General features: G+C 42.7%; 2 protein-coding genes across 2 annotated transcripts; both read left to right on the forward strand.

Annotated features, from left to right (window-relative positions):
* Positions 1-9413: 9413 nt before the first annotated feature.
* Positions 9414-10910, forward strand: LOC111610090 (phospholipase A2 inhibitor and Ly6/PLAUR domain-containing protein-like). The gene is made up of 4 exons (XM_023342522.1): positions 9414-9468; positions 10246-10347; positions 10450-10617; positions 10762-10910. Exons 1-4 carry the CDS (start codon positions 9420-9422, stop codon positions 10908-10910), a joined length of 468 nt encoding a protein of 155 aa, XP_023198290.1. The 5' UTR covers positions 9414-9419.
* Positions 10911-18691: 7781 nt separating this feature from the next.
* LOC111610091 lies at positions 18692-51679 on the forward strand. Its single transcript, XM_023342523.1, has 25 exons — positions 18692-20825; positions 21000-22289; positions 22407-22549; positions 22697-22829; positions 37010-37277; positions 37725-38045; positions 38790-39014; positions 39742-39860; positions 40175-40550; positions 40994-41115; positions 41205-41267; positions 43574-43716; positions 44902-45014; positions 45202-45277; positions 45325-45494; positions 45631-45728; positions 45938-46077; positions 47416-47529; positions 47647-48009; positions 48769-48882; positions 49000-49158; positions 49789-50110; positions 50157-50638; positions 50920-51123; positions 51259-51679. The coding sequence occupies exons 1-25, from the start codon at positions 18711-18713 to the stop codon at positions 51677-51679; spliced, it is 8094 nt and encodes a 2697-aa protein (XP_023198291.1). The 5' UTR covers positions 18692-18710.
* The last annotated feature ends 20410 nt before the right edge of the window (positions 51680-72089 follow it).

The raw sequence follows: 72089 nt of genomic DNA on the forward strand, positions 1-72089 counted from the left end.
TCCACCCATTTCAACCAGACCTTTTAATTTATTTTGTATTTTTTGTCCGTCCCCGTCCGTTTGGAATTCGTCATGTCCCCCCAGATAAGTTATTACTCCATCTATTTGCTCACTGAGCGCAATCCATGGCCCGATGCCCCACTTTGGATCATATTTCTCCCTGTCGACCTCCTCCGCCATATTCAAACCCAGAGATCACCTCTCCTCTTTTCTGCCTTTTTTTACTGCCTCGCACTGCGGCGAGCCTCTGTCTCCTTTTTTTTGCTCGCACAGCGGCGAGGAAATCACACACAGCAGAAAGATTTTGCTCGCGCGGCGGCGAGAAAATCAAAGACCACAGATGAAATAAAGAAACTTCCCACAGATTATAATTCCCGAATGTTTACCATGGTTTTAAAAGACATTGCAATAAACGAAGGAGAGTACATTTAAACACGCAAAGTCTGCTCAGCGGCAGACGTTTACATACACATAGCTGACAGACACACACACAGCTGACAGATACACAGAAATGGATCCACGCTTTTCAGCTCCTATGATGTCCTCTTTTTCTTCACTTATTTCTCTGCAGAGGAACAGATCGCGATCAACCTTTATCTTATTCTCTTATCTTTTTTCCTATGGTGGACCCCTCTCAACACTTTTATGTTTTTTGAGCAAGTCACAGATTGGCTAACGCGTTCTTTTAGGGGGCAGCACTCCCCAAGGATAGAACCGACAAAACCTAGTCTTTCTCTTCCCCGCGTCCAGGGAAGGTCGGAGACGACCAGTTCTCACTACAGAGCCAATCGACCTTTTACTTTGACTATTAACTATTTAACTAACTTTAACCTTACTCCTATGAATAACTCGAAAGCCTTTAGACAAACAAATCAAAAGCAGTACGAACAACAGCTGACAATCGAACAACGGTTGACCACTTCAGACAACTCAGTAACACACAATATAACAGCAATCGATAGCTGGAATTCAAAGGTTTAAGAAGAATGCAACACAAACCACAGCTGATTTCTGGAATTTAGACAGTCCAACAGAAACAATGCTATCGTGTTTGTTAAGGAAAATTTTCCTTAGCTTTTTATGTGGGCCCAACACCAGAGCACTGCTTCCGGCAGGCTGCGCCTGAACGGCCTGTTCAATCTCTGCTCGTGTCTCAGCACAAAACCATCCTCTGCTACCAATTGTTGAAAATGGATCAAAAATGTACCGCACACAGAGCAGAAAATCAGCCAGTACAAGTAATCAGACTTTACTTATTTTATTCTTTTTTAGCGCTAAAAAAGGAGACGCTTACCCTTACAGACTAGGTGTGAATGTGACCGAGTCTATACAGCATCTGATCAAAAACGGGAAGATTCGTTTACTATACTACGGATGCACCTGGTGGTCATCTGATGTCTTACGTCATTTTATCAACTAAGTTTCTATTTCCTGGGAGACGGGAGTCTGAGGAGTTTCTATAGATGTTACAATTACAAAGGCCCTTTGTGTAAGAATATGAGAGTGTAGTGTGTGAATGTATTTGAGCTTGATAAGCGCCTCAACATATGCTGTAAAAAAAAAAAGGTGAAAGGTGTTATGGTACACAGACAGAAACAACTGGTACAGAAACAGTGTGTGGTTAGTTTGTCTTCTATTTTGATTCCTCTTCCTCTTCCAGACACTCATTTCGCTTACATATTTTCTGCCAACCACAGACAGGTTTTGGTATATAATGAAGACCAAATGAAGCGTTCTGAAGCTTGCATTGGAAAAAAAAGCTTAATTACACAACAGTGGACCTTTACAATTTGTGGCTTCTTGTCAAGTCCCTGGGATGTCTGATTAGTAATTCTTAAACTAATAACTAATCAGGATTACCCAACCTCATCCATAACTACTCCGGATTCTTCTGAATTTGGTGTGCCCTCCAGCCCACACACAATCAGTGTCTTATGTAACTAATTCCCTTGCAACTTTAGCTTTTTGTCATGTTGTTACATTTGGTGACCACTATGTGGAGCTGGAGTTCTTGTGAAGTATTGCAGATGAATGTTTTTTTTATTTTTTTTTTTATGTTTGACTGGCAAGTAAAGCCAAAGTACAGAATTAAATATCATACTCTATCTGTCAATCATTGAAGGTGTTGGTCAACATTAAAGGTGTGGTCGTGAAGATTACCGGGATCACCAGCTATTTTTTCCTTCTGGTTGTTCTCTGCATGCTCAAAAACAAAAGAAATAGTCCTTCAGCCAGAATAAACAACAGCCAAAACATTTTCTATTTCTGTACTGTGTATTCAGCCCCAAACCTTCCAGAATATATTGAAGATGCTTTTCACAGTTTATTCTTTGAGCCAGTTATAGTCTCACCAAATGAAATAAAAAAATAAATCAAATGAAAGATACATTATTAATACTCCAAGGGAAATAATAATAACTAAAGAAAACAATTCCAAAAAATGTTGAAAACAAGCCAAAAAGTTATACTAATATAATTGCTGTCATGTTTGTTAAATAAGATTTTTGTCTCATTTGATTAACTGTTCTAAGAATGTAAACATTAGTAACATGTTAGAAGTGCAAGCCTGTGGAAAATAGAAAAAGAAAACCTTACAATGTACTCCTTTATGAGGGTTTCTAGGTCTTCATTGAAATGAACAATTAGAACTTATAATACACAAACACTTTTAGTTTCTATGGGATCATTCAAAGAAAAAGGGCAAGATTACAATTGCTGCATTTTGCAGTAAAACATGGGGTAGAAAATGAAGAAAGGAAGAAATAAAAAGTAATCACAGAAAAGTCCACAATAGCTGACATTTTAGGAGTTCCGTATAGCTGAGAGTTTTTCCAAACAACTTAAATGGTAAAATATCTTGTAAGAAAATACGAAATTCAGAATAAGCGTTAAGATGAATTAAGCAATTGCATTAAAACATTAAGAGAATGAATTGAACAAAAAATATCTTTATAACAGACAAAAGTCTGTCATAGTAGTTTTTATTGTTCGTTCAAACCTCATCATTTGCTTCGGAAAACTATCGTTTGCAGTAAGAAGTGTTGGTCTGGTTAGCTTCCTCATGAGTGTGGATGTCAGTGGGACAAACCCTGCTTACACAGAAATCTATTTATCTTTCACAGCAATAACAAAATGACATTAATGCCAACAGCAATGCGTAAGAATATACTTCTATCTCTGGGTTCATTTTAGTTGAAACAATAGTAAATAAACAAGACTGGGAGTGTTGCTCATTTTGATTTATAATCAAATTTTGATTATTAATCAAAATTACAACTTCCAGTTTTGGGTAAATATTCATTAGAGATTTTAACTTCCTACAAAATTCACAAGATGTAGTGATCAACATAACATATGCCTGCCTTTACAGTCAGAAAACTGGGCTTTCATTGCCTTTTGAAATTGACAATGAAAGGATTGTCCATCCATCCATCCATCCATCTTCTTCCGCTTATCCGAGGTCGGGTCGCGGGGGTAGCAGCTTCAGAAGGGAGGCCCAGACTTCCCTCTCCCCAGCCACTTCTTCTAGCTCCTCCGGGGGAATCCCGAGGCGTTCCCAGGCCAGCCGAAAGACATAATCCCTCCAGCGTGTCCTGGGTCTTCCCCGGGGCCTCCTCCCGGTGGGACGTGCCCGGAACACCTCACCAGGGAGGCGTCCAGGAGGCATCCTGACCAGATGCCCGAGCCACCTCAACTGGCTCCTCTCGATGTGAAGGAGCAGCGGCTCTACTTTGAGTCCCTCCCGGATGACTGAGCTTCTCACCCTATCTCTAAGGGAGAGCCCAGCCACCCTACGGAGAAAACCCATTTCGGCCGCTTGTATCCGCGATCTCGTTCTTTCGGTCATGACCCAAAGCTCATGACCATAGATGAGGGTGGGAACGTAGATCGACCGGTAAATCGAGAGCTTCGCTTTTTGGCTCAGCTCTCTCTTCACCACGACGGACCGGTACAGCGCCCGCTTGACAGCAGATGCTGCGCCAATCCGCCTGTCGATCTCCCGCTCCCTTCTTCCCCCATTCGTGAACAAGATCCCGAGATACTTAAACTCCTCCACTTGGGGCAGGACACCCCCCCTGACCCGGAGAAGGCACTCTACCCTTTTCCGGCTCAAGACCATGGCCTCGGATTTGGAGACACTGATCCCCATCCCGGCCGCTTCACACTCGGCTGCGAACCGCTCCAGCAAGAGCTGCAGATCACGATCTGATGAAGCCAAAAGGACCACATCGTCTGCGAAAAGCAGAGATGAGATCCTAAGGCCACCAAATCGGATCCCCTCAACACCTTGGCTGCGCCTAGAAATTCTGTCCATGAAAGTGATGAACAGAATCGGTGACAAAGGGCAGCCCTGGCGGAGTCCAACTCTCACCGGAAACGAGCCCGACTTACTGCCGGCAATGCGGACCAGACTCTGACACCGGTCATACAGGGACCTGACAGCCCGTATCAAAGGGCCCGGTACCCCATACTCCCGGAGAACCCCCCACAGGGCTCCCCGAGGGACACGGTCGAACGCCTTCTCCAAGTCCACAAAACACATGTAGACTGGTTGGGCGAACTCCCATGCACCCTCCAGGACCCTGCCGAGGGTGTAGAGCTGGTCCAGTGTTCCACGACCAGGACGAAAACCACACTGCTCTTCCTGAATCCGAGGTTCGACTATCTGACGGACCCTCCTCTCCAGGACCCCTGAATAGACCTTGCCAGGGAGGCTTAAGAGTGTGACCCCTCTATAATTGGAGCACACCCTCCGGTCCCCCTTTTTGAACAGGGGGACCACCACCCCAGTCTGCCAATCCAGGGGAACTGCCCCCGATGTCCATGCGACATTGCAGAGTCGCGTCAACCAACACAACCCTACAACATCCAGAGCCTTAAGGAACTCCGGGCGGATCTCATCCACCCCCGGGGCCCTGCCACCGAGGAGCTTTTTAACCACCTCGGCGACCTCGCCCCCAGAGATTGGAGAGCCCAACCCAGAGTCCCCAGGCTCCGCTTCCTCAGTGGAAGGCATGTTGGTGGGATTGAGGAGGTCTTCGAAGTACTCTGCCCACCGGCCCACAACGTCCCGAGTAGAGGTCAGCAGCACACCATCCCCACTATAAACAGTGTTGGTGCTGCACCGCTTCCCCCCCCTGAGACGCCGGATGGCGGACCAGAATCGCCTCGAAGCCGTACGGAAGTCTTTCTCCATGGCCTCTCCAAACTCCTCCCACGCCCGAGTTTTTGCCTCAGCAACCGCCCGAGCCACATGCCGCTTCGCCCGCCGGTACCCATCAGCTGCTTCCGGAGTCCCAGAGGCCAAAAAGGCCCGATAGGACTCCTTCTTCAGCCTGACGGCATCCCTCACCGAAGGTGTCCACCAGCGGGTTCGAGGGTTGCCGCCGCGACAGGCACCGACAACCTTGCGGCTACAGCTCCGATTGGCCGCCTCGACAATGGAGGCACGGAACACGGTCCACTCAGACTCCATGTCCCCCACCTCCCCCGGGACGTGTTCGAAGTTTTGCCGGAGATGGGAGTTAAAGCTCCGTCTCACAGGGGATTCCGCCAGACGTTCCCAGCAGACCCTCACAACACGTTTGGGCCTGCCAGGTCTGACCGGCTTTCGCCCCCACCACCGGAGCCAACTCACCACCAGGTAGTGGTCAGTGGACAGCTCCGCACCTCTCTTCACCCGAGTGTCCAAGACATACGGCCGCAGATCCGATGAAACGATGACAAAGTCGATCATCGAACTGCGGCCTAGGGTGTCCTGGTGCCAAGTGCACATATGGACACCCTTATGCTTGAACATGGTGTTCGTTATGGACAATCCATGGCGAGCACAGAAGTCCAGCAACAGAACACCGCTCGAGTTCAGGTCGGGCGGGCCGTTCCTCCCAACCACGCCCCTCCAGGTCTCACTGTCATTGCCCACGTGAGCGTTGAAGTCCCCCAGCAGAACAAGGGAGTCCCCAGGAGGAGCACTCTCCAGTACCCCCTCTAAGGACTCCAAAAAGGGTGGGTAATCTGAACTGTCGTTCGGCCCGTAAGCACAAACGACAGTCAGAACCCGTCCCCCCACCCGTAGGCGGAGGGATGCTACCCTCTCGTTCACCGGGGTAAACCCCAACGTACAGGCGCCGAGATGGGGAGCAACAAGTATGCCCACTCCTGCCCGACGCCTCTCACCTTGGGCAACTCCAGAGTGGAAGTATGTCCAGCCCCTCTCAAGGAGACTGGTTCCAGAACCAGAGCCGTGCGTCGAGGTGAGACCGACTATTTCTAGCCGGAACCTCTCGACCTCACGCACTAGCTCCGGCTCCTTCCCCACCAGAGAGGTGACATTCCACGTCCCAAGAGCCAGTTTCTGCAACCGAGGATCGGACCGCCAGGGTCCCCTCCCTCTGCTGCCACCCATCCCACACTGCACCCGACCCCTTTGGCCCCTCCCACGGGTGGTGGGCCCATGGGAGGGGGGGCCCATGTTTCCTCTTCGGGCTGAGCCCGGCCGGGCTCCATGGGTAAAAGCCCGGCCACCAGACGCTCGCCATCGTGCCCCCCCTCCAGGCCTGGCTCCAGAGTGGGGCCCCGGTGACCCGCGTCCGGGCGAGGGAACACCAAGTCCAAAGTTTTCCTTCATCATTGGGGTCTTCGGGCTGCTCTTTGTCTGGTCCCTCACCTAGGACCTGTCTGCCTTGGGTGACCCTACCAGGGGCATGAAGCCCCAGACAGCATAGCTCCTAGGATCATTGGGACACTCAAACCCCTCCACCACGATAAGGTGGCAGCCCATGGAGGATTGTCCTCAATCAATAATATTGCGCCATTGATAACTACATGTCCTTTATAATTTCTCCTTCAATGAACTTAAAAAAACATTGTTTAGACAACTTGTCTCTTGTTGTTAAATAAACCTCATGAAGTTTAATTTCTGAGTTAAAACCAATACAATTTTCTTGTTGACAGTTGTCAAATGTTGAATGTTGTTGCATTTTCAAGGCACCAGGTGGACTCTAATTTTCAAGTTTAACCACCTTCGAAAGTTTCACAGTGCAGTACTAACCTCTTTGATTTGACTTGTTGAGAAGTCTGGACAGTAGATTCCCTCGGTTGTTCTAGGCTTCTTAACTTGATTTGAAGCTGTGCATCAGTCACTCAGGCCGTGCTTGCAGGAATTGACATTTGGCTTAGAATGCCAATTCTAAGCTGAATGACATAACATACTAAGATTCTTAACTTAGTCTGGTAGTTGTTACTGAAATTCACACAAAACCGCAAGACACTATAACATGTATTACTTGTTACTCTAAATATCTCTGACCATTATGATGATGATGAACAATTCGTCGTTCAAAAATGGAGCTGTGAAATAGTAATTGCTCTCCTGATACATCACTATATGTGATTAACAAATTTTTGGGGCAAACTTGGCTCAATTTCACCAGCCACACCCAGACCTGATTACTGTCAGATATAGAATCATGGAAGGAGGAAGACGTGGAATCAAGAAGTCACCTACCAAGAATCTGTCTGACAAAAAAAGTAGGCTCAAAGATTTCTTTTCAGACAGAAAAACAGGCAGAAAGGGAGTCAGGGGAAGCAAAGGAATTAAGGTTGGGAATAAAAATCAGCCTCCATGTGGCGCCATCCCCAGCACTGTTCACCTCTTATGGCAGAAGAGGTGCCTCAGCTGCCACCCCTCATCAGTTCGATCTGGTAATGTCTTTCCTGTTACGTAACCTTTCAACATTCTCAGTTTTACTTTAATTCTACCACTCCTTCCAAACGTTCAGAGTCATGTGAGCACATGCAACAATACAACAGTGATGGGGGTGGCTACCACTGGATTTTGCACCATCATTCAATAACTTAAAAAGCAGCCAAAAGTGCAACATAACTTTTTTCCATAAAAATAAATTTTTGCTACTTTTGGTTCCTGATGCTAATTTCTGTTATTTGGTGAAGTATTGCTATTCTAGGGAAGGTGAACCCAATATGTTCTCAATGTTGTCAAGAAGATCAGAAAGCAACAATTGACATTACTGCTGCCCAGGTTGAAATGTGCCACATGAAATAAAGCTTCCTACTGATAAATCTGAAGAACAGAATTTTATTTTTGGATTTTTTTTAATGAGTTCTTACTTCATTTGACATGGAGAGTTTTTTGACTGTTTGTTGCTAGTTATACATTACTCCCATAAAAGTTCATAATAAACTATTTTTAGTTAAAGAAAAAAAAGCAACAGTTACATAAAAAGAAAGTAAAAAGATTATGTTTCACACATGAAATCCATGGGTTTAATAGACTATCTAGTTCTTATGGGGATACTGGTGATAAATCAGTGCCCCCAGAATTAAATATTTGTATTTCAGAAGATTATATTATATTAAACTGCTTCAATTACTGAAATAGTTTAGTGACTATTCATGTGTGGAACTGCGTCATCTGTTATGTCACTATTTATTCTGGCTGCAATGCATGTAGACATTTTTATACTATGATGTTATGATGTTATTTCTTTCAGCCAACTAAAGAAAAGGTTTCTCCCTGGGAGGAACTAAAGGATCTAATCTCTCCACCTCTTAAAGAAAGATATTCTTAAATGAGGAGTTTCTTCTTTGATTTTAGACAATTCAAAATATAGGAAAAATAGGAATAAAGGGTAATGAGAATAAAAGTCCCCTTTAATATTTTATTTTGTTTTAATGTTTCAATAAAGGCACAACATGTTACAGCTCACATTACATACTAAAATAGCTTTTGAATTAAAACAGTTGTAAAATGTCTTTAAAATAGAATATATTTTCATATGTGGATTGTTTTTCTTAATGTAACAATTATCCGTTTCTTCTAAATTACTGTTTGATGCCAAAATGTTTTAGATTTGAAGCCATGTTTAGTGGCCCAGCCGAGGGGAAACATGCAAACAGCTGGTCAGCAAATTCAGAAGAATTACATTGCTGTGATACTGATTAATGGATCACTGAGAAGGAAATACATATATTTAATATTTAAGTCTACCAAACATAATTAGAATTAAAAAATTATCAGACTGGTTTCATGTTTCTTGACTTGTCAAACAACAAGGGCAATGCCACATCTAGAACAATGAAAACAAAGACACAAAATATTTAGGACTTATTTAAGGAAAGCCTGTTTTGGTGGTGAGTAACTTAATGATATGTTTCATTGTAGTGAATGACCATTTTCCATTATATACTGCCTTGTATTAAAGGTGTGTTAAGGTGTGTTGACATGTTTTCAGAATGATCTGACAAATAAAAAAAAGGAGTTTTAGGGTTGTGGCGCTATGAAAACAGAGACACCTGATTAGTGAGGTCATCTGTCCAGTATATAAAGTGCAGCACAACTTTGAAGTTTAGTATCGGAATCCAGGAGAACTCACCAGCAGGTCCATCTGAACATCACCATGAAGCTGATTTTTTCTTTGACTCTCATCTGGGCTCTCTACAGCACAGGTAACATTAATTATATTATGTGTAACTTTTATTTAAGTTAGAAAACATCACAATTAGACACTCCAGCTTTTTTCAGCTTTAATTAACCTTGTTGTTCGACTAAGAGACAAAACATTTTGATATTTCTATTTAGTATTATTTATTTATTTATTTTTCAGATATTGGACACAACATTTTTACCAGCAGACTCATGACACTTTTTTAATAATTATTGTAGAAGTCAAGGTTGTTGTTGGTCGTTTAATATGACTCTTGGTATGTTTCTAGCTCAAACTGGTCCTCGAATCATTGAATCTTATCATAAACAATTATTTTCTTTGTTCAAGTTGATAAAGCTTTTTTCTCTCCAATGTATTAAAATATTTTCTTCCGTCAGACTATATTGTTGAATATGTATTTTCTTTTTCTGGAGGTCATTTAATAAAAAAACATATTTTTAGAAACTTAATTGTTGGGAAGACATTTATCTGTTCTTTGACAAACTAGGATGTTCATAATATTCTACTGTTCACTATAATTCTGTGCATCCCAATAGAAAAACAAATAAATTTAAAACTTGTTAGCTTCCCTAAAGCCTAAGCAAACTTGAAACCTTCTGACATTATGGGTACTTATATTTATAGTTGTAGTTACGAATTATTCATGCAATCTTTTTTTTGAGGTATTTACTTTGACATGGTATGTGATTTATTTTTGTAAAGCACATCTATCACTTTCTAACTTGTTAAACATATTTCAAACAATTATTTGACATTGATTCTTTTCCCCTGATTGCAGCTGGAGCCCTGACGTGTATGACCTGCACAGACCAGACGTGTTCAAGCACAATACCACTAACATGTAGCTCAGAGACGATGTGTATAACAGCTACCATCCTAGGTATTGTTCTGCTTATGTCTCATTTAACTTTTTTGGAATAAACTGCATCCATGTCTTACATGTGTTATATAAAAACCACCAAACATCTTCTTGACTCTACAGCTACTCAATATGGAATTTCAGCAACACAGCTCTACAAAGCCTGTGCAGCGTCCTCTCTGTGTCCGGCTACAGGCACCTCGACTTTTTCAGTCAACTTGGGAACCCAAAGTGCAATTGCATCTGCTCAGTGCTGCAACACAGACAACTGCAACTCACAGACTCTGCCTGGTAGGTTTCATTACAAACTTAAAAAAAATATGATTCTCTGTTTATTTTATTTTATTTTATTTTATTTTATTTTTGCTATTTTATTTTATTTTATTATTTTGTGTTTATTGAGATTTTTCTTTCCGTGTTGTGTTTTAATTGCAGCCCCAACTACTCCTGCTGCAAACTCCCTTCAATGCATTTCTTGTAACCCCACAACGTCTCAGTGCATCACTCCAATAACCTGTTCAGGAGATGAGACCAACTGCTTCTCAGCAACTTGTAAGTTTAACAAAATACTGACTAATCCTTAGTACACTTTTCTTAATATCAGTGAGAGCAAATATTAATGCTTAATCTGTACTGTATGCTAGACAGTTAGAAATTGATTATTAAAAACAATTTATTCCCTTACAGACAAAGTGGCACTGAGCTTCGTTTATATTGCCCTAATAAAGAATTAATGTAACCGTATCCTGCTTTTAACATCAACAGTGAAAAATGGAGCAAACACAATTCCTGCACTGGGTTGTGCATCACCAAACACCTGTACAGCTGCTGCAGGTCTGGGAAGTTTGCCGTTCATGCAGAGTGTTGGTTCAATCACCAGTGGACCAACCTGCTGTGGAACCAGTTTGTGCAATAATCCAAGTACAACAACAACCACCACTGCTGCACCAACCACTACAACCACCACTGCTGCACCAACCACTACAACCACCACTGCTGCACCAACCACTACAACCACCACTGCTGCACCAACCACTACAACCACCACTGCTGCACCAACCACTACAACCACCACTGCTGCACCAACCACTACAACCACCACTGCTGCACCAACCACTACAACCACCACAGCTGCACCAATCACTACAACCACCACTGCTGCACCAACCACTACAACCACCACTGCTGCACCAACCACTGCAACCACCACAGCTGCACCAACCACTACAACCACCACAGCTGCACCAACCACTACAACCACCACAGCTGCACCAACCACTACAACCACCACTGCTGCACCAACCACTACAACCACCACTGCTGCACCAACCACTACAACCACCACAGCTGCACCAACCACTACAACCACCACAGCTGCACCAACCACTACAACCACCACTGCTGCACCAACCACTACAACCACCACTGCTGCACCAACCACTACAACCACCACAGCTGCACCAACCACTACAACCACCACAGCTGCACCAACCACTACAACCACCACTGCTGCACCAACCACTACAACCACCACTGTTGCACCAACCACTACAACAACCACTGTTGCACCAACCACTACAACCACCACTGCTGCACCAACCACTACAACCACCACAGCTGCACCAACCACTACAACCACCACAGCTGCACCAACCACTACAACCACTACTGCTGCACCAACAACCACTACCACCACAACCAGTGATGCCTCTAACTTCAGACTTGGCTTTATGCACTTGTTGTTTGCTTTTCTTTATCTTTTAAGTGTCTAAAGATAAATCAGAGATGTTACATTTGGACCAAAATTAGAAGAATATGTACATACTGCTTCTAGCTTGGACCTGGATATTAGGTATTTATTGGTATATTATATATAGGATATTGGCATATTTATTCATTTATTAAAATGAATAATAATGTATGACTTTATTTGATTTGATCTCTAGTTTTATCATTATATTTTGCAACATCAGAGAAGTTTATTGTGTAACTTTCATAAGTTGGTTATTCTTGGTCACTCCCCTTCTTAGGAACATTGGACTAGGAAGTAATTCCTGTGATGTACTGAGTAAACTTGGAGTTCCACCAGCTGCGGTTCTGGAACAGAGTAAGTGTGGGGACAGGACTTGACTGTAGAACAGGTTACAAAAAATAATATACAGACATATCTTCAGTGATTTGCTTTATGTAATGCATTCTTACTCCCTTTATATTTTATAAGTATTCTTTATAGAACCCAAAACGCTTAGCAATTTGGAGAATGATGAAGCTAGAAGCTGAGGGAGCACATCCTGTCTTCATTTATGTCAATGAAAGTGAGGAGAACCTCATTTGGTCCAGTTTCAGGACAGAGCTGATACATAACCATGTGTGCTGTGATCTGTAATAATTGTGTCCTATGCCATATCTTAAACAGAATAGTCTTTATTCTATAGTCACTATTGACCCATGATGCTACACAGAACGCCTCATAGCGTTCATGATTGCACTTGTTACAGCCTTTGTGATAGTAACTGTTAACAAGGTCAAAAATAGGGCAGCCAAAAAGTTCTCAGAATCAAATGTAGTGAGCATAGCAGTTGGACAGTAATGAAGGGAAAGAAAAAAAGAATCTCGTTAACTGCAGACACAGACAAACCCACACTCACAATCCAAGAGTTCGCAGACAAACAATCATCTGGGTGTGTTGCCACCCTGAGGTCTATTTTCATAGTTCTGTTGTGTTCTCCCTGAATATTTTCTCTTTAATGATTTGCTGTGTTTTTCGTTTTGTTTAGGTCTTGTCATATGTTCTTCCTTTGAATTAATTATTGCTCAAAAGGTCTCACAATACTGGTTTGTTCCCTTGTGTTGAGTTTCTTTATTTATTCTTGCATTTTGTTTAGTTTTCTTAGATAAGTATTAGTATTTCTTGGTTTATTATGTCCTCTTTAGTTTCTTATTCTTATTGTATTTGTGCGCTCCAGTAAATCCTTGTTATTCACCAGCAGTGCCTCATCATTCTCATGTTATTCAGCTGCTCTGCAACTCAAACTCTTAATTTTCACTGTTCACTGCCAGATTCTTTGTTTTCATTAGCTGACTTAATTTTTTTCCCTTTCTCTTTCTTTATTTCGTGTGCACATGCAATATTTTAAAGTCTATTCTCTGATTGAACCTTGGGACGCCCACATTTGACTTCTGTCTGCTTCGATGAGAAGTTTCCTACTGAAACAAATAAATCCCTGTTCTTTATGTAAGATTTGAACCAGTGGAGCACTGGACCGGAGAGTCCTACCCAACTCTCCAGTCATTTCAGTAAAATGTCATGGTCAACAGTGTCAAAAGCTGCACTAAGGTCCAACAGAACCAGCACTGTGGTTCTCCCACAGTCTGTGTTTATATGGATTTCATTGAACACTTTGATGAGGGCGGTGTCAGTATTGTGGTGAGACCAGAAACCAGACTGAAAGACGTTAAAGCAGTTGGTTATCTTTAGGAAGCTATTTAATTGTCTAAGCAGCTTTTTCAGTAATTTTGCTGATGAATGGGAGGTTGGAGATCGGCCTGTAATTCTGCAGGTGTGATTTGTCTGGATTGTTCTTCTTATCAGTCCTTTAATAACTGCTGTTTTTAAAGCCTGGGGAAAACACCTGATTAGAGCGATGAGTTTACTATTTGGGTCAGATCATTTGCAATGACAGGCAGGACTTTCTTAAGAAAAGGTGTGGGTATGATGTCAAGACAGCAGGAACTTGAGCTTAATTCCTCCCACAGTCCAATTTCTTCTAGACTTCTTTAGTTAAGTAGTTGAAATTTAGTCATTGTTTTCCACAACTATGTTTGGGCATAGCATTGGTACAAAATTTAGTGTGGATGTGCAAATTAATCCTCTGATCTATGGAATTTTCTCTTTAAAAAAATTGGCAAATTCATTGGAGGCCACGTTAGATTACAGGTCAGGTGGTACAGTCACAGGAGGGTTTGTGAACCTGTAGACCAAGCATTTTTAATATTTTTGTTTATGATTTCTGCAAAGAATGTTTCCCTTGTATGTTTTAGTGTTGAGTGATAACTAGCAGGCTTTGGTTGTAGATTTCATAACAAATGTGAAGTTAAGTTTTACGCCATTTGCATTAGGCCCTATGGCACAGTTGTCTTTCAGATTTGTTTGTACATTTCTCCATGGAGACTTGTTCCTACCAGACGCAACCTTCACTTTAATGGGGGCAATGAAATAAATGATACCTGAAATTTTAGAACTAAAATTATCTACCAGCTCATCTACATTGTTTCAGTTAATGTTAAGTGAGAAGAATCTCATTGCTTCCACTACATGTATCTGGAGCTAAGGTACCACCCAATACCAACTATTAATGCTACTATTCTCCTGTGTGGCAGTTTTTCCAGAATTTATTTGAGGCAAACAAAAAGTACCTGCTTTATTGTCTCAGCAAATTACTGAGTATTTCTCACCACACCCTTTAATGACTTTGCCCAAGCACCTAATCCAGTTCTCCACCAGGTGGTGATAAGAACTCTTTCTGCTTCACTCTTTACTCCATTTTGCACACATATGTTTTCACATAAGGGCCGCATAGAAGCACATTTCGTAGCCACTAAGTTCAATTCCAGGCCTGGTATCTTTGTATCTTTGAAAAAAACCGTCTACTTTGGTCCAAGAGGCTATAAGTAGAGTTACTCATTTGAGCTCTTTCAAGGATTGAATTAGCAAAGCCTTTCCATCGGCAAAACTGTCTCTCATAGAACTTGCAGATTAACAGCAGTGCTGTCTCATACAACTCATTTAGGCTATGATGAGATAGAAAAGATAGATAGACTTTATCTATCTATAAATTGTTATTTATAGATAGATTAATTACAATTTATCTATCTATAAACTGTTTTATAGATAGATACTAATATCTATCTATTTATAGATGGATATCTGTATTTATTTAGATAAATATAAATGTAGATATTTATATAGATAATAGATAATAGCTAGACGGACGGACGGACAGAAGAAAAGACAGACACACAGACAGACACACAGACAGACAGACAGACAGACAGACAGACAGACAGACAGACAGACAGACAGACAGACAGACAGACAGACAGACAGACAGATAGATAGATAGATAGATAGATAGATAGATAGATAGATAGATAGATAGATAGATAGATAGATAGATAGATAGATAGATAGATAGATAGATAGATAGATAGATAGATAGATAGATAGATAGATAGATAGATAGATAGATAGATAGATAGATAGATAGATAGATAGATAGATAGATAGATAGATAGATAGATAGATAGATAGATAGATAGATAGATAGATATCATGTCGTGACTATGTTGTAACACGGTTGGATCTGTGGATCCATTTTCTTTGCTTGGGTGAACAAACTCCTGTCTAAGATCAGTAGCTGTTAGTGATCAGTAGAACATTGCTTTCACAATCCTGCTTTCAGACTGAAAATGTGTGCTCTCGAATTATGGCAGAATTCCCTCATATATCAGAATCTAAAGATCCTTTGGCAGACCAGGGCCATCTGCAGTGCTGGTTCATTACCAAATGACTACATTATTTGAAACACCTGTTTGTGTCATAGGAGCAATTTAAATTTTATGAATATTTTCATCACATTAAGTCATTAAAGAAGTTTTTAGGGTGTGTTGAAATTGTTGTCAGCGTGAGTGTTCACAAACAAAAACAAGATCCAGGTTTTGATTTCTGACTGTGAAAACACACCCAGTTATTCCGGTTACCTGTGCAGTGTATGAAACTTAAAATGAACTCTCTCTATTGTATTGTGTTTGTAACAGGATAATTTTTTTTTATGACAACTGCATTTTTTTAATACTTTTTGATCTGATTCTAGGTAGAGCCCTAAAATGGTTCATCTGCTCAAGTGATGCATGTCAAGTACAGCATCAAATCCCTGCCAAACAGGGATGATGTTATTATTAGAGGTATTATTTTCCAGATGACAAACAAATCTTTACACGTCTCCCATTTTACACTGATAATTCAAAAACATTACATTAATGCTAAAATTACATAAGAGTGAAATTATTAATAAAGTTGTATTTAAGGTCTAAATAACTAATAACATCACTAAATAACAAAAATATACAATTTATAGACTATGACATTCGAAATGTTTTCAATCAACAATAACCAAGAACAAAGATTCAAGTCAATTCACTTTATTTATTTATCACCAATACACAACAAATGTCTCCTCAAGGCACTTTAAAAATATTTAAATTGAATCATGCATACCGGTGGAAAGAAAACAACTCTAGGACTACTTATATGATCGGAGGAAGCCATGTTATACCTGCTGAGAGTATTGATGTGTCTTTCAGGACTAATTCAATTCTTTTGAAAGTGACAACTGTTGTTGACAACTGTTCTTTGTTTTTTATGACTTTGCTTGTTTATGATGCTCTGCTCACACCTCAACAGCTATTTTATTTTTATTTAATTAAAAATAATCCAATTAAATACAATTGATAAATGAATGTGTATTTTTTTGTATTTAATGGATTTAAGAGGATTTTTGTTTCTGCCAAAGCAACCCAAGTCTCTTTTTCTTTAATTGTGCTTCTAAATTAGAATAGACCTAAATGTTAAAGAACAACTGCTTTTTGATTTCCATGTGTTTGACATAATCAGAATTTGCCATGTTCTGGTTTAGCTTTCTGACCCACATGCAGAATCAAACAGAGTCCACGAAAAGGAATTGGTTTTATTTTCTATCAACAAACAACAATCGTACAGATGAAAGATCCTCTTGATTTTCTGGAGGATGGTGAAAGGTCACATGAATGGTGGCGTCTGGAACAAGAGTGGTGTTGTGAGTGGTCTTAATGCTGACCAGAAATGAGATGGTTAAAGAGGAAATAACAGAGCTTACTTTAGAATGGTTGAGTGAGGCACGGGGAGCAGCAGCCAGGGCCATGTGTGAAGAATGGATGATTCCAGAGGAGAATGTGAGTAGAAACAGTGACACAGACAGCCAGAGGTCTGATGGAGGCCATGGATGGATGGATGGATGAAGTGGTCCTCGGCCTGAAAAAGTTTGAGAATCACTGCTCTAGCAGAACCTGTACCAGGCTCAGTACAAAGCAGCCATCAGCCACAACCGACTGGGGGTTTGAGAAGAGCTAATGTAGGATTATTTTCAACAACAACCCCATCATCCACAATTGCAGTACCTACAACCACAGCAGCTGATGCTAAACCTGTTGCTGTAAAGCCCCAACCTCAGTAGCAGGTGTGGTTCTTCTCCCGCACAAGAACCATCAGCACCAGAGGCCCCCAGTGGTGTATTCTCCCCACACTTTTTTTTTAAAACAAATGACTGCACCTCCGCAGAGTCGTCTGTGGTACTCCTAAGGTCTGGGGCTACTGTAGGTCACCACCAGTGCCTAGGAACCACCCTTTCTTGTGACCTGAGATGGTCCTCACACAGTTGAGAAGAAGGTACAGCAAAGACTGGACCTCCTGTGAAGTAAAACCTTTCACAGGAACATGAATATTTACATGGTATCTATCTTGTTTTTACTACCAAATTTGCACATTTATATTTAAAATGACTATAGATTGAATAAAATAGAAATACGGCTTTGTGACGGAGGAGCCGTCACGAGCTGGGCGTTAGAGTCCGTGTTAGCATGCCCGCATAACTGCGCACACACGCCGACAAACACATACATCATCACTAATTTACTTTTGTTGCAGGTTGGACTGGGGCGGTTCATCGTGGGTGCACACGCGGTGTTCCTGCTCCGGTTAAACATTTACTGTAACCTTTTTTTTTAGCACTGGACGTTTTCCTGGTTTTTGTTTTCAAGTAGTGTGTTTCCGGATTGTGACGTGCCGGGAGGGAGTCACATGAGGAGGTGACGTCAGCAGAGCGCATTGGGTGTTGTATATTAAATTGAATATTGTATTTTTGTTTACAAGTTTATTTATTTATTTTTTTTTGTATTATTTGGTATACTGTATAAACTTTAGGCTGATTTGAAGTTTGATTCAAATCAGAATCAAACTTCTGATTTGAGTTAGAGATGATTAGTATTTTGCTAGTTTGGATTGTCTGTGGGCGGAGCCTGTGGCTTTAAAAGCAGGGCTCTGCTCCACAGGAGTCAGTCGGTGGTTAGACTGAGAAGAAGTCACGCTGGTGATGATGAACTATTGCAAGCAAAGGTACTAATGATTTTTGATTTCTAGCCTGCTCTGGATGTCCTTTGTGTGTGATCTGCACCTGCCATCTTTGTGAGAACCGAATAAATCTTCTAAAATGATCTCCAACTTGGAACAGTCATTCTTTTTTGACTAAACCATAAAGAACCTCGTCACACATGGTGTCAGGAGTGGGATTATGGCGAGCCGGAGAAGAGGATCTCGTTTGGTGAAGCAAAGATCTGGTCTTCGATCACAATCAAAGATGGAAGAACAGGTGACTGACAAAGCATGGGAAAGCATGCCAACGACGGATGGATCAGATGAGGAAGGTGAACCAAAGCCTGGCCCCAGTGGATCAAGTGCATCTGGCAGTGAGTTTCTCACTTTGATGAAGGGCTTTATGGCAGGTCAGCAAAAGCGAGAGAAAGGGCTGCTGAAGGAACTGCGACATCTTAGGATGTCCCTGCAGCAACCACAGCAAGTACCACGTCCTCACCTTCAGTTAGGAGTTGGTGCAGAGCAAAGTGACGATGATGATGATGACGACGGTGATCAAAGCTATCAACCTCAGTCAGTAAGTTACACCACTGATCCAAAAATTCCCCCTTATCAATTAGGAGAAGACCTTGAAAACTATCTGCTGCGGTTTGAGCGCATTGCCAAGACCTGGAGGTGGCCAGAGTGTGAATGGGCGTGCCGTCTCATTCCACTCCTTTCTGGGAAAGCGCTGGAGGCCTATGCTGCCATGGATGAGGACTGTGCTCACTGCTACAAGGACTTGAAAACTGCTTTGTTAACAAAGTTTGACATCTCACCTGAGACATACAGACAGAAGTTCAGAGCAACAAGTATACCTGCTGGTGAAACTCCTACTGAAACCTACCACCGCCTTAGAGGTCTCTACCGACGATGGATCCGTCCGGACCAGCATTCCAAGGAGGACATCGGGGAGCTCATCATCCAGGAACAACTGCTGAGCATTCTGCCCTCTGATGTAAGGACCTGGGTGAAGGAACATGAACCTGAGGATGGTCTGACTGCTGCAAAGTTGGCTCTACAGTACATGAACGCACGGCGAGGAGGAGCAGCACGGTTCTCCAACCCTGGACCGCGACCTGTTCAACCAGCTGGACATCAACGGTATCCCAGGGACCCAAGACAGGAGGTTAAAGGTATCACCAGTTCTCTGAATCCACCATCTAATGGTAAGACATTGATTTGCTATTATTGCCAGCAGCTGGGCCACAAGGCTTCTGTGTGCCCAATAAAGAAGACTAAGTTTACTGGTTCCTGCTATGCTCCTAGAGTTGAAAATCAAGCTGGAGTCAAAAACTTTGAAACTAGAACTCATAAAACTGTGACTGTGAATGGACAGCATGTGACTGCATTAATAGACAGTGGTAGTTCCACATCACTTATAAAAAAGAGTCTTGTACCTGTTGGATGTATGAACTATGAAAAAAAAACTGAGATCTTGTGTGTGCATGGAGATTGTCATGTTTATCCAAAAGCAGAAGTGACTGTCATTATTGATGATCAACCATATTTGCTAACTGTCGGTGTGGTGGAAAACCTACCTTTTGATATAATTTTGGGTACTGATCTACCTGTGATGTTTCATCTTTTGGAAGAGGTACGAACCGAGGGGAGTAAAGTTAGCAATGTTTCCGGACCTGTGATTACTCGTTCTCAGGCCAAAGAACAAGTTGAGTCCTTACCTGACTTTGATGAGAGTTTGTTTGAAATTCCAAAGAGGTCTAGAAAATCCAGAAAACAGAAAAAATTTGAGAAAAAGTTAATGCTGAGTGGGAATGTGTTAACAGATTTAACGGTAGATGACATGTGGAAAATACCTGAAAATATTGCTACTTTACAGAAACAGGATGTGTCTTTACAACCTTTGTTTGATCGAGTGGAGGAAAAAACTGATGCTAAGTGGAGAGGAAGAGAAACTTTTGTGTTAAAAGATGGTGTATTGTATGCTTGTAATGAAAAACAGCGGTTGGTAGTTCCAACTTGCTGTAGGGCACTTGTCATGCATTTGGCACACACCATTCCATGGGCAGGGCACTTGGGGCGTCACAAAACATTTATGCGTGTCAGCTCACGTTTTTTTTGGCCGTCAATGTACAATGACATTAATGCATTGTGTGCTTCTTGTCCCACATGCCAGAAGACTCGTCCTGCTCGGAAATCAGATCGGGCGCTCCTCCAGCCACTACCCGTCGTCTCCACTCCTTTTCGTAAGGTTGCAATGGACATTGTTGGACCCCTAGTGAAGAGTGGGCGTGGTCATCAGTACATCCTGGTAGTATGTGACTATGCCACCAGATTTCCAGAGGCTTTTCCACTGCATACCATTACTGCTCCTGCAATAGTTCGAGTTCTGGTCCAGCTATTTTCAAGAGTTGGAATCCCAGATCAGATTTTGACAGACCAGGGAACTAATTTCACCTCTAACCTCCTAAAACTCTTTCATAAACAGCTTGGGATCTCAGCCATCAGGACGACGCCTTACCATCCGCAAACTGATGGACTGGTCGAAAGGTTCAACCAGACATTGAAGAGGATGCTGCAGAAGTTTGTGGATGACACTGGCAGAGATTGGGACCGCTGGTTACCATTCCTTCTCTTTGCCTATCGTGAGGTGCCGCAAGCATCAACTGGATTCTCCCCATTCGAACTCCTGTATGGGTGGGATGTTCAGGGACCATTAGACCTGCTGAGAAAAAGCTGGGATGCATCAGAGACCTCATCCAATGCCAAAGGTGTGGTCCAGTATGTGCTGCAGATGAGAGGTCGGCTTGCTGAGTACCAGGAAGAAGCTGAAAAGAACCTGCTGCAGGCTCAGCAGAAGCAAAAGAGGTGGTATGACCAGCAGGCACGGCAAAGGGTCTTAAGTCCTGGACAGAAGGTGTTGCTTCTCCTGCCTTCATCCACAAGCAAGCTTTTGGCAAAGTGGCAAGGGCCCTATACCATCAGCCGACAGCTAGGACCCACCACCTATGAAGTCTACCATCCTGACAAAAAGAAAGCTACACAGGCTTATCATGTGAACTTGCTAAAGGAGTGGAAAGAACTATCATGTCCAGCTCCAGAAACATCATGCCTGTTGAGGCCAGTGGAAGAGGAAGAAGAGGTTCCTGGTGTTGAAGTGATGGCTGAACAGTCAACCCCCAATCTCAGCCACTTGACCTCACACCAAGCCTCACAACTTCAGCAGATCTTCCAGAAACTGTCTCCTCTCTTTTCTCCTAATCCAGGCCGGACCTCCTTGATTGAGCATGCAATTCGACTGAAAGAGAAGCAGCCAATTCGTCAACGCCCATATAGAGTTCCACAGCAGTTGGTGGGGCAGCTGCGAGATGAAGTCGAGACCATGCTAACGTCAGGTATTATTGAACCTTCAAACTCTGAATGGTGCAGTCCAGTAGTCATTGTGTGTAAGAAAGATGGCTCACTGCGGATTTGCATTGATTTCAGAAAGCTTAATGCAGTTTCAGAGTTTGATGCCTATCCCATGCCCAGGGTGGATGAGCTGCTGGAAAGGATTGGAAAAGCCAAGTTCATTACCACTCTGGACCTGTGTAAAGGCTACTGGCAGGTTCCATTGGAGCCTTCGAGCAGACCGTACACAGCATTTCGTACCCCTTCTGGTCTTTTCCAATTTACTGTAATGCCATTTGGCCTGCATGGTGCTCCAGCCACCTTCCAGCGGCTAATGGACAAAGTCTTGCAAGGAAGTGAAGACTACAGCGCTGCTTATCTGGATGATGTAATCATTTACAGCAATAGCTGGGAGGAGCATGTCTCACATCTAGCAAGAGTGTTGGAAAAGATTGGAGGTGCAGGACTGACACTTAACATATCAAAGTGTGTTTGGGCACAACAGGAGACCAGATACCTGGGTTACCAGCTGGGGAGAGGAGAGGTGCGGCCACAGATGGACAAAGTTGAAGCGATCCAAAAGTGTCCTCGTCCTCGAACCAAGAAGGAAGTGCGGTCGTTCCTGGGACTAGCTGGTTGGTATCGAAGGTTTGTGCCTCATTTTGCCACACTTGCTTCTCCACTCACAAGTTTGACAGCTAAAGACCAAAAGAATCCTGTGGTGTGGACTAAGGAGTGTGAAGCTTCTTTTAACACTTTGAAAGATCATCTATGTTCATCTCCTGTCCTCCGAAGTCCTGATTTCAGTAAGAAATTTCTGGTTCAAGTGGATGCATCCACAGTTGGCTTAGGAGCTGTCCTGGCTCAAGGAGATCCTGGGGAGGAGCAACCCATACTCTACCTGAGCCGTAAGCTGTTACCTCGTGAGGTGAGGTATTCTGTAGTAGAAAAAGAAGGCCTGGCCATTAAATGGGCTCTGGAAAGTCTCAAGTATTATTTGATGGGCAGAGACTTTGATTTGGAGACAGACCATCGTGCCCTGACCTGGATCAACACCATGAAGGACAGTAACCATCGTCTGACTAGGTGGTATTTGTCCTTGCAACCGTACAAATTTACCATCTGTCATAGGAGTGGCAGACTTAATAAAGTGGCAGACTTTCTTTCTAGGTTGCCAAATTTTGCCAACCTTGGAGAGGAGAGGGGTGGTGTGACGGAGGAGCCGTCACGAGCTGGGCGTTAGAGTCCGTGTTAGCATGCCCGCATAACTGCGCACACACGCCGACAAACACATACATCATCACTAATTTACTTTTGTTGCAGGTTGGACTGGGGCGGTTCATCGTGGGTGCACACGCGGTGTTCCTGCTCCGGTTAAACATTTACTGTAACCTTTTTTTTTAGCACTGGACGTTTTCCTGGTTTTTGTTTTCAAGTAGTGTGTTTCCGGATTGTGACGTGCCGGGAGGGAGTCACATGAGGAGGTGACGTCAGCAGAGCGCATTGGGTGTTGTATATTAAATTGAATATTGTATTTTTGTTTACAAGTTTATTTATTTATTTTTTTTTGTATTATTTGGTATACTGTATAAACTTTAGGCTGATTTGAAGTTTGATTCAAATCAGAATCAAACTTCTGATTTGAGTTAGAGATGATTAGTATTTTGCTAGTTTGGATTGTCTGTGGGCGGAGCCTGTGGCTTTAAAAGCAGGGCTCTGCTCCACAGGAGTCAGTCGGTGGTTAGACTGAGAAGAAGTCACGCTGGTGATGATGAACTATTGCAAGCAAAGGTACTAATGATTTTTGATTTCTAGCCTGCTCTGGATGTCCTTTGTGTGTGATCTGCACCTGCCATCTTTGTGAGAACCGAATAAATCTTCTAAAATGATCTCCAACTTGGAACAGTCATTCTTTTTTGACTAAACCATAAAGAACCTCGTCACAGGCTTATTATCCCACCCACTCAAAGATAAAAGTATAAATATATATACAGTATATATATTAAAACCTAAATTAATAATCATTCTGTACAGTAAGGGCAAAATCATAACATAAAATATTGTGCAATTATCAAAAACATACTGTGATCCAAGGAATGTGCAACTGAGAGACTTTTTTCTTTTTAATCTACAACAATCTGCATATGTATTTGTGCATTAAGACAACAAATTTACAATTTTTATACTCAAAGCTGTTCAAAAAACAGTGGTATGCACATAATGGAAGAAACTTTAATTAAAATGTGTAAACCTGTGCAAATACCAGGAGAGAGGTATACACTTTGAGTTTTTTTGGGGGAGCATGCTATACAGTCTACCAGCTGCTGGGAGGAAGGATCTACAATAATGCCGGTTTGTGCATTTAGGATGCAGCAGTCTATAGAAGGAGCTCTCCTGTTCAGCAACACCTACATTAATATGAGACATTGTTCAACACTGATGTTATTTTAGCCAGAGTACTTTAATTCACAACCACCCGCTCTAGGTGCATTAGGGGCAAAGTGGAAAAAAAGTCAAAATTCTTGTTAGTGTGCGAAAATTTGGTGAATAAAGAGGATTCAGATTCAGCAGTTAATATTGCCACAAATAAATATATAGATCAGCTTGCGTAGCTGAGATGAAAACTATTAGTCAATGGTGATGATTTAAACTTTCTTAGGCTGGTTTCTCGTTTCGCCCTGAGGGAAAGGAAGAGTTACTGATTGACAGATAATAAAACTGGCTAATTCTGAGGAAGAGTGTTCTATGACTTCTATGTCCAAGTATGCAAATAATTGTTTTGTTGCTTGAGGCGCCCTATCCACTTTCATGTTTGCAGACTAGCAAAGGAGTGTTAAGGTGTCTGTTTTAAAAGAAGAGCTGAGGTGTAACACGTTTTACTTGTGACAAGACATTTCAAAGCAGCTTATTAGCGTTGTCTATTTACAGTACATTGCAAAGCTATTCATACCCCTTAGTGATGTGTCGGTCGCGAACGATCCGGCACATCTACATGAATAATTGGATTCTGTAACAACCAGGTTTCAGGCTGGCCACATGTTTGGATAATGGGTGAACTGTTTTGCTTGTTTTTGTTGTTGTTGTTGTTGTCCAATCGTTCTTTGAAGTGAACGATTGGAACCGGCTCCACAATGGGAGCCGTTTTAGGATCCTATTTGGGAGCCGGGTTTTTTTCTACAGTATATCACTGTCTCTCCGCCTCCCTGTCGTCGTGCTTGTGCTCTGCAAGTGCCAGAGGCTGACCACATGTTTGGATAATCTGTGAACTATTTTGCTTGTTTTTGTTGTTGTTGTTGTTGTTGTTGTTTGCTAACCGGTTTTCTTTTTTCATTGCTTTAGCAAAAATTTGTTGTTTTAATTTTGATTTAATTTTTTTTTCTGGTGAGTGATATTAGAAATGATAGCTGAGTTTTGGTTGCTATTTGGCCTTTAAAGTCTTTGCAAAGGTACAAATAATCCTCATGGTGTTCAAATTCAGATGTAACTCTGTATACAGAGACTGATGTAATCTTTATGGTAGTTCTATATAGATTAGAGGATGACAAGAACATGGCATGGAAAATATGCCAAAGAAAATTTATCATGAAACATTGAAGATCCTTATGCACTGGTCAAATGAGTTTAATAATAATTTGACTTTAGAATTAAAGACATATCAAGGATTTTACTATACAAGGAATGAAAATTGTGTGACAAGATACTGATCAGCATTTTATGTCTTCTCAAAACAACCCAGAGAGTTTGGCGGCTCATGGAACCTTTGTGTGCTGGACTCAGAGACTCATGGTCATGAAGATTGTGTTTAGGGGCCTTGAACCAGGACAGTGAGAAGGCAGAAAAATAAAATAAAAAATCATCAATCTGGAAAACAACAAACTGCTTCTGTGACACAAGGATAGGAACTGTGGTGCACTGCATCACAGCTTAGAACTAATTTAATCTTATAATTTTTAAGCCTAGTTTTTACTTTGTTCAATCCTTTGATGTTATGACCTATGATGACCTATGATGATGTTTGGGTGAAGATCAATGGGGGTACCATGTAGTTACCAAAGAACATTTTGTTCCATTAGTTTTTAAAGGGGCCACTGCACTTTTTTAAAGCAACATCTGAAAGTTTTGGATTATTATTACTAATCTCAAAACAGATAAATGTTTATGAAGAAACAAAGACAGTTTGTAAGCCTCTTCCAATATCAAGAGAACGGTTAATCTAACAGCCTTTTAAAGTATATGATATATTTCATTTCACACAAAAAACAATCATGTTATTAACATGCTCTTCAGAATAAAATGTTGCAAGATATTTTATGACTGCTGTGGGCCTTCATGAATTTCATATTTTTCTTTTTGATTTCAAAAAGAAGAAAATCTGAAAAACTTTTATATTTAGTGTGTAAATTGCATGGTGCAGTAACATGAGTAAGACTATTAATAATAAAGTATTATTAAAGATAGACTTCAGTGTATTCAGATCAACAACAATAATTGTTTCTGAGTAGTGCATTCAATGTGTGATAAACATTATTTTTTGAAAAAATTACAAGCACTGCCAAGGGAAAAAAAACAGTTACGGAACATACAGTATGACGTAGTCAACTACGTGATAAGTGCGGATCTAATTGATGAAAGCTGCTTGATGATACTCTTTAGTAATTACAGACATAAACTTTCAGATTTAGAAGTCAGGAAGCAGCAACACAATTCAATAATGGTTTGTATTTTTTGTTTTTCAAAGTCTGAAGTAAAATCATCACCCTCCATCACAAAGCCTGCAGACACTCCCACTTCTGTTCCATAGAAACTCTAACAGGGAAACACCCTGAACTTTAAAACTAGAACTGATAGTTAATATAACAAACTACATAAAAATCTCCAGATGTCATCCTATCATATATTCTCTTCTTTTTTACTTTAGGGTTCTGCATTTAAGACATTAAATGCTTTGATGTGTTCCAGCTGCCACATTACACATATCAAAAAGTGCCACTGTGATGAAAGCTAATTTCTAAACAAGCCAAGAATTAAATTGAATATTTATCTACTCACTGATTAATTAAGCAATAGAAGTAATGAATCAAAAACAAAAATGAACTTGGCTTCAAAGGGTGGATTGTTTTTACTGCTGATTTAAGCTTAAAATCTGTGAAGAGTTTTCTGGTCCCTAGAAGCCAAATGTTTTAAGTTGCAGTAGTTAACTTTTATCTGAAAGGAGTATAGGGTTTTCCAAATTATATGTGAAAATGAAGTCAAATATAATTTATAAATGATGTCATACAATAAATCAACATATTATTTGTTTTTTAATCTGATGTAAAAATAGATAACAAACCAAGAAGCCACTTTTAAATTCGTCTAACTCACTCCAAAATTTTATTTAGCTATTTGTTCTTACTGAGTGGCCTTACCACTGAGCTTTGGATCATTGTTCTGCTGCTGAATGAAAGGCTTGTCTGACTGGTTTCTAATTATACCCTGAGGGAAAGAAACAAAGACAGACTGACACATGAACGCAACAGATTAATTTTAGGAAGACAGTTCTGTGACTTCTGTTTTAGAGCATTAAAATAATTTGTTTTGCTAAGTCAAGTTTATTTGTATAGCACATTTCAGAAATTCAATTCAGTTTATTTTTATATTGCTAATTCACAACAAAAGTATCTTGAGGCACTTTACAAAGAAAATAAATGTAATTCACTCATACATACATCCCAATTGACGCTAATTATCAAACAGTACAAAAGATCAGTTAATTATTCAAAGTAGTTTAAAATGTTTTTGTGTCAGGAAACCATTGAGCCACTGACTAGTATGTAGCAACAGCAGAAAGTCAATTATGTATGTTTGGTTCTGATTCTGGATAAAGAACAGAACCAGAACAAAAAGACCTGAGAGGTCTGGAAGGTTGATACAACAACAGCAGGTCTTTAATGTATTTTGATGTGAAGCAATTCAGGGACATATAAACTAACAGATGTATTTCAAAGTCTGTTTTCCTGCTTGTTGGCTGAGCTAGCTAGAATCATTGGAAGTGCTTGGATTTAAAAATGTTTTACTTGTGACAAGACATTTCTAGGTAGTCTATTAGTGCAATTGATTTTTAGTGCCTTACTGAACTAATCACAACCCAGGACCTTTTGCACATTTTTGCACTTTTATAACCAACAAGATATATCTCATATTGTCACACAGATAGAGAACAACATCATGTTTTCATAATATTTACAAGTAGAAGTCTGAAAAATTTTATGTGCGTATAATTCACACTCACTAAGACAGGAATCCAAAGAGCCTTTGCTTTTATTTTAAATGATCCACACAGGGTTTAGTACCAAATGCTCAGTATTTTACCAATGTTCAGAAAATGCTTTCATCCATTGAAATTATTCTTTCCGGTGCAGACAGCAACTCTAGACTGTTGGAAGGCATGGTGGGGGTAGGGAGATCAGTGAGGAGCAGCTGAAAATCAGTGACATGTGGTGAGGTGCAAAGCTGGTGAGGCACTGACTTAATCATGATCAGATTTACAAATTCAGACCCCCTGCATGTTATGGGATACATAAGGAAATTTTGTGCATGCATTCTTTTACATGCCATCGATGGCCGCGCTGCAGCGGTAGAATAATTCCGTTAACTCAATCAAACTTGGAAATGTAGGCATTATTAATTCCGTGCTGTGCTCCACAGCAAAGGGAAAAACCGTTGAAGTACAACTCAAAACCACATCTTTCTCGCTCTCTGCAATGGCCAGGCTACATACAGACTCACTGCCATGGCGGTCTGTCAGTCAAATCTCTTACTGTAGAGCAGAGAATGACAGAGGCTGTTTTATAAACCTTTGCTGACAAAGATAAGATTAGGGGATAAGATGGGCTTCACATGTAAGCATCGGCCAATCACGATTCGCCAAAATGAAGGAAATCGGCGCCCAGAAATCAATTGGTTGGCCAATAAATGTATCCTATATTACATGTTTATAATGTAAACAGTATTAGGAATAAGCCTATTATGAACTTTCTTGAGTGCAAGTCAAGTAAAACATCAGTGCTGATGATGCAGGAAGAACAATACCTTAATGTATTTTTTTTTCTTTTTTCAAGATTGGTCTTTGAATATATCATATTATAGGCATCATTATAAAAACAATTGTTTTGCATAGAAAAGAGAAGAAACAGTTGCTACTATGAACATCCATGGTAATAACTGTCAGGCCTACTGGTGAATAAAGTGCAACAGTAAGTTTAACAATAAGATTTCAACAAAACAAAGTTTTTCAGGGATAGCTTGGATGTTGCTGTGTTAAAATTTGATTATGGGGCATGCTGTGGTGGCGCAGGGGGTTAGCATGCCCCACGTTTGGAGGCCTTAGTCCTCGACGCGGACGTCGCGGGTTCGACTCCTGGTCCCGACGACCTTTACCGCATGTCTTCCCCCCTCTCCTCACCCTCCTTCCTGTCTGTCTACCTTAGAAAAAAATAAGAACGACTAGCGCCGCAAAAACTCTTCGGAGAAAACAAAAAAGTTTGATTATGATGAGTACTACTGACTGTGATTATCTTAAATTATGACCATCATTTAGCAGGTTTCGCGCCATTTAAGAATTTATTTATTTTTTTAAGAATTTTGTTATTTTTAACATTGGATTTTATGTTTGTAATCCTTCAGCCTGACTTTTAATAGTCTGAACATTAAAATATTATATTATATCTGGATAAATGTTTTTTCTACATACAATTTATAGATATGTAATGCTTATGTAAGAAGTTGTCATATACATACCAAACACCAGAGAGCATCAGTCAGCTTCAACAGGGAAGAAGGAGAGTCAAACAGCTTTCGTCACTGAAATTCTTTGTGAAACATCATTATTTGGCTGAGTCATGTGTCCGGTCACTGTTTTTATTTACTAGCAGCACTTGTCATTGTTTGAAAAATCATGTTTCTCACAGATGTTAAAATTAGCATATCATATGTTTTCAACTCTTTTAGCAAAAGTATAATTCCAAAAGAAAATAAAAATAATTTTGAAAGAGTTAAAGATGAAATAAATCAAAATATTTCCCCAGAAAGATTTATTTTTACCTCATCTGATTCCGCCTATTTCATTACTGATTCTGAATTGTAATATTATTGCTGAAGTTTTCTTTTTTTTTTTACATTTTCTTCCTTTTGAAGTTGGCACAGACTGAAAATAAAAGAATTATATTTGTGTCAGGTCTAAATACCTATTAAAGACACATTAAACAAACACAGGAAAGACAATTTGCAAAGGAACACAGCAATTGTAAAATATCTTTTAAAAATTTATTACAAAGAAGATGCTCATAATCAATTTGTTTTTGGTCATGGGAACCAAAATCTGTTATAAAAAAAGGCAGGAGTTTGAAAAATCAAGAAAAGTATCACATCAACACAGAAGCTCAGAACTTTCTTTTACCATAATGCTATAATATTATTTACATGCTGCGTTTCAAGAAATTATTCTCCTTACACCCTTACCACTCCTATGCAGGAATAGGAGTGGTAAGGGTGTGTTGACACTGTGACATTTGAATATTGCTTTTGATGAATGACGTTGAAAACTTGGGAACACCTGTTCATTGATGTCATCCAAGCAGTATTTAAAGAGATGTGAGTTTCAGAGATTAAGTATCAGAACCAGGAGAACTAACCTGCAGGATCCACCTGAACATCACAATGAAGCTGATCTTTTCTCTGACTCTCATCTGGGCTTTCTACTGCAAGGGTAAGAAGAATTAATAAATATATATTTTCACTCTTTTCTTGATTAAAATACTGGAATTAAACTATACATATTTTTTTTTCCAACAGCTGTAATTGTTTATCGTGCTGTTTAACAGACAGTTAAAGCAGTGTGTGAAATTTTAAGTAATAATATTAATTTTGTAAGTTTTATTAAATGTTTATGATTTCAGAACTTATGCATCTGAACAGGTATATTTTCATAGGACATATTAGTTATTTTTATATAAAACAAGGTGCAAGTCAGGCTGATCCCTTAACAAAACAATGTTATTATTTCCTCAAAATATGTAAGCCTTTCTCTTTGACATGTGGTTAAAATAAATCAAATCTAACGGAATATGTTATTACACACATTATTTGATTATTGGTCTGTTTCAGATTTTCTTTTTCTTCTAGATTTCATACAACAAAAAGATTTTTTGACTTTCCATGAAAAAATAAGGAACTTAAAATACTGGATATTTGCCACTCATGATTAAATAGAAGACACTCATAATGTGTTCTATTTAAGCATTTTCCATAAAAACATTTTCAAAAACACTAGCCTTTAGGGGTTTTTTGTTTGTTGATTTTTTTTTTTAAAGCTGTTTGTTTCTGACTGTAGAAAACATTTTAAGTAATCATTTTTAGTGAACTTCTTTTCACCTTTTTGCTGATGCAGCTCTGACCTCAAATTACAATTTTAGGCACAATGATATTTAAGATGTTCTTGTTTTGCTTAGCTTCAAGGAACACTGGTTTAATAAAAATAAAACCTTTAAAGTGAAAAGATGGAATTATGTTTTTTGTTCTATTATAAATTTTCAAATATGTAATTCTGTAACCTTTACAGAATTAAAGGCAAACAAACTGTTTCATTAGTGAAACAGTAAGAAACTTGAAAGGAAAGATGAATTAATTGTTAAAGTGGATATATCATGCTTTTAACTCCTTCCTTTTGTGAATAATTCTTTTATGGACTATATAAATGAGAACTGCAGTGCTCTGTTCTGAACTCCTCATACTTGTAGCTCCACAGATCCCTCGTTTGTCCCTGTCGTGTTTTAGAGCAACTCATGTTGCTGTGGCATTTTTTAATGTCAATGAGACACTTAATGTCACGCCACCTCTAGGTCACTTCATTCGGCAATTTTTGTAGTTTGATAGCAGAAATACAACTACCTACACGAAAGATATTTTTATCCCAAAGTTCATTAAGGATGTAAGCAATATAACCATATGTGGATTAGAAAACACTGCTTGGGCATTTCAAACTTGTGGAACATTTAAAGAAGTCCTTTTCTTCTTCCCCATGATTGCAGCTGGAGCCCTGACGTGTATGACCTGCGCAGACCTGACGTGTTCAAGCACAATACCACTAACATGTAGCTCAGAGACGATGTGTATAACAGCTACCATCCGAGGTATTGTTCTGTTTATCTCTTATTTCACTTATGATGGAATTCAGTGTAAGAATTTAGGTAGCTGTATTTCTCCTAACAACACCAAACTTCTTGACTTTACAGCTACTCAATCTGGAACTTCAGTAACACAGCTCTACAAAGCCTGTGCAGCGTCCTCTCTGTGTCCGGCTACAGGCACCTCGACTTTTTCAGTCAACTTGGGATCCCAAAGTGCAATTGCATCTGCTCAGTGCTGCAACACAGACAACTGCAACTCACAGATTCTGCCTGGTAGGTTTCATCAAGAGTGAAAAAGAAGTTCTTATCCTGCTTTTTTGCTGATATTTAATCAGTTTCTCTTCCACTGTCTTTCTTTGATTTAGCCCCGAGTTCTCAGCCCACTAACTCCCTTCAATGCATTTCTTGTAACCCCACAACTTCTCAGTGCATCACTCCAATAACCTGTTCAGGAGATGAGACCAACTGCTTCTCAGCAACTTGTAAGTTTTTTTGTTTAACCATTTAGATAGGTGTACATTTAATCAAAGCTGGAACAATAAAAAAATATACAGAATGCCAAAAAAAACCTAACTGGTCTTCAGTTGGTTAATATATTTCAAAACATTTGAATTGAACTTAATAAACTATTGATTTAATTTCATTATAAATTTTTTATGGCAACAGTGAACAATGGAACAAACACAATTCCTGCACTGGGTTGTGCATCACCAAACACCTGTACAGCTGCTTCAGGTCTGGGAAGTTTGCCGTTCATGCAGAGTGTTGGGTCAATCACCAGTGGACCAACCTGCTGTGGAACCAGTTTGTGCAATATTCCAAGTGCAACAACAACCACAACCACAGGACCAACAATCACCACTACAGCACCAACAACAACAGCAGCACCAACTACCACAACTACAGCACCAACGACAACTACTGCAGCAACAACCACAACTGCTCCACCAACCACCACAACTGAAGGTCCAACCACTACAACAGCAGCACCAGCCACAAAAACTGCAGCACCAACAACCACAACTGCAGAACCAGCCACCACAACTTCTGCACCAACAACAAGTGCAGCACCAGCCACTACAACCGCAGCACCAATCAACACAACCACAACACCAACCACAATAACTGCTGCACAAACAACCACAACTGCAGCACCAACCACAACAAGTGTGGCACCAACCACTACAACCGCTGCACCAACCACAACAACTACAGCACCTACCACAACTGCTGCACCAACCACAACAACTGTAGCACTAACCACAACCACATCAACAACAACAACTGCTGTACAGACCACCACAACTGTGACACAAACCACTACAACGGCTGCACCAACCACAACAACCGCAGCACCAACAACCACAACTGCTGTCCCAACAACCACAACTGCAGAACCAGCCACCACAACTTCTTCACCAACAACAACCGTAGCACCAACCACAAGTACAGCACCAACCACAACAACTGCTGCACTAACCACAGCAACTACAGCACCAACAACTACAACTGATGCACCATCCACAACAACTACAGCACCAACAACCACAACTGCAGAACCAGCCACCACAACTTCTTCACCAACAACAACCGTAGCACCAACCACAGGTACAGCACCAACCACAACAACTGCTGCACTAACCACAACAACTACAGCACCAACCACTTCAACTGCTACACCAACCACAACAACTACAGCACCAACCACAACTGCTGCACCAACCACAACAACTGTCGCACTAACCACAACCACATCAACAACAACTGCTGCACCAACCACTACAACCACAGCACCAATCAGCACAACCTCAGCACCAACCACAACTGCTGTACAGACCACCACAACTGTGACACAAACCACCACAACGGCTGCACCAACCACAACAACTGCAGCACCAACAGCAACAACTGCTGCATCAACAACCAGAACTGCTGCAGCAACAACAACAAGCACGGCACCAACCACTACAACCGCAGCACAAACAACCACAACTGCAGAACCAGCCACAACTGCTGCAGCAACAACAACAAGCATGGCACCAGCCACAACAACTGCAGCACTAATCACAACCACAGCAACAACTTCTGCACCACCACCAACATCCGCAGCACCAACCACAACAACTGCAGCACTAACCACAACCACAGCAACAACAACTACAGCACCAACAACCACAACTGCTGCAGCAACAACAACAAGCGCGGCACCAACCACTACAACCGCAGCACCAATATCCACAACTGCTGTCCCAACAACCACAACTGCAGAACCAGCCACCACAACTTCTTCACCAACAACAACTGTAGCACCAACAACAACAACTGATGCACCAACAACCACCATTGCAACTACAGCAACCACAACTTCTGAAACAACCACAACTGCAGAACCAACCACAACAACTGCTGCACCATCCACAACAACTACAGCACCAACAACCACAACTGCTGCAGCAACCACAACAACCACTGCAACAATCACCACAACAACTTCTGCAACCACACCAACTGCAGCACTAACCAAAACCACCGCAACAACAAACTCTGCACCAACAACCACAACTGCAGCACCAACCACAACAGCTGATGCACCTACCACAACAACTACAGCACCAGTAACAACTGCTGCACCAACAACCACAACTGCTGCAGCAACAACAACAAGCACGGCACCAACCACTACAACTGCAGCACCAACAACCACAACTGCTGTCCCAACAACCACAACTGCAGAACCAGCCACCACAACTTCTGCACCAACCACAACAGCAGGACCAACCACAACAAATGCAGCACTAACCACGACCACAGCAACAACAACTGCTGCACCAACCACTACAACTGCAGCACCAATCACAACTGCTGCACCAACCACAACCGCAGCACCAACCACAACAACTGCAGCACTAAAAACCACCGCAACAACAACAACTGCTGCACCAACAACCACAACTGCCGCAGCAACAACAACAAGCGTGGCACCAACCACTTCAACCGCTGCAGCAACCACAACAACTACAGCACCAACCACAACTGCTGCACCAACCACAACAACTGTCACACTAACTACATCATCAACAACAACTGCTGCACCAACCACTACAACCACAGCACCAATCAGCACAACCTCAGCACCAATCACAACTGCTGCACCAACCACGACATCCACCGCAACAACAACAACTGCTGCACCAATCACCACAACAACTTCTGCACCAACAACCACAACTGCAGCACCAACCACAACAACTGCTGCAACATCCACAACAACTACAGCACCAATAACCACAACTGCTGAACCAACAACCACAACTGCTGCAGCAACAACAACAACTACAGCACCAACCACAACTGCTGCACCAACAACCACAACTGCTGCAGCAACAACAAGCACGGCACCAACCACTACAACTGAAGCACAAACAACCACAACTGCTGCACCAACAACCACAACTGCTGCAGCAACAACAACAACTACAGCACCAACCACAACTGCTGCACCAACAACCACAACTGCTGCAGCAACAACAAGCACGGCACCAACCACTACAACTGAAGCACAAACAACCACAACTGCTGCACCAACAACCACAACTGCTGCAGCAACAACAACAACTACAGCACCCACCACAACTGCTGCACCAACAGCAACAACTGCTGCATCAACAACAAGTGTGGTACCAACCACTACAACCGCAGCACCAATCAGCACAACCTCAGCCCCAACAACCACAACTGCAACACCAACCACAACAACTGCGGCACTAACCACAACCACAGCAACAACAACTGCTGCACTAATCACTAGAACTGCAGCACCAATCAGCACAACCTCAGCAGCAACCACAACTGTGACACAAACCACCACAACAGCTACACCAACCACAACAACTGTAGCACCAACAGCAACAACTGCTGCATCAACAACAAGTGCGGTACCAACCACTACAACCGCAGCACCAATCAGCACAACCTCAGCACCAACCACAACAACTGCTGCACAAGCAACCACAACTGCAGCCCCAACAACCACAACTGCAACACCAACCACAACAACTGCGGCACTAACCACAACCACAGCAACAACAACTGCTGCACCAACCACTAGAACCGCAGCACCAATCAGAACAACCTCAGCAGCAACCACAACTGTGACACAAACCACCACAACAGCTACACCAACCACAACAACTGTAGCACCACTCAGCACAACCTCAGCACCAACAACAACCACTGCTGCACCAATCATCACAACAACTTCTGCACCAACAATCACAACTGCTGCACCAACCACGACATCCACCGCAACAACAACAACTGCTGCACCAATCACCACAACAACTTCTGCACCAACAACCACAACTGCAGCACCAACCACAACAACTGCTGCAACATCCACAACAACTACAGCACCAATAACCACAACTGCTGAACCAACAACCACAACTGCTGCAGCAACAACAACAACTACAGCACCAACCACAACTGCTGCACCAACAACCACAACTGCTGCAGCAACAACAAGCACGGCACCAACCACTACAACTGAAGCACAAACAACCACAACTGCTGCACCAACAACCACAACTGCTGCAGCAACAACAACAACTACAGCACCAACCACAACTGCTGCACCAACAACCACAACTGCTGCAGCAACAACAAGCACGGCACCAACCACTACAACTGAAGCACAAACAACCACAACTGCTGCACCAACAACCACAACTGCTGCAGCAACAACAACAACTACAGCACCAACCACAACTGCTGCACCAACAGCAACAACTGCTGCATCAACAACAAGTGTGGTACCAACCACTACAACCGCAGCACCAATCAGCACAACCTCAGCCCCAACAACCACAACTGCAACACCAACCACAACAACTGCGGCACTAACCACAACCACAGCAACAACAACTGCTGCACTATTCACTAGAACTGCAGCACCAATCAGCACAACCTCAGCAGCAACCACAACTGTGACACAAACCACCACAACAGCTACACCAACCACAACAACTGTAGCACCAACGGCAACAACTGCTGCATCAACAACAAGTGCGGTACCAACCACTACAACCGCAGCACCAATCAGCACAACCTCAGCACCAACAACAAACACTGCTGCACCAACCACGACATCCACCGCAACAACAACTGCTGCACCAATCACCACAACAACTTCTGCACCAACAACCACAACTGCAGCACCAACCACAACAACTGCTGCAACATCCACAACAACTACAGCACCAATAACCACAACTGCTGCAGCAACAACAACTACTACAGCACCAACCACAACTGCTGCACCAACAACCACAACTGCTACAGCAACAACAAGCACGGCACCAACCACTACAACTGAAGCACAAACAACCACAACTGCTGCACCAACAACCACAACTGCTGCAGCAACAACAACAACTACAGCACCAACCACAACTGCTGCACCAACAGCAACAACTGCTGCATCAACAACAAGTGTGGTACCAACCACTACAACCGCAGCACCAATCAGCACAACCTCAGCCCCAACAACCACAACTGCAGCACTAACCACAACCACAGCAACAACAACTGCTGCACCAACCACTAGAACCGCAGCACCAATCAGCACAACCTCAGCAGCAACCACAACTGCTGTACAGACCACCACAACTGTGACACAAACCACCACAACAGCTATACCAACCACAACAACTGTAGCACCAACAGCAACAACTGCTGCATCAACAACAAGTGCGGTACCAACCACTACAACCGCAGCACCAATCAGCACAACCTCAGCACCAACAAAAAACACTGCTGCACCAACCACGACATCAACCGCAACAACAACAACTGCTGCACCAATCACCACAACAACTTCTGCACCAACAATCACTACTGCTGCACCAACCACGACATCCACCGCAACAACAACTGCTGCACCAATCACCACAACAACTTCTGCACCAACAACCACAACTGCAGCACCAACCACAACAACTGCTGCAACATCCACAACAACTACAGCACCAATAACCACAACTGCTGCACCAACAACCACAACTTCTGCAGCAACAACTACAGCACCAACCACAACTGCTGCACCAACAACCACAACTGCTGCAGCAACAACAAGCACGGCACCAACCACTACAACTGAAGCACAAACAACCACAACTGCTGCACCACCAACCACAACTGCTGCACCAACAGCAACAACTGCTGCATCAACAACAAGTGTGGTACCAACCACTACAACCGCAGCACCAATCAGCACAACCTCAGCCCCAACAACCACAACTGCAACACCAACCACAACAACTGCGGCACTAACCACAACCACAGCAACAACAACTGCTGCACTAATCACTAGAACTGCAGCACCAATCAGCACAACATCAGCAGCAACCACAACTGTGACACAAACCACCACAACAGCTACACCAACCACAACAACTGTAGCACCAACAGCAACAACTGCTGCATCAACAACAAGTGCGGTACCAACCACTACAACCGCAGCACCAATCAGCACAACCTCAGCACCAACCACAACAACTGCTGCACAAGCAACCACAACTGCAGCCCCAACAACCACAACTGCAACACCAACCACAACAACTGCGGCACTAACCACAACCACAGCAACAACAACTGCTGCACCAACCACTAGAACCGCAGCACCAATCAGAACAACCTCAGCAGCAACCACAACTGCTGTACAGACCACCACAACTGTGACACAAACCACCACAACAGCTACACCAACCACAACAACTGTAGCACCACTCAGCACAACCTCAGCACCAACAACAACCACTGCTGCACCAATCATCACAACAACTTCTGCACCAACAATCACAACTGCTGCACCAACCACGACATCCACCGCAACAACAACAACTGCTGCACCAATCACCACAACAACTTCTGCACCAACAACCACAACTGCAGCACCAACCACAACAACTGCTGCAACATCCACAACAACTACAGCACCAATAACCACAACTGCTGAACCAACAACCACAACTGCTGCAGCAACAACAACAACTACAGCACCAACCACAACTGCTGCACCAACAACCACAACTGCTGCAGCAACAACAAGCACGGCACCAACCACTACAACTGAAGCACAAACAACCACAACTGCTGCACCAACAACCACAACTGCTGCAGCAACAACAACAACTACAGCACCAACCACAACTGCTGCACCAACAACCACAACTGCTGCAGCAACAACAAGCACGGCACCAACCACTACAACTGAAGCACAAACAACCACAACTGCTGCACCAACAACCACAACTGCTGCAGCAACAACAACAACTACAGCACCAACCACAACTGCTGCACCAACAGCAACAACTGCTGCATCAACAACAAGTGTGGTACCAACCACTACAACCGCAGCACCAATCAGCACAACCTCAGCCCCAACAACCACAACTGCAACACCAACCACAACAACTGCGGCACTAACCACAACCACAGCAACAACAACTGCTGCACTATTCACTAGAACTGCAGCACCAATCAGCACAACCTCAGCAGCAACCACAACTGTGACACAAACCACCACAACAGCTACACCAACCACAACAACTGTAGCACCAACAGCAACAACTGCTGCATCAACAACAAGTGCGGTACCAACCACTACAACCGCAGCACCAATCAGCACAACCTCAGCACCAACAACAAACACTGCTGCACCAACCACGACAACTGCTGCAACATCCACAACAACTACAGCACCAATAACCACAACTGCTGCAGCAACAACAACTTCTACAGCACCAACCACAACTGCTGCACCAACAACCACAACTGCTGCAGCAACAACAAGCACGGCACCAACCACTACAACTGAAGCACAAACAACCACAACTGCTGCACCAACAACCACAACTGCTGCAGCAACAACAACAACTACAGCACCAACCACAACTGCTGCACCAACAGCAACAACTGCTGCATCAACAACAAGTGTGGTACCAACCACTACAACCGCAGCACCAATCAGCACAACCTCAGCCCCAACAACCACAACTGCAGCACTAACCACAACCACAGCAACAACAACTGCTGCACCAACCTCTAGAACCGCAGCACCAATCAGCACAACCTCAGCAGCAACCACAACTGCTGTACAGACCACCACAACTGTGACACAAACCACCACAACAGCTATACCAACCACAACAACTGTAGCACCAACAGCAACAACTGCTGCATCAACAACAAGTGCGGTACCAACCACTACAACCGCAGCACCAATCAGCACAACCTCAGCACCAACAACAAACACTGCTGCACCAACCACGACATCCACCGCAACAACAACAACTGCTGCACCAATCACCACAACAACTTCTGCACCAACAATCACTACTGCTGCACCAACCACGACATCCACCGCAACAACAACTGCTGCACCAATCACCACAACAACTTCTGCACCAACAACCACAACTGCAGCACCAACCACAACAACTGCTGCAACATCCACAACAACTACAGCACCAATAACCACAACTGCTGCACCAACAACCACAACTTCTGCAGCAACAACTACAGCACCAACCACAACTGCTGCACCAACAACCACAACTGCTGCAGCAACAACAAGCACGGCACCAACCACTACAACTGAAGCACAAACAACCACAACTGCTGCACCAACAACCACAACTGCTGCAGCAATAACTACAGCACCAAACACAACTGCTGCACCAACAACCACAACTGCTGCAGCAACAACAAGCACGGCACCAACCACTACAACTGAAGCACAAACAACCACAACTGCTGCACCAACAACCACAACTGCTGCAGCAACAACCACAACTGCAACACCAACCACAACAACTGCGGCACTAACCACAACCACAGCAACAACAACTGCTGCACCAACCACTAGAACCGCAGCACCAATCAGCACAACCTCAGCAGCAACCACAACTGCTGTACAGACCACCACAACAGCTACACCAACCACAACAACTGCAGCACCAACAGCAACGACTGCTGCATCAACAACAAGTGCGGTACCAACCACTACAACCGCAGCACCAATCAGCACAACCTCAGCACCAACAACAACCACTGCTGTACCAACCACAACAACCACCGCAACAACAACAACTGCTGCACCAATCACCACAACAACTTCTGCACCAACAACCACAACTACAGCACCAACCACAACAACTGCTGCAACATCCACAACAACTACAGCACCAATAACCACAACTGCTGAACCAACAACCACAACTGCTGCAGCAACAACAACAAGCGCGGCACCAACCACTACAACTGAAGCACAAACAACCACAACTGCAGCACCAACTACAACAACTGCTGCCCCAATAACCACAACTGCTGCAGCAACAACAACAAGCACGGCACCAACCACTACAACTTCTTCACCAACAACCACAACTGCCGCAGCAACATCAACAAGCGTGGCACCAACCACTACAACCGCTGCACCAACCACAACAACTGCTGCAACATCCACAACAACTACAGCACCAATAACCACAACTGCTGCACCAACAACCACAACTGTTGCAGCAACAACAACAAGCGCGGCACCAACCACTACAACTGAAGCACAAACAACCACAACTGCAGCACCAACTACAACAACTGCTGCCCCAACAACCACAACTGCTGCAGCAACAACAACAAGCGTGGCACCAACCACTACAACTGAAGCACCAACAACCACAACTGCACTACCAACAACGACAACTGCAAAACCAGCCACCACAACTTTCTCACCAACAACCACAACTGCCGCAGCAACATCAACAAGTGTGGCACCAACCACTACAACTGCTGCACCAACCACAACAACTACATCACCAACCACAACTACTGCACCAACCACAACAACTGTTGCACTAACCACAACCACAGCAACAACAAAAACTGCTGCACCAACTACTACAGCCGCAGCACCAACCTCAACAACTGCAGCACTAACCACAACAACTGCTGCACCATCCACAACAACTACAGCACCAACTACCACAACTGCTGCAGCAACAACAACAAGCATGGCACCAGCCACCACAATGTCTGCACCAACAACAACAGTAGCATCAACCACAACAACTACAGCACTAACCACAACCACAGCAACAACAACTTCTGCATCACGACCAACAACTGCAGCACCAACCACAACAACTGCAGCACTAACCACAACCACAGCAACAACAACTTCTGCATCACGACCAACAACCGCAGCACCAACCACAACAACTGCAGCACTAACCACAACCACAGCAACCACAACTGCTGCACCAACAACCACAACGTCTGCACCAACAACAACAGTAGGTCCAACCACAACAAATGCAGCACTAACCACAACCATAGCAACAACAACTTCTGCACCACCAACAACAGCAGCACCAACCACAACAACTGCAGCACTAACCACAACCACAGCAACAACAACTGCTGCACAACCAACCACAACTACAGCCCCAACAACCACAACTGCAGCACCAACCACAACAACTGCAGTACTAGCCACAACCACAGTAACAACAACTGCTGCACCAACCACAACAACTGCAGCACCAACAGCAACAACTGCTGCACCAATCATGACAAGAACTACTGCACCAACAACCACAACTGCTTCACCATCCACAACAACTACAGCACTAACAACCACAACTGCTGCACAAACCACAACAACTACAGCACCAATAACCACAACTGCTGCACCAACAACCACAACTGCTGCAGCAACAACAAGCACGGCACCAACCACTACAACTGAAGCACAAACAACCACAACTGCTGCACCAACAACCACAACTGCAGCACCAACAACCACAACTGCTGCACCGACCACAACAACTACAGCACCAATAACCACAACTGCTGCACCAACAACCACAAGTGCTGCACCAACCACAACAAGCGCTGCACCAATCACCACAATTTCTGCAACCACAACTGCAGCACTAACCACAACCCCCGCAACAACAACAACTGCTGCACCAACAACGACAACTGCTGCAGCAACAACAACAACTACAGCACCAACCACAACTGCTGCACAAACAACCACAACTGCAGCACCAACAACCACAACTGCTGCACCAACCACAACAACTACAGCACCAATAACCGCAACTGCTGCACCAACAACCACAAGTGCTGCACCAACCACAACAAGCGTTGCACCAATCACAACAACAACTTCTGCAACCACAACTGCAGCACTAACCACCACAACGGCTGCACCAACCACAACAACTGTAGCACCAACAGCAACAACTGCTGCATCAACTACAAGTGCGGTACCAACCACTACAACCGCAGCACCAATCAGCACAACCTCAGCACCAACCACAACAACTGCTGCACAAGCAACCACAACTGCAGCCCCAACAACCACAACTGCAACACCAACCACAACAACTGCGGCACTAACCACAACCACAGCAACAACAACTGCTGCACCAACCACTAGAACCGCAGCACCAATCAGCCCAACCTCAGCAGCAACCACAACTGCTGTACAGACCACCACAACTGTGACACAAACCACCACAACAGCTACACCAACCACAACAACTGTAGCACCAACAGCAACAACTGCTGCATCAACAACAAGTGAGGTACCAACCACTACAACCGCAGCACCAATCAGCACAACCTCAGCACCAACAACCACAACTGCTGCACCAACCACAACAACCACCACAACAACAACAACTGCTGCACCAACAACCACAACTGCAGCACCAACCACAACAACTGCTACAACATCCACAACAACTACAGCACCAATAACCACAACTGCTGCACCAACAACCACAACTGCTGCAGCAACAACAACAACTACAGCACCAACCACAACTGCTGCACCAACAACCACAACTGCTGCAGCAACAACAACAAGCGTGGCATCAACCACTAGAACTGTAGCACAAACAACCACAACTGCAGCACCAACCACAACAACTGCTGCCCCAACAACCACAACTGCTGCAGCAACAACAACAAGCGCGGCACCAACCACTGCAACTGAAGCACCAACAACCACAACTGCACTACCAACAACGACAACTGCAAAACCAGCCACCACAACTTCTTCACCAACAACAACTACCACAGCACCAACCACAACAACTGCTGCACCAACAACCACAACGGCCACAGCAACAACAACAAGCGTGGCACCAAACACTACAACCGCTGCACCAACCACAACACCTACAGCACCAACCACAACTACTGCACCAACCACAACAACTGTCGCACTAACCACAACCACATCAACAACAAAAACTGCTGCACCAACTACTACAACCGCAGCACCAACCACAACAACTGCAGCACCAACCACAACAACCGCTGCACCAATCACCACAACTACAGCACCAACAACAACCGCAGCACAAACGAGAACAACCTCATCATCAACCACAACAAGTGATGCACCAACAACCACAACTTCTACAACAACAACAAATGCAGCACCAACCACAACAACTGCAGCACCAACAGTCACAACTGCTGCATCAACAACAAGTGCGGCACCAACCACTACAACAGCAGCACCAAGCAGCACAACATCTTCTGCACCAAAAACCACAACTGGAGCACCAACCACAACAACTGCTGCACAAACAACCACAACTGCTGCAGCAACAACAACAACAAGCGTGGCACCAACCGCTACAACTGCTGCACCAACCACAACAACTGCAGCACCAACCACTACAACTGATGCGCCAACCACAACAACTACAGCACCAATAACAACTGCTGCACCAACAACCAAAACTGCTGCAGCAACAACCAGTACGGCACCAACCACTACAAACAGAGCACCAACAACCACAACTGCTGGCCCAACAACCACAACTGCAGAAACAACTACCACAACTTCTTCACCAACAACAACCGTAGCACCAACCACAACTACAGCACCAATCACTAATGCTGCAGCAACAACAACTGCTGCAGCAACAACCACAAGCGCGGCACCAACCACAAGAACCGCTGCACTAACCACAGCAGCTACAGCACCAACAACCACAACTGCTGCACCATCCACAACAACTACAGCACCAACAACCACAACTACTGCAGCAACAACAACAAGCGCAGCACCAACCACTGCAACCGCAGCACCAACCACAACAACTGCAACACAAACCACAACAACGTCTGCACCAACAACCACAACTGCAGCACCAAACACAACAACTGCAGCACCAACAACCACAACTGCTGCATCAACAACAAGTGTGGCACCCACCACTACATCCGCAGCACCAACCCACACAACCTCAGCCATAACAACCATAACAACTTCTGCACCGACCACAACAACTGCAGCACCAACCGCAGCAACCGCTGCACCAATCACCACAACAACTTCTGCACCAACAACCACAACAACAACAGCACCAACCACAACCGCTGCACCAACAACCACAACTGTCACACTAACTACATCAACAACAACAACCGCAGCACCAACAACCACAACTGCTGCACCAACCACAACAACAAAAGCACCAACCACAACTTCTACACCAACATCAACCGCAGCACCAACCACAGCAACTGCTGCACAAACGACAACAAACACAGCACCAACCACAACATCTGCTGCAGCAACAACAACAAGCACAGCACCAACCACAACAACTGCTGCACCAGCCACCACAACTTCTGCACCAACAACAACCGCAGCACCAACAACAACCGCTGCACTAACCACAATAACTACAGCACCAAAAACCACAACTGCTGCACCAACCACAACAACTGCTGCACAAACAACCACAACTGCTCTAGCAACAACAACAACAACAACAAGCACGGCACGAACCACTACAGCCACAGCACCAACAACCACAACTGCAGTACTAGCCACCACAACTTCTTCACCAACCACAACTGCTGCACGAACCACAATAACTACAACACCAACAACCACAACTGCTGCATCAACAACAAGTGTGGCACCCACCACTACATCCGCAGCACCAACCCACACAACCTCAGCCATAACAACCATAACAACTTCTGCACCGACCACAACAACTGCAGCACCAACCGCAGCAACCGCTGCACCAATCACCACAACAACTTCTGCACCAACAACCACAACAACAACAGCACCAACCACAACCGCTGCACCAACAACCACAACTGTTGCAGCAACAACAACAAGTGCGACACCAACCACTACAACCGCAGCACCAACAACCACAACTGCAGAAACAGCCACCACAACTTCTTCAACAACAACAACCGCAGCACCAACAACCACAACTGCTGCACCAACCACAACAACAACAGCACCAACCACAACTTCTACACCAACATCAACCGCAGCACCAACCACAGCAACTGCTGCACAAACGACAACAAACACAGCACCAACCACAACATCTGCTGCAGCAACAACAACAAGCACAGCACCAACCACAACAACTGCTGCACCAGCCACCACAACTTCTGCACCAACAACAACCGCAGCACCAACAACAACCGCTGCACTAACCACAATAACTACAGCACCAAAAACCACAACTGCTGCACCAACCACAACAACTGCTGCACCAGCCACCACAACTTCTGCACCAACAACAACCGCTGCACTAACCACAATAACTACAGCACCAAAAACCACAACTGCTGCACCAACCACAACAACTGCAGCACTAACCACAACCACAGCAACAACTGCTTCACCAACCACAACGACTGCAGCACCAACTGCTACAACTGCTGCATCAACAACAAGTGCGGCACCAACTTCTACAACCGCAGCACCAAGCAGCACAACATCTTCTGCACCAAAAACCACAACTGGAGCACCAACCACAACAACTGCTGCACAAACAACCACAACTGCTGCAGCAACAACAACAACAAGCATGGCACCAACCGCTACAACTGCTGCACCAACCACAACAACTGCAGCACCAACCACTACAACTGATGCGCCAACCACAACAACTACAGCACCAATAACAACTGCTGCACCAACAACCAAAACTGCTGCAGCAACAACCAGTACGGCACCAACCACTACAAACACAGCACCAACAACCACAACTGCTGGCCCAACAACCACAACTGCAGAAACAACCACCACAACTTCTTCACCAACAACAACCGTAGCACCAACCACAACTACAGCACCAATCACTAATGCTGCAGCAACAACCACAAGCGCGGCACCAACCACAAGAACCACTGCACTAACCACAGCAGCCACAGCACCAACAACCACAACTGCTGCACCATCCACAACAACTACAGCACCAACAACCACAACTACTGCAGCAACAACAACAAGCGCAGCACCAACCACTGCAACCGCAGCACCAACCACAACAACTGCAACACAAACCACAACAACTGCAGCACCAACAGTCACAACTGCTGCATCAACAACAAGTGCGGCACCAACCACTACAACAGCAGCACCAAGCAGCACAACATCTTCTGCACCAACAACCACAACTGGAGCACCAACCACAACAACTGCTGCACAAACAACCACAACTGCTCTAGCAACAACATCAACAACAAGCACGGCACGAACCACTACAACCACAGCACCAACAACCACAACTGCAGTACTAGCCGCCACAACTTCTTCACCAACCACAACTGCTGCACTAACCACAATAACTACAACACCAACAACCACAACTGCTGCATCAACAACAAGTGTGGCACCCACCACTACATCCGCAGCACCAACCCACACAACCTCAGCCATAACAACCATAACAACTTCTGCACCAACCACAACAACAACAGCACCAACCACAACTTCTACACCAACATCAACCGCAGCACCAACCACAGCAACTGCTGCACAAACGACAACAAACACAGCACCAACCACATCTGCTGCAGCAACAACAACAAGCGCGGCACCAACCACAACAACTGCTGCACCAGCCACCACAACTTCTGCACCAACAACAACCGCTGCACTAACCACAATAACTACAGCACCAAAAACCACAACTGCTGCACCAACCACAACAACTGCAGCACTAACCACAACCACAGCAACAACTGCTTCACCAACCACAACGACTGCAGCACCAACTGCTACAACTGCTGCATCAACAACAAGTGCGGCACCAACTTCTACAACCGCAGCACCAAGCAGCACAACATCTTCTGCACCAAAAACCACAACTGGAGCACCAACCACAACAACTGCTGCACAAACAACCACAACTGCTGCAGCAACAACAACAACAAGCATGGCACCAACCGCTACAACTGCTGCACCAACCACAACAACTGCAGCACCAACCACTACAACTGATGCGCCAACCACAACAACTACAGCACCAATAACAACTGCTGCACCAACAACCAAAACTGCTGCAGCAACAACCAGTACGGCACCAACCACTACAAACACAGCACCAACAACCACAACTGCTGGCCCAACAACCACAACTGCAGAAACAACCACCACAACTTCTTCACCAACAACAACCGTAGCACCAACCACAACTACAGCACCAATCACTAATGCTGCAGCAACAACCACAAGCGCGGCACCAACCACAAGAACCACTGCACTAACCACAGCAGCCACAGCACCAACAACCACAACTGCTGCACCATCCACAACAACTACAGCACCAACAACCACAACTACTGCAGCAACAACAACAAGCGCAGCACCAACCACTGCAACCGCAGCACCAACCACAACAACTGCAACACAAACCACAACAACTGCAGCACCAACAGTCACAACTGCTGCATCAACAACAAGTGCGGCACCAACCACTACAACAGCAGCACCAAGCAGCACAACATCTTCTGCACCAACAACCACAACTGGAGCACCAACCACAACAACTGCTGCACAAACAACCACAACTGCTCTAGCAACAACATCAACAACAAGCACGGCACGAACCACTACAACCACAGCACCAACAACCACAACTGCAGTACTAGCCGCCACAACTTCTTCACCAACCACAACTGCTGCACTAACCACAATAACTACAACACCAACAACCACAACTGCTGCATCAACAACAAGTGTGGCACCCACCACTACATCCGCAGCACCAACCCACACAACCTCAGCCATAACAACCATAACAACTTCTGCACCAACCACAACAACTGCAGCACCAACCGCAGCAACCGCTGCACCAATCACCACAACAACTTCTGCACCAACAATCACAACAACAACAGCACCAACCACAACTGCTGCACCAACAACCACAACTGTTGCAGCAACAACAACAAGTGCGACACCAACCACTACAACCGCAGCACCAACAACCACAACTGCAGAAACAGCCACCACAACTTCTTCAACAACAACAACCGCAGCACCAACAATCACAACTGCTGCACCAACCACAACAACAACAGCACCAACCACAACTTCTACACCAACATCAACCGCAGCACCAACCACAGCAACTGCTGCACAAACGACAACAAACACAGCACCAACCACAACATCTGCTGCAGCAACAACAACAAGCGCAGCACCAACCACAACAACTGCTGCACCAGCCACCACAACTTCTGCACCAACAACAACCGCAGCACCAACAACAACCGCTGCACTAACCACAATAACTACAGCACCAAAAACCACAACTGCTGCACCAACCACAACAACTGCTGCACAAACAACCACAACTGCTCTAGCAACAACAACAACAAGCATGGCACGAACCACTACAACCACAGCACCAACAACCACAACTGCAGTACTAGCCGCCACAACTTCTTCACCAACCACAACTGCTGCACTAACCACAATAACTACAACACCAACAACCACAACTGCTGCATCAACAACAAGTGTGGCACCCACCACTACATCCGCAGCACCAACCCACACAACCTCAGCCATAACAACCATAACAACTTCTGCACCAACCACAACAACAACAGCACCAACCACAACTTCTACACCAACATCAACCGCAGCACCAACCACAGCAACTGCTGCACAAACGACAACAAACACAGCACAAACCACATCTGCTGCAGCAACAACAACAAGCGCGGCACCAACCACAACAACTGCTGCACCAGCCACCACAACTTCTGCACCAACAACAACCGCAGCACCAACAACAACCGCTGCACTAACCACAATAACTACAGCACCAAAAACCACAACTGCTGCACCAACCACAACAACTGCAGCACTAACCACAACCACAGCAACAACTGCTTCACCAACCACAACGACTGCAGCACCAACTGCTACAACTGCTGCATCAACAACAAGTGCGGCACCAACTTCTACAACCGCAGCACCAATCAGCACAACCTCAGCACCAAACACAACAACTGCTGCACAGACAACCACAACTACAGTCCCAACAACCACAACTGCTGCAGCAACAACAAGAAGCGTGGCACCAACCACTACAAATGTAGCACCAACAACCACAAGTGCTGTGTCAACAACCACAACTGCAGATCCAGCCACCACAACTTCTTCACCAACAACAGCCGCAGCACCAACAACCACAACTGCTGCACCAACAACAACCGCAGCACCAACCACAACAACTGCTGCACCAATCACCACAACAACTTCTGCACGAACAACCACAACTGCAGCACCAACCACAACTGCTGCACTAACCACAACAACTACAGCACCAACAACAAGCACGGCACCAACCACTACAACCGCAGCACCAATCACCACAACTTCTGCAAAAACAACAACCGCAGCACCAGCCACAACAACTGCAGCAGCAACAACAACCGCTGCACCAACCACAACTGATGCACCAACAACCACAACTGCAACAACAGCAACCACAACTTCTGCAACAGCAAGAAATGCATCACCAGCCACAACAACTACAGCACTAACCGCAACCACAGCAACAACAACAACTGCTGCACCAACCACAACAACTGCTGCACAAACAGCCACAACTACAGCCCCAACAACCACAACGGCTGCACCAACCACAACAACTACAGCACCAACATCCACAACTGCTACATCAACAAGTGCAGCACCAACCACTACAATCGCAGCACCAATCACCACAACCTCAGCACCAACCACACCAACTGCTGCACAAACAACCACAACAACTACAGCACCAACCACAACTGCTGCACCAACATCCACAACTGCTGCAGCAACAACAACAAGTGCGGCACTAACCACTCCAACCACAGCACCAACAACCGCAACAACTGCTGTACCAACAACCACAACTGCAGAACCAGTCACCACAACTTCTTCACCAACAACAACATCTGCAGCACCAACCACCACAACTGCTGCACCAGCCACAATAACAGCAGCTCCAACTGCAACACCAACCACCACCAGTGTAGCACAAACCACCACACCCATTGCAACATTCACCACTACTTCAAAACCAACCACAACACCATTCGCCACAACTCCAACTGGCAGAACAACCACAACAACCACCTCAACAATGTCAACTGCAGCCACAGACACATCAAACTCTGCAACAGTGCCACCCACAGGTGCAGCAACAAGTGCCACAACAACAAACCCAACCACATCAACAATGACAAACACAGCTAGTATCACAACCAAAACAACTTCAGCAGCACAATCATTCACAAATGCACCAACACATTTTTCCACAACCACCTCAAGCACATCATCAACAACAACCACTGCAGCCACAACCAAAACAACATCAGGAGCACAGTCAGCCACCACAACATCAACAACCAGTAGTGCTTCTAGTGTCCGAATGGGCATGCTTCATGTGTTGGTTTTACTTTTTGTTGTCATTGTGTGAAAATCATGACTCTGAAGCATCAAGAATAAATTCAGGGATTCTCAAAGTCTCACTTTTCATGGGAATTAAGTATTTACAATCAAACAGATCCATTCAGAAAATATAGATTGATTATAAAAAACACATTTGTATAGCTAGTAAAGCATTTTTGTCTGATATTATTTATAGATTTTTTGTTGTTAATTTTAACAATATTTATATATGGATTAACAAGGTTTCTCTTTGATTGTTATTGTCTGTATTTGTTGCTTGTTTGTAGTCTTTTTTTAATTTAAGGCTTTGCAGTTGTTTCTCACTATCTTCTATTATTTTATTTAAACCTGCCTAAGATTCTGACCAATGAATTTTTGCTTATAAAATATCTAAGTTGTGCATTTTTGTGACCCTTTAAAATAAATCTGTTTTCAAAAATTGTATTCTTGATGTTGTAAAATGTGTTCTCAAATTTGCCTTCAAGAAAAACCTCATCCAAATCACCTGTACTGTAAGTAAGTGTAAGTCCTTTTTGGGGCATATTGTCCTCTGAAGCGAAAGGTAATTTACCTAAACTATTTGAACTTTTCACACACGGTATTTAATTCATAATTAATATTAATCTGTTATAATTAGACTTAGACTTAGACTGACTTTATTGTCATTTTGCATGCAGAGGGTGAATACAGAACAAAATTTCGTTGCATACAGCTCAGGACAATGTTTTGAGGTTCCAATGTTGTGAGGTTATTCCGGAATAAAATAAAATACAGTATAAAATATGAATATAAATATGAATATAAAATATAAAGTGCAGGACTGACAGTAAAATAGAAGTTATTTAGCTCTGTATATGTGCAAGGTATGAAGTGGAGACCAGATTTTAAGTGCAGTCCAGTTAAGAGTTCAGCAATCTGATGGCAAGTGGGAAAAAGTTGTTTCGGAACCTGGTGGACCTGCACCGGATGCTGCGGAACCTCTTTCCAGAGGGCAGCAGGGAGAACAGTCCACGGTGGGGTGTGAGGGGTCACTGACGATGTTTCGGCCTCGGGACACGCAGCGCTGGGATGAAATGTCCTGAATGGAGGGAAGGCGAGCCCCGATGATCCTCTCTGCTGTCCGCACCACTCTCCTCACGTTCTTCCAGTCGGAGGCGCTGCAGCCTCCACACCACACGGAGAGGCAGCTGGTCAGAATGCTTTCTATGGTGCTTCTGTAGAACGTCTTGAGGATGGGCGGGGGCGGGTGTGCTCTTCTCATCCTCCGCAGGAAATACAAGCGTTTCTGTGCCCTCTTGACCAGAGACGTCGTGTGCCCAGTCCAGGTGAGGTCGTTTGTGATGTGCATCCCCAGGAATTTGGTGCTGCTGACCACCTCCACAGCCGAGCTGTTGATGAGCAGTGGAGCGTGGCTGGGCCGGTTCTTCCTGAAGTCGACGATCATCTCCTTCGTCTTGTCAACGTTCAGGATCAGGCTGTTGTCTCTGCACCAGTCCACCAGCTGCTCCACCTCCTCTCTGTAGTCCAGGTCGTTGTCGTCTCTGATGAGGCCCACCACCGTTGTGTCATCCGCGAACTTCACGATGTGGTTGGTGGCGAACCTGGGGGCGCAGTCGTGTGTCATCAGAGTGAACAGCAGAGGGCTCAGGACGCAGCCCTGAGGGGAGCCTGTGCTGAGGGTGATGACATCGGAGGTGTGTTGTCCGATCTGGACTGACTGAGGTCTGTCAGTGAGGAAGTCTAGCAGCCAGTTGCGCAGGGGGGTGCTGAAGCCCAGGTGTCCCAGTTTTTCTACCAGATGCTGTGGGATGATTGTGTTGAACGCTGAGCTGAATTCCAGGAACAACATCCACACATGAGTGTTCTTCTCCTCCAGGTGAGCCAGGCTCAGGTGTAGGGTGGAGGAGATGGCGTCCTCAGTGGAGCGGTTTCAGCGGTAGGCAAACTGGAACGGGTCGAATGTGGAGGGGAGTCTGGAGACGATGTGTTCTTTTACCAGCCTTTCAAAGCACTTCATCATGATGGGAGTCAGTGCCACAGGCCGGTAATCATTGAAAGAGGTGACTTGAGGTTTCTTTGGCACCGGAATGATGGAGGCAGTTTTGAGATAGGCTGGCACTGTGGCTTGGTCCAGTGAGGTGTTAAAAATGTCTGTTAGGACACCAGCCAGCTGACCTGCGTATTCCCTGAACACCCGCCCAGATATGTTGTCGGGGCCTGGGGCCTTCCATGGGTTGACTCTTTTCAGAGTCTTCAACACATCAGCTGTGTCCAGGCAGAGTGCCTCCTCTTCCTGGTGGGGAACAGTTTTCTTTGCCGGAGTACTGTTCAGTGCCTCAAACCTCCCAAAGAAGTTATTGAGTCCATTGAGAAAGTCAGCATCAACTTCGCCCACTAGGGGGGAGGATGGATTGTAATCTGTGATCACCTTTATGCCTTGCCACATACTCCTGGTGTTACAGGAGTATGTGTAAATACTCCTGTATTTTCCGACTGTGGGTTCGCTTTGCTAACCTGATTGCACGGTTCAATTTGGCTCTCGCTGTCCTCAGTGCCTCCTTGTCGCCAGACTTGAAGGTTGAGTTCCGTGCTTTTAGCATTTTCCATACATTTATAAAAAAACAAATAATCCATAACTTTCAGGTAGTTTTGTAGTCAAGACCATTTAATAAAAGACTAAGACCAAAACTAGAGTTCTTAACCGAGAAAACATTCATTGTAGTTCTAGCCTCATGTATAAAGCGTTCAAGCGCGCAAATAATGTGCGGCAGCATAATTTACGCACAAGTGGGCATGTGAATATATCCAAATTTTTTTGTGGACAATGACTACCTACAAAGCGCCAAAACTCACCTAAATACACTGAAACCTGACTTCATTCTATTTTGACCAAGAAGCATCAAACCTGATGTTTTTCAAGATTTTATTCTTTTATTGTTTAAACATATGCGATTAAACTTAACCACATTTAACTTCAGACAATAATATAAAATAACACACGCGAACGCACACACACAAAATAAATAAAAGTAGAAAGATGGAAAAACCTCACTCGAATGTAAATAGTAAATTTTCTCAATTTTTGTCACATAAAGATGTAACGTATTGGTCTGAGTGCCAAAGCGCAAGAAATGCATGTATGGGAAAATTTCATTTTCACTAAAAAAGAAAATGGAGTCGGATCAGCAGTTTAACTCCAAATAGGTCAGGTTTGATTATTTTTAGGGTGATCAAGGTGTGTATACAGTCACAACATATACTGTAAGTAGCTGCAGAAAGGTGTCCTGCGTAATTGTGGAACTTTTTGGAACTGAACGAGATTATCGCCAATAGAAGGATTCGGAGGGAGGGAGTGTTCAGTGATCATATTGATCTGCTGGGAAATGTTGATGTTTTTTGAGAGGTTAACTCTGCGCAGAACTTCAAGAAGGAGCCGTACTTTACCGGTTCAGTTGGGAGTGTTGACAGGTCGAGACAGTCATCCTACAGTCGAGCCACGGCAACTTAAATGTGCCTTTATGTATAGAAAGTATTTCCATTCTGGAAATGTGCAACTTATACACACAAGTTTTCTATTTAGAATAAACGTCCATATTCCCCACTCACCGCAAAAGCCTCTCTAGCATACTGTCTTTCTTTAAATCCAGAATGAATTCTCTGCTGTTCAAACAAGCATTTGCACTTGGATCGCTTTATTTATTTATTATTTGGATTTTTTTTTTAAATGCATTATTTTTATTTCTGTGAGGTAACCTTAAATGTCCTGAAAGCAGCTTTTGAATAAAATATGTAAAAATGATTAACATGATTACTTATATTGCTACAAGCAAGGACCGTTGCCATGGTTATTGCTTCACGTGGTGGCAGTCTTCCGAGTATTTATGCTAATTTACATATGTATTTGTGGGTGACGACAGGGTGGACCAGCAACTGCGCTCTATTTCCTGAAAATTGGGATGTAGCCTATAAAGGAAAGGTGCGCAGGTATATGCGTAGGCACTACTTTATACATCAGATTTTTTGTGTGTGTGCCGCACTTTTGTCCGCCAAACTGGCACTTTTTTATATATATGAGGCCCCAAGTGATGAGTCTGATAAAGAACATTTGCACAGAAGCTCACCTTCTGAGCTCCACCCTGCGGGATCACTAGAGGTCTAGTCACACCCTCCAGTAGAGCCCCTCAACTCCTCTCTTCGGATAAAAAAATTTAAAGCTGCAATATGTAACTTCTACAAAAATATATATTTTTTACATATTTGTTCAAACTGTCACCATGTCATGACAGTATATTAAGAGAAAGATAGTCTGCGAAAAATCAAGCTCATCCACTTCCTGCCAGCGCTGCAGTGTGAAGAAATGCACTTCTCCTGGTCAAAAGGAATCAATCATAGCCTGAACAAGTGTCTTAGTGCTGTGTTTCAACCTTGTGCACACACTGCTAATGGTGAAGAAACAACTTACTGTTCCAAGAAAACTGTTTATGCAGTGCTATTTTCACGAAGAAGCATCAAACCCAATGTTTTTCAAGATTTTAATCTTTTATTGTTTAAACGTATGCGATTAAACTAAACCACATTTAACTTCAGACAGTAACATAATACACACACATGCACACACCTGCACACAGACAGACACACACACACAATAAATAAAAGGAGAAAGATGAGAAAACCTCACTTGAATGTAAATATAAATATTTGTTCAGATTACAGCAGGTCCATAGGGAGAAGGCAAAGGATCTATTTTTTCCCCATAAATTATCTATCATATTATGCTGTGACAACATAGCATGTTGTAAAAAAAACAATAGTAAAAGTTACATGCTACTGCTTTAAGGATCATTGCTGCTGAGTGCATGTTTCAGTTTAACAGCATTCTCATGTTCACATTGCTATTGCCATACACTGTCCTTTGCAGCAGCTGTCTCCATAGGCGTAAATCAGGACTTGAATCCCCGGATACCAGGGGTCCCGGCCCCTCAATCTTGGAAAAGTCTAGAATTTATTTTTTACTGTCTTCAACGTAGAGCCTTTAAAACCACAAAATAAAATCTCAATATTTTTCTATATACAGTCAACTCTCATGCTTTAAGTGTTATGTTTAAATTATGATACTCCCCAGATATTCTTATCTACCGGTTGGTTCTCTGTCACCCAGGACATGCCAAAACTAAAAAAAAGTTTAAAAATAAAGCAACTTAACAAGTTATAATTTAAATAGACCTCCCAATACAATAACTTGCATTGGGAGCCATTTCAATAAATCAATGTTTATGAGGAATTTTATGAAGAGGAGTTACTCATTAAAACTTTTCTATTTAGAACCTTAAATTTTTGTAAAGGTGTAGCAGAGATTATATCAGTCAGACTGAACAAAACTCGTATCTAAGCAACATTTGAATTTTAGTTTTACTTCTCTGCAGGCTGCTTACTGAGAATAAAACATATTTGATGTGCATTACTAGCCATTTTGGTCCTGCAGCTTGAATGTGGTTAAAAAACGTTTTAAACCACATTTTACATTACATTTTAATGGAACCTCGCCGACCCCCCCAAAATTGCTCGTAAGAAATTTTCCTGTTTATGGTCCCTCCCAATAATGAGATGGGATTTACACACTTGGCTTTCTCATCTTTGTTGAGGCCTCACATGGAATGTGAGCATACCCAGCATCCTTTGCAGTCCACACCTGTCCAAAACTGAATTCCCATCAACAATACCCATAATTTTTGCCTCGTCTCTTTTAACACCATGTGACCTCACCAAATGACTGATATATTTGACAGTTTTCACGTAGAACTGAATTTGTCAGTTTTTCACTTTTGTCATCAATTTCTGTGGTACCTCATCATGTTTCCTTTCAGTGAATTCTGATATAATCATATCATAGGCTATTAAATAAATTCCACTGATGTCTCCAAATGTTTTGCAGTTACATCTCCAGAAAACTGCTGCCAGTAATACACCCCAAGGCATCTGGAAGCAGTCCAGTAATGACTCTAAACTTTTTCTGCCAGTAGCTGTACTTTTCAGCAAGCACTGTAAATATTTTCTTTCCAGTCAGTTTACATAACACGTCAACTGTTGTTAGAATGGAGTAGGGTTGTATATTGTAATGGCTGTTTAAGTTAGTGGGTCTCTCTTAGTCCTTCTAAGGCACTTGCATGTTGTGATAACAGCTCCTCTTTTGTATTTGAATATGGAGTCTGAATGGTCTGTGCACCAAAGTCAGTTGTTTGAATAAAGAATTGATTTTGATGCACTGACAAAATCAAAGAATTCTTTTAATAAAGAAATCTTAACAAATAATTCTGTATTCTTTTAAAAATAATTGATTTTGTGTGCCTAGGAAGGCACACTTCTTAGGCAAAGAAGTGTGCCTAAGTGTCACCCACTGCTTAATATCACAGTGGGTGAGTGGTTTGAGTCATAAAATTGAAGATTTGCCTGAGAGTTGGCTGTGGAACAGTTAAAAGAAATGGTCACTTTTGGCATCAGCATGACTCTTCCATAGGCAGTTAACACAGTGTATGTTAGTTATAATTGCTAGTTCAATTTCTTTTCATTTTCTTTCTGACCTTTGAGGGGCTTTGAACTTTAACCTTAGTAGAATATCAGCCTCTGCCCCTATATCAAGCATAACCTTAACAGACACGTATCCTGCATGTGTGGTGTTACGCCAGGCATTGTCCGTTTTACTGTTCAGATACCAAAGGTCCACAGTTAATATGAAAAGTGAATTAATTTCTGGGCTAAAATTATGCACAGTTCTCTTGTGTGGCATTTTACTTGATTCGCAGATCTTTGCATAATGGTTCATCTTTCCACATCTATAACATGAAACTTGATATGCAGGACACTGGTTTGGGTGATGAGACTTTCCACACTTCCTGCATGTGTGTTCTTTTGGTTTCATTTTTGTGTCTAGGGCTTCGTGTCCTTATGCCATAGTTGGTCAATGTCATTTGAACCTGCGACCATTTCTTTTTCAAAGGCATGTAAAACCCCAAGAATTTTTGGGGGGAATAGTTGCTTTCAGGAATCATAAAACACTTTAAATTGTTATATAGCAATCCATTTGTAATTGCAGCTGTTTGCAGTGTTTTGCAGTGTTTGATCTGCAAAGATTAGCAGCCACAACAAAGGACATGTTCTATTAAGGACGTGTATAACAGGTTCTACTTAGCTTGTTCATCCCTTTGAGTCACGTAAGTCATAACCTGAGGCTCTGTGTGCTTGTTTGAGTGGTTCACTCCTGCGATAGTCACGGCAATTGGGTGTTTCCAGACAACTTCTCTCCACCTGATTGTCCAATATTTTTGCTAAAGTTGAGCCAGTACTTCCCACAGTTACTGTTCTCTCCTTTAATTTCATACTTCCAGATTTATTTGTTTTCTCTGTTCATCTATGATCAGACTCACCTTTTCTACTTACCTTGCCTTCAGATGAAGTTTCTTCTCCTCCGAGCGGGCAGGTCATTGCCTGTCCGTTCTCGCTCTCACAGACATTGGTGACAAATTTTCTTTATCTCAATCCAGATCATCCAGCTGCTCAGGCCTGAGGACCAATACGAGCCACTCCCATGCCTGTTGTGTCCAGAACTACTCTATTCAAAATAATACCTTACACCTGCTAACATTTCTTCTCCTGTCCCTGATGCCATCCTCTAGAACTCGCATCTCAAAATTAATCCTTGTTATTAAACCTCCTAAACCTTTATTTGTGTCCTTTCTGCATGTGGATCAGAAAATTACCACCAGTCATTGCACTGTACCCCTTTGTGATGGAGTATGGGGGAAATTTTCAGCCATAATTCGAAAGCACACATTTTCATTTTGAAAGCAGGATTACATGTCTTTAGATCTCAAAACTTTTAATACTTTTGCTTGAATTTTCATTTTGAAAACAGGATTACATGTCTTTTGTTGTCAGAACTTTTAATACTTTTGCTTGCATTTTAATTTTGAAAGCAGAATTACATGTCTTTCTTCTGAGAACTTGTAATGTTCATACTCAAACCTTTCTCCTCGCACTCTTGCTTACGAAACATTTCCTGCTTGCTTTTGGAACAAAAATGCATCATCGCCTGGCAACCTCTCCGCCAACAGAATGAAAGTGTTGTACTGGGTGCATTTGTTTCCTTCTAGCGAGAAACAAACGTACAAAATTCCTCCATAGAAAAGCAGTTAAAAAATAATGCTGTGAGATAGCCTGCGCTCTTGTAGACTTTTATTGTTTTTGCTTTTGTTTCTATTAAATGCTTTAGATCATAGATTAGGACATATTTGATCTTACCGTCTATAAATATGGGCCTCTTGTTTTAGGTATATTATAATTTATTTGCAAATGAACTTTCAGCTGTCTATAGCACAAAATTCGGTTTGATCAAAATGAGATGAGCATAATCTTTGCACTTTCTACTCACCCGCTCCTCTAATTCCAGTTCAAGCTCAGCTCAACTGCTAGAGATGTGGGGGTTTAAGGGTTTTGAGAATCTTTACCATCTCGAGGATATTTTTTCTACAGAAAGATTTCAGGTCATTCATGGAATCAGAACTCCTAGTTTGACCTCTAGAACCACTGGGGGCTCGACTTTCAGTAACATTCCCTGTTTGACCTCAGGTTATTCCTTGTTGAGTTGTGTCAACGTGTCAATGTTTAAGCTGTTGTGTGTGTCACTACTAATTTTCCACTATCATAAAGTCTGGTTGGTTAGCCATCAGCAATCTGGAAGTCTCAAGATTCAAGACATTAACCTAACTGGAAATTCTAAAATTGTGAGTGACCTTTGTGTACCAAGGGAAACAGTTGGTTTAAACTGTATTAATTTTGGTCTTTTGTACCAACAGCTGTTGGTACAAAAGACATTTCAGTATTTTTCTTGGCATCCTGTTGAGGGATGGAGCTGTATTCTGACTTCAACTCACCTCTATGACATAGGGACCCTGAGGCCATGGACACCAACAGCTTTAGCCCTATAAAAACAGAACCCTTTGATAAAAACATCCACACATGCAGTTGGCATGGCTGTGCTCTTATTTGCTGCCACACAGGTTCAGTGATGCAGTAATGCAGTCAAACAAGATGGAAGCCTGGAAGCTCAGGATTGTTAGGTCAGCTAGTGCAGGGGAATCCAGGTGCAGGTCACAGACACAATGAAATCACACTCAGACCGCTGCAGCTGATCCAGAATGCTGGAATACCTTTCTCCAGCTGAAAAGAAATAAAACTCAAGTTATTGTATTTTGACTTAAAGAGGAACAATCTAGAATCAGCACGTGTCTGGGGGTAGTGATGGACTCACACATGAACCTTTTGAGACATTTAAAGAAAATTACAAAATCAGCCTTCTATCACCTGGAGAACATTTCCAGAATTAAAGGACTAATATCCCACCATGATCTAGAGAAACTCATCCATGCCTTCATCTTTAGTTGATCTTTTTAGGCGGATCTTCACAGGTCCACCTAAAAAAATCAGACAGCTGAAATTCTCTAATGAGAGCAGCAGAATGCTGCTCTAAATCCAGGAAGATAGAACACATCACCCAAGTTCTAAAATACTCACACTGGCCCACCGTAGCTCAGAGAATGGACTTTAAAATTACTTACTTGTCTGATCTCCTGCATATCACCACCCATTCACTTTCCCTTCGTTCTTCCTCTTCCATCCACCTCATTGTGCCTCTTGTCCATCTCAGCATCATGAAGAAAAGAACCTTCTCTTACTCTGCTCCCAGACTCTGGAATGCTCTTCCCCCTGACATCCACAATATTGACTCTCTTCTGACCTTCAAAGCACATCTCAAAACTCATCTGCTCACGTTAGCCTTCTCACTTTAAGTTTTACGTTATTTTGTGGATTTGTGCTTTTATAGCCATTTTTTATTGTTTAATTTGTGTTTTTAATGTTGTAAAGTGTCCTTGGGTGTTTTGAAAGGCGCTGAAAAATAAAATGCATTATTATTACTATTACTATTATTATTATTTAAAATGCTTTTGTTAGTTTATAAGTCACTGAATGGCTTAGTACCAAAATACATCTGTTGTGGTTGTAAAAACCTTCCAGACCTCTCAGGCCTTCTGGTTCGAGTCTAGTCTTCATCCCCAGAATTAGAGCCAAACTAGGAGAAGAAGCATTCAGTTTTTATGCTCCTCTAATCTGGAACAAACTTCCAGAAAGCTCTGAAACAGCTGAAACACTGACTTCCTTTAAATCAAGGCTAAAAAACGATTTTTAAAAAATATATATATAATGTTAAGTGGATATTTCATTAATTCTAGTCTGGATTACAACATATTTCTTCTCTTAATTTTCCACTATAATGTAATATTAATTTTAGATATTGTGTTATGCTTGCATCAGTAAAACACTTTAATCCCCCTACTTGCTTAGATATATTATACAAATAAACTTGACAATCAAGATCCACAACGTGTAATCTAGTGTGTAAAAAGCAGGGAATGGTCAGACACAAAGAGGTCAATGTCAAAATACTCATCAGAAAGAGTGATGGTCAGAGTCTGCATCAAACTCTGACCATAAAAAAGAACTAGCAGAGGTACGTCAGAGTGAAGGCAGAAATTATCCAGAGATGTAAACTTAGTCAAAGAAGAAACCACTGAATGCAGACTGACACAAGCAGGGAGGCAGGGACTGACGTGAGCTTAAATAATGCAGAGCACAGGTGAGGCAAAGAGACAATAAGGCATAGCGCAGGTCAACAGATTAAATCTAATTAGCAGGTTGAGGCTTAGCAGAAAACAAGAGATGACGTGAAAACATGAGAATGATGCAGGCATGGCTAGAAAAAATGTGAATCATGACATAGCTACTTGAATTGGATCTACAATCATTGTTTTACTTGCACCACTCCATGTCCACTCCAAGTACTTACTGTTTCAGTTGAAATATACAATATTGACACTTTCATTAGAGTAACTAGACTTTCCAATCATTCCTTCAAACACAGAATTGTTGCATATTTTAAAGCGAAACAAACAGCGTTATATGCATTTCCGTTATCGCATCGTAATTTTACAGAGCGCCTTTATTTTACATGAACTTATAAACTGTTTTGTGAAAAGTTTTAGCACCAAGAGCACCTTTTTGTTGTTCATCTCCCATCAGTAATGCATTAGTGAATAATAACCCTGTAGAATGTATTTAATGTTAAAGAACGGTAAAAAGACAGCATCAGGACTAAGAAAAGAAGAGCAGGAGAAATAAAATATGTTTTTATAATTCAAAGTCATATTCTTCACTATGATTTTATTAAATTGTGTGGCTTTGATGAAACTGTTGATGCCTCATTGCTCCCTAGAACAACCTGCTTTAGCTCGTCAAATATTTTAGCCACTAATCATGCGTAGACATGCGTCATTTGTTAAGGCACTGCTTTCAATCGCCTGTTATACCTGTTGCATTTTACATTGTTATACGTCTATGGAAACTTTAACTTCATAGCTCATATTTTCATTGATAAATAATGTACATTTTGACAAGAAACACATGCCTTGATTTGGGATTTTAGACTACTCTCAAGCTTTTATAATCTTTAAAAATATTTTAAGATTATAGAACAAAAAGATCTCCTAAAATATTTATTTTCACTTGAATAATTTTTTAACAAAAATGTTGGCACCACTCACATGCCCTACAAAATAATTGTTTTTTTGTTAGTTTTAAGGTAGGTAGTTTGTTAACATTTCTCACACTCTGACTATGAACTGGAAGTTACTTAAACTCCTCAAGTTCTTCACAGATTTACATTGAAAGTATTATTTTAATATAAGAAATATTGTTCTTTTTTACTGTAGGTAGAATATGGAGTCTTGACTTGAATGTAGAATCTATATACAGAGCTAAAGAATCGGCTATTTGCAAAAAAGGTCTTCAAAATTAGAAAACATCACCAGAGATAAGTTGTATGAAATATCACTGGAAACATGAATTCTAAGAACTAGTTGATTCCTGTGATCCTTATTGAGAATGGCTTAAATAATTTTTGATATAATTTATATGTAGCTCTGGGGGAAAAAAGAGACCACTGCAAAATTATCAGTTCTCTGATTGAAGTCTTTACAGGTATGTGTTTGAGTGAAATGAACATTGTTCTTTGATTCTATGAACTACTGACAACATGTCTCTGAAATTCCTTGCAAAAATATAATATTTATTTCCAGAAAATGAAAAATGGTCAAACGAACAAAAAAGACACAAAAATGTGCTTTCCAACCTCAAATAATGCAAAGAAAACAAGTTCATATTCATTTAGAAACAACAATAGTGATGTTTTAACTCATGAAGAGTTCAGAAATCAATATTTGGTGGAATAAACAGGAGGTTTTCAATGGGGGTTCAGTTCAGTATCTATCTATCTATCTATCTATCTATCTATCTATCTATCTATCTATCTATCTATCTATCTATCTATCTATCTATCTATCTATCTATCTATCTATCTATCTATCTATCTATCTATCTATCTATCTATCTATCTATCTATCTATCTATCTATCTATAGTAAAGATAGATTTTTACTATCTATAGTAAAAATCTATAGATTCTATCTATACATAGATAGAATCTAACTATCTATCTATCTAGGTCAGGGGTCGGCAACCCAACATGTTGAAAGAGCCATTTTGGATCAAAAAAACAAAAAACAAATCTGTCTGGAGCTGCAAAAAATTAAAAGTCTTATATAAGGTTTACAAAGAATGCAAAACAGGCTTTAAGTGTTTATATTAGCTATATTAGCCTATTATCAAAATGACTAAGTGTATACATAATTAGCATTCATGATTAAATGTTTATTTTCCCTGCTGTGCGTCCTGGACGGAATGACGCACCACGTGACTCTGTTGTACAATGGTGCTTTAGGTTTACCTTCCGTTACAATATTGATGTATTGTGTTTCGTTGCATTGATAAAGTTAAAGAAATGCAATAAAGAAATCTGATTTTTGATGTCATTTTTATTATGAAGATCGACAGGGAAAGGGTCATTTATTTCCTTTTGTAACTTGGAAAATCTGCTCCCAAATTCAGTTTGTATAACGACGATCACTCTTTGTAAATAATCACTGTAAAGTGTGTGACCGAAAAAACAACTAAACGGAACGTGCTTAACATGCCCCTTATCTGTGTAACAAAAGGAGTGCAATAAAACGCAACCCGAAGTTATAACATAAAACAGCAGCCTTTTGAAAAGGTAAAGTATATAAAATTAAAATTAAATTAATACAGTTTAAGTTTGATTTCTGTGCAAATGCCAAGCAAGTCAGTGCAATGGTAAGACATAGCAGCATCCTCTTCTCTTTTGACACGCAACCTCAGACTTAAGCAACAAAACACAATAACATCTCTAAGTGTCATTCTAAATATATACTGACAAAAATCACTAATAATTTATAAAAACAACAACTTTGTTACTAAATATATTTGCCCATGGCAGGATTGTGTTCTTACGTGTTTAATGTGGCGTCTGTTTACGGACATCACTGGACAGTTTCTCAACATCGGGCTTGTAAGATGCAACTTTAATCTTGACGCGGCAGCAAATGTAGAGCCTTCCCTGAAAATGTCTTTCCACATTACAGTACTTTTCAGACTATAAATCGCTACTTTGTCCCCATGCTTTGAACCATGCGGCTTATAGCCCTGTGCGACTTATGCATGTACGTTTCCAGTTATTAAAAATAAAATGTAGGTGAGGCTTATAGTAAGGTGTGGTCTATAGTCCGGAAAGTACCATACTTTTTTTGTTATTTGATACTTCTCGCTACAGAGCAAACATTCAGGTAATTCTTCCGCATTGGCAATGAATACAAATGATTCGGTCCAAGAATTGTAGAATCTCTCCTCGGCTATTTTTTTCTTTTCCCCTTTGCTCTCCATGGCCCACTGCACACCTGTCAGTTTGTTTACAGCAGCCACCTGACTCGCACCCCGCCCAGCTGAAAGAAACGTGTCAGGCTATGACTCAAATCTTTGTTGACAGAAATGTTTAAATTTAATATTTATTCTACACATTTTTATAGCATTGGAAAACGTTAAGAATGATTGTGTCATGTTTCTCCTCCTACAGGAACCATATTAACACAAAAATATATATTTCCCACCCCCATCTTTTTTCATTTTCAAACATTTTTGAAAAAGCTCCAGAGAGCCACTAGGGCAGCGCTAAAGAGCCGCGGGTTGCCGACCCCTGATCTAGGTAGATAGATAGAGTGAGTGAGAGTGAGAAAGAGAGAGAGAGAGAGAGAGAGAGAGAGAGAGAGAGAGAGAGAGAGAGAGAGAGAGAGAGAGAGAGAGAGAGAACTGAACCGAACCAGGCACAGCTGTGTTGAAGACTGTGACTGTGGTGGTTTTAGACATCATGCACCTGCTCTACCACTGAGCCATGTGGTGGCTCTATGGAATATTATTTTGTAAAGTGTAAGTAAAAACAGCCATTTTTAAAAATTTTACTTTCCTGTTGCATGTTTTGTTTTCTATTAAGAATGTATTGGTTTAGTAAGAGTATCTTGAAATTAAAATATACCAGGAGTATGATTTACTTGGGGCTTTCCTGCATATACTAAATTAAAACAAATCAAATCCCATTTTGAAACTTTGTTTTGACCATTTTTTTATAAGTATTAAAGTGTTTACTTGGTTAAAAACTTAGTAAATAAGTTATATAAGTTTAAACTTAACCAGGCGTTTTTCATACCTGGTCAAACAGTAAGGACTACTTCATGTCCACAACAATGGAAACAAAAGCACAAAATGTTCAAGACTTATTTTTGGAACGCCTTTTTTGGTGGTGCTGTGTGTGAGTAATTTAATGATACGTTTCATTGTAGTGAATTGATATTTTCTATTTCATACTCCCCTGTTTTAAAAGGTATGTTAGGTGTGTTAAGGTGTGCTGACATACTTTCATGATGCTTTGACGAATGCAAAGATGCGTTTTTGGGTTGTGGCGCCATGAAACTGGAAACACACCCAATCAGTGAGGTCATCTGTCCAGCCTATAAAGTTCAGAAGAACTCCAAATGTTTATTATCAGAATCCAGAGGAACTCACCTGTAGGATCCAACTGAACATCACCATGAAGCTGATTGTTTCCCTGACGTTTATCTGGGCACTGTACAGTACAGGTAACATTATCTATTACATATGTCATTTTTTATTTGTTCATTAATTAGAAGCCCTCCAAATTACATTTTTTATATTTTTTCAGCTGTAATTGTTAACATTGTTGCTCAAAAAACAGACAAAAGAGTTTACAGATATTTCTTGATTTTATTAGTGTATTTGAATTTACAGAAATTGGATCCAAACAGTTATTTTTTCCACCAACAGACTAATTATCATGCAAGTCAAGGTTGTTATGTGCTGTCTAATGTTTGGAGTTTAAATTGGTTCTCTATAAATCATTGAATCCTGTGCTCTCCCTATTATCATTAATAATGCTATTCTTTTGCACTGACGAATAATAATGTTGAATTACCAATACAATTTTAGGCACTTCACTTTTTGTATGTTATTAGGTTCTTTAGATGTTATTGTTTAAAGGGGGAGAGGACGGCAGAGGGATGGTTGACAGTCAGGTCTACAAAGAATTTTTTGTCCTGTTCCAATATTTTATGTATTAAATTCTGTCAATATTGCACAATGAAAATGTATTAAGGTAGTTGACTCCTTTAAACATTACATTAACTATGAAAAAATAAAAAATCAAGAGTGGTATTTAGTAAAGGCATGTAAAGCGATCCAACATCCTTATAATATTGATCAATATTAGATTCCTTACAAAATGTTATTGCATTTTTATGTTGTAGTTTTGATTTTCTCTCAAATAATATTTTGCACCTTTTTAAGAAAAAAACGCACACAAGTTTGTTGTGTTGTTTTATTGTTTCTGTTTGTCTTAATATATCATTAACGTAGTAGTTTTTTAAATTCTATGGTTGTAGCAACATAATTTGGTGAAATACCACAAAAACACTTAAATATAGGACAAATATCAAACTTAAATAATAAAAAGTACCAGTATTGGTATCTGCAAGACGACATGTATTTATTTGGTATGAGATTGATAGCAAAATATGAAGCATTGCATAACTCTAACACTTACAAACTACTGGCACTTTGTTGTTTGGTTTCACATTTTACCTATTAAAAATCTGCTGAAAATATGTAATGTGTAAATGTAAAGTACTGAAAAGAACCTTTTGAGTTCAAACTTTCTGAGAATTTTAAAAGTCTTTCTTCACCTGGATGCAGCTGGAGCCCTGACGTGTATGACCTGCACAGACCAGACATGTTCAAGCACAATACCACTAACATGTAGCTCAGAGACGATGTGTATAACAGCTACCATCCGAGGTATTGTTCTGCTAATGTTTTCTTTTACTTTATGATGGAATAATGCATTGAGGTTGCTGTATTTTCTAATATCACCAAACATCTCCTTGACTCTACAGCTACTCAATATGGAACTTCAGCAACACAGCTCTACAAAGCCTGTGCAGCGTCCTCTCTGTGTCCGGCTACAGGCACCTCGACTTTTTCAGTCAACTTGGGAACCCAAAGTGCAATTGCATCTGCTCAGTGCTGCAACACAGACAACTGCAACTCACAGACTCTGCCTGGTAGGTTTCATCAACAATTAAAAAGAAAAAACTCTGGCCATCCTTTTTTCTTAAACGATTTCATGTTTTTTCTTTAATATTTAATCAGTTTCTTCCATTATCCATTTTTATGTCAGCCCCCAGTCCTCAGCCCACTAACTCCCTTCAATGCATTGCTTGTAACCCCACAACGTCTCAGTGCACCACTCCAATAACCTGTTCAGGAGATGAGACCAACTGCTTCTCAGCAACTTGTAAGCTTTCATATTTAATAGCTTGGACAAAATGAAGACTAATCCCAATGTTATATTAATACTACATCGTAGGAAAATAGAACTATATTATATTTTAAGCAAATAATGTAACTTTACACTGTTTTACATCAACAGTGAACAATGGAGCAAACACAATTCCTGAAATGGGTTGTGCATCACCAAACACCTGTACAGCTGCTGCAGGTCTGGGAAGTTTGCCGTTCATGCAGAGTGTTGGTTCAATCACCAGTGGACCAACCTGCTGTGCAACCGGTCTGTGCAATAATCCAAGTGCAACAACAACCACAGTTGCACCAACTACTACAACCACTACCCCAGCACCAACTGATTCAACAACTACCCCAGCACCAACTACTACAGTCACTACCTTAGCACTAACTACTACAACCACTACCCCAGTACCAACTACTACAACCACTACGCCAGCACCAACCACTACAACCACTACGCCAGCACCAACCACTACAACCACTAACTCAGCACCAACTACTACAACCACTACCCTAGCACCAACTACTTCAACCACTACTCCAACACCAACTACTAGCCTAGCACCAACTACTACAACCACTACCCCAGCACCAACTGATTCAACAACTACCCCAGCACCAACTACTACAGTCACTACCTTAGCACTAACTACTACAACCACTACCCCAGTACCAACTACTACAACCACTACGCCAGCACCAACCACTACAACCACTACGCCAGCACCAACCACTACAACCACTACCTCAGCACCAACTAAGACAACCACTACCCTAGCACCAACTACTTCAACCACTACTCCAACACCAACTACTAGCCTAGCACCAACTACTACAACCACTACCCCAGCACCAACTACTACAACCACAACAATAGCACCAACTACTTCAACCACTACCCCAGCACCAACTACTACAACCACTACTCCAGCACCAACTACTACAACCACTACTCTAGCACCAACTACTTCAACAACTACCTCAGTATCAACTACTACAACAACTACCCTAGCACCAACGACTACAACCACTACCCTAGTACCAACTACTTCAACCACTACTCCAACACCAACCACTACCCTAGCACCAACTACTACAACCACTACCCCAGCACCAACTACTACAACCACTACCTCTTCACCAACTACTACAACCACTACCTCTTCACCAACCACTACAACCACTACGTCAGCACCAACTACTACAACCACTACCTCTTCACCAACTACTACAACCACTACCCCAGCACCAACTACTACAGTCACTACCTTAGCACTAACTACTTCAACCACTACCCCAGCACCAACTACTACAACCACTACCCTAGCACACACTACTACAACCACTACCCCAGCCCCAACTACTACAACCACTACCTCTTCACCAACTACTACAACCACTACCCCAGCACCAACTACTTCAACAACTACCTCAGCACCAACTACTACAACCACTACCCTAGCACCAACTACTTCAACAACTACCCCAGCACAAACCACTACAACCACTACTCCAGCACCAACCACTACTACCACTACCCTAGCTCAAACTACTCCAACCACTACCCCAGCACCAACTACTTCAACCACTACCTCAGCACCAACTGCTACAACCACTACCCTAGCACCAACTACTTCAACCACTACCTCAGCACCAACTGCTACAACCACTACCCTAGCACCAACTACTTCAACCACTACCTCAGCACCAACTACTACAACCACTACCCTAGCACCAACTACTTCAACCACTGCTGCAACACCAACTACTACAACCACTACCCTAGCACCAACTACTTCAACCACTACCTCAGCACCAACTGCTACAACCACTACCCTAGCACCAACTACTTCAACCACTACCTCAGCACCAACTACTACAACCACTACCCTAGCACCAACTACTACAACCATTACCCCAACACCAACTACTACAACCACTGCCCTAGCACCAACTACTTCAATCACTACCTCAGCACCAACCACTACAACCACTACCTCAGCACTAACTACTACAACCACTACCCCAGCACCAACCACTTCAACCACTACCCCAGCTTCAACTACTTCAACCACTACCTCTTCACCAACTACTTCAACCACTACCCCAGCACCAACCACTACAACCACTACCCCAGCACCAACTACTACAACCACTACAATAGCACCAACTACTTCAACCACTACCCCAGCACCAACTACTACAACCACTGCCCTAGCACCAACTACTTCCACCACTACCTCAGCACCAACTACTACAACCACTACCCCAGCACCAACCACTACAACCACTACCTCAGCACCAACTACTACAACCACTACCCTATCTCCAACTACTACAACCACTACCCCAGCACCAACCACTACAACCACTACCCCAGCATCAACTACTTCAACCACTAACTCTTCACCAACTACTACAACCACTACCCCAGTACCAACTACTACAACCACTACCCCAGCACCAACTACTACAACCACTACTCCAGCACCAACTACTACTACCACTACCCTAGCAATAACTACTTCCACCACTACCCCTGCACCAACTACTTCAACCACTACCCCAGTACCAACTACTACAACCACTACCCCAGCACCAACTACTACAACCACTACAATAGCACCAACTACTTCAACCACTACCCCAGCACCAACTACTACAACCACTACAATAGCACCAACTACTTCAACCACTACCCTAGGACCAACTACTACAGCCACCACTCCAGCACCAACTATTGCAACCACTACCCCAGCACCAACTACTACGACCACTACCCCAGCACCAACTGCTACAACCACTACCCCAGCACCAACTACTACGACCACTACCCCAGCACCAACTGCTACAATCACTACTCCAGCACCAACTACTACTACCACTACCCTAGCAATAACTACTTCCACCACTACCCCTGCACCAACTACTTCAACCACTACCCCAGTACCAACTACTACAACCACTACCCCAGCACCAACTACTACAACCACTACAATAGCACCAACTACTTCAACCACTACCCCAGCACCAACTACTACTACCACTACAATAGCACCAACTACTTCCACCACTACCCCAGTACCAACTACTACAACCACCACCCCAGCACCAACTACTACAACCACTACCCCAGCACCAACTTCTACAACCACTACAATAGCACCAACTACTTCAACCACTACCCCAGCACCAACTACTACTACCACTACAATAGCACCAACTACTTCCACCACTACCCCAGCATCAACTACTTCAACCACGACCCCAGCACCAACTACTACTACCACTACAATAGCACCAACTACTTCCACCACTACCCCAGT

Source organism: Xiphophorus maculatus, chromosome 11 (genome assembly GCF_002775205.1).
Source record: "Xiphophorus maculatus strain JP 163 A chromosome 11, X_maculatus-5.0-male, whole genome shotgun sequence".
Classification (NCBI taxonomy): Eukaryota; Metazoa; Chordata; class Actinopteri; order Cyprinodontiformes; family Poeciliidae; genus Xiphophorus; species Xiphophorus maculatus.

What these genes read in the sequence shown, in the direction of transcription:
- LOC111610090 (XM_023342522.1), top strand. Translation starts at nt 9,420, where the DNA reads ATGAAGCTGATTTTTTCTTTGACTCTCATCTGGGCTCTCTACAGCACA. An exon ending in TATAACAGCTACCATCCTAG is followed by an intron (nt 10,348 to 10,449) that starts GTATTGTTCTGC and finishes TTGACTCTACAG; the next exon opens with CTACTCAATATGGAATTTCA. An exon ending in CAACTCACAGACTCTGCCTG is followed by an intron (nt 10,618 to 10,761) that starts GTAGGTTTCATT and finishes TTTTAATTGCAG; the next exon opens with CCCCAACTACTCCTGCTGCA.
- LOC111610091 (XM_023342523.1), top strand. Translation starts at nt 18,711, where the DNA reads ATGGCGAGCCGGAGAAGAGGATCTCGTTTGGTGAAGCAAAGATCTGGT. An exon ending in GCGCTGCTTATCTGGATGAT is followed by an intron (nt 22,290 to 22,406) that starts GTAATCATTTAC and finishes TGGGCACAACAG; the next exon opens with GAGACCAGATACCTGGGTTA. An exon ending in AACTGCTGCATCAACAACAA is followed by an intron (nt 46,078 to 47,415) that starts GTGTGGCACCCA and finishes CAACTACTGCAG; the next exon opens with CAACAACAACAAGCGCAGCA.